General features: G+C 48.5%; 2 protein-coding genes across 3 annotated transcripts in view; one reads left to right on the plus strand and one right to left on the minus strand.

The window, feature by feature from the left end:
• Positions 1 to 3,602: 3,602 nt before the first annotated feature.
• On the minus strand, positions 3,603 to 30,660 carry EHD3 (EH domain containing 3). The gene is made up of 6 exons (XM_069494354.1): positions 29,989 to 30,660; positions 22,197 to 22,373; positions 19,764 to 19,861; positions 9,465 to 9,877; positions 8,707 to 8,871; positions 3,603 to 4,194 (listed from the first exon to the last, which is right to left on the minus strand). The coding sequence occupies exons 1-6, from the start codon at positions 30,213 to 30,215 to the stop codon at positions 3,667 to 3,669; spliced, it is 1,608 nt and encodes a 535-aa protein (XP_069350455.1). The 5' UTR covers positions 30,216 to 30,660; the 3' UTR covers positions 3,603 to 3,666.
• A 28,174-nt stretch (positions 30,661 to 58,834) lies between these two features.
• The window catches only part of CAPN14 (calpain 14), a 24,979-nt gene continuing 13,262 nt past the window's right edge, over positions 58,835 to 70,551 (plus strand). Inside the window, exons 1-9 of one of the 2 annotated variants that reach the window (XM_069494888.1) lie at positions 58,835 to 59,062; positions 61,076 to 61,145; positions 61,944 to 62,062; positions 62,202 to 62,338; positions 63,321 to 63,495; positions 64,103 to 64,165; positions 65,852 to 65,937; positions 68,585 to 68,659; positions 70,068 to 70,231. In XM_069494888.1, coding sequence (XP_069350989.1) covers positions 58,835 to 59,062; positions 61,076 to 61,145; positions 61,944 to 62,062; positions 62,202 to 62,338; positions 63,321 to 63,495; positions 64,103 to 64,165; positions 65,852 to 65,937; positions 68,585 to 68,659; positions 70,068 to 70,231 — 1,117 coding nt within the window. Of the gene's footprint in view, positions 59,063 to 61,075; positions 61,146 to 61,943; positions 62,063 to 62,201; positions 62,339 to 63,320; positions 63,496 to 64,102; positions 64,166 to 65,851; positions 65,938 to 68,584; positions 68,660 to 70,067; positions 70,232 to 70,551 lie in introns of those variants that run through there. The other variant, XM_069494889.1, reaches the window with a different exon arrangement.

Consider the following 70,551-nt stretch of genomic DNA (forward strand, 5'->3'; position numbering starts at 1 on the left):
AAGTGGAATGTGACAAACTGAGCATTTGTTTCTGCAAGGAAGGGACATGTTGTTTATGCTCTTGTTTCACATGCCAAAGAGCTCCCCAACTTCAAAGGAGTGGAAAGCTCCACCTCCCATGAACCAAAACGTGGCGAACAGCACTGGGGAGGAGTCCCTGTCCTTACCGTGCTTTAGCTCCCTCGGCTGGGATGACTGACATTCCTCCATTGCCATTTTTCTATTCCTCCAGGCACTTAAAATTTCACCTTTAAAGATACTGATAAAATTTTCACTTGGAAATGGCCCGTGAAAAACCAGCATAGCCCCCAAAGGCAAGATTCTAATCATGTTTTTTCTCAGATACATCACTGGTTCTCAGCCTGTCAGATGTGGTGGGCAGGGAGTGCTCTGTGCTTAGTTTTGTATAACAATCCCGCGGATCTGTCTTATGTTAGGGAGGGAAGAGGACAGGCACAGGAGGCTGGTCCCCGCAGGTTTCTGGGGGTCAGCCCAAGTGCCCACCCTCTCCCAGGCTTCCTCTGGCCACCGTCTCCCCAGTTTGAAGCCGTTTCTGGTCTCCGGAGCCCCTGCTTTGCGTGTATCCCCTTCCACGTTCCCTCTTCGTAGTACCAGTGTTGCGTAACCGCCTCACTTCCCCAACCAGGCTGCGAGCTCTTTGATCTTCTAGGACCTGGATTTGATCCATACAGAACTGTCCCTGCACACAGGTAGGTTTTATTGAGCATTTTTGAACGGCTCAAGGAATGAAGCTCCAGATTCTCCCTCAGGGTGTTTTCTGTGAGAGGTGCTCAGTGTCTTTGAGTGCAAAGGATGGATGGATGGACAGACAGACAAATTAAAGAACAAGGGACTGAATATACATAGAGGCCAGTCAGCATCACACAGGGAGAATAAACAAACCTATTCTCCTCCCCAGATAGTTCTGCTAACTCTGATGAGCTAACTCATAAATCCAGGCTTTTGGAACAGAGGGGACCCAGTGGGAGTGGGGACAACTGAGGGCCACACCCTGCGATGGCCAGCGGAGGCACCTGGACGTGTGCACGTCTATGCTGTGGTCCTGAAGTAGCTCTTTGGTACCGGGAGCAAGCTTCACCGGGTCTGTAGCACAGGGTGTTGCTGCTTTTACTGGGTGACTTCCATGGCCCAGGCTGAGTAATGGGGGGGGAAGGAGCAGTAAGTATGACGGGTGCTCTAGAAATTCTTGTCTGTGAGACTCCCACATGTGTCCGTGCTTTTCATGGTAGATGTTTCCCAGGCTGAGGTGGGAGATCTCCCCAGGCCCCCAAGCCTGGGAGGGGTCAGCACGCCAAGGCAGCGAGGCCGGAGGGCCCTGCTCCAGGGAGAGTGACCCGCACCTTTCTTCTCCCGCACCGAGAGGACCCTCAAACATCCCTTCCTCTTTCCAGGCAGATGGAAGCAGTGTGAACATGGAGTACTCACGCGTCACAGGTCCCTCCTGGGTGTGGTGCCGCAGAAGACAAGGAAGAGAGGCAGAAATATAGAAGGGCAGGAGAAGGGTGCACGTGTCCATGTGGGGAGAGGGGATAAGATATCCCCCTTTCTTTTAAAATAGAAAAAACAGAAACTTCACCTACCTCTGCTATTTCCTCCCCATTTCTCCTTCAGCTCAAAGAAAGGTGTGGAGCTGAGAAATGGCCCCTCGCTTGGGCTTGGCACCCTGGGGTTGTCTCCAGAGAAAGTGGGAGCTCTTTGCCTTGGCCTTCATTTCGTGTGAAAGAGAACTGTGTGTTTGCAGAAGGAAGCCTAGAGGCTCAGGGGCCATCTCCACTCCCGAGGGGCAGGGAGCGGTGGCTCCACCAGCTCTGCCTGGCGTGGGCACTGGGCCGTTGGCATGCGGTTGGTGGATGCTGGCCCGCGGGTAGCCCCAGCGAGCCATTCTCTGCCAAAGACGCTGCCAGGACTTCTCAGCAAGAACCCAGCCCCTCTTCCTCGGCCTCCCGTTGAATGACACACTGGGGCCAAGCATGTACCAAAGAATAAATGTACTGTATTAACATGAACACTAATGACAAATGCACTGCAGTAGTAAGCACATCACAGATATAACATAGAATATTCTCTATATAGTCTGAACATAGATATAAAATAAGTTATACTTGTTTTGTTTGCCATCACCGCATAGCATACAAAGTGACTGATTCAGTGGCCATGAAGCAAGCCAGGGGCGAGGGGGGGAGACCATGAAGGAGGAAGTAGGGCACTGAGTATGGCGGGGGTTTGCCATGGACACTGCAGAGTCCCTGGGGACACTGCCGAGAACAAGACCCCAGGAAGCTGAGAACTAGCATGGGGTCCCACTTGATAAAAGAGCTGGTGGCTGCATTTGAGCTGGGATGATTCAGGATGCCACATGGGAGGCTGAGCAGGGACAGGCATGAACAGCTTCCAGCAGGCCAGCCCACTCTCCCCCTGGCGCTGCTGGGCTTCTGGGATGTAAGGAATGTGGGGCGCTTAGCCAGAAGGCACGGTTTGCTTCTGTGCTGTGACAGATGGCCAGACTGATGGCCCACCAAATGCTGGCCAGCCCTCCCCCTTTGCCAGCCTGCTCTGGGAGGCTGCGAGGGGCCCTGCGTGCTTGGCGTGTTCTCCACCACGGTTTGTCACCAGGCAGCAATGCCGGGATCTGCACAAGTCATAGCACAGGGAAGCATGTGAGGGTCGGAGGCCCTGGCTTGGGATCCTCTCTCCAGCACACGTGACCTCTGTGAGTTTGGGAAGGTCACCTAAACCCTTCTGAGGATTCTCAGTCTCCTCGTCTGCACAATGGGGAGGATAACACATACTTTCCCAATGCAATAGTAGGGCCACGTGGAATAATGTGTACAAAGTGCCGGATGCAGTGCCTGGGACACAGGAGGAGCTGAGAAAAGGTGAGTCAAGTATGAACGTCCAAACATCATAGGCCGGTGAAAAGTACATGAATCTCATAAAATGTATAAACTCAAACCACCTTGACTGGTTTTGAGCTGACTACAGGGCAGTTTCCTTGCTCTTTCCAACCAATGTTTGCTCTTCTCTGTCCCCTGCTGGGAGTCTTTGAAATGAAGTGCAGGTGGGGTTCAAAGCCAGGTTTGCCCAGGAAGACAGCCTTAGATTAGGAAAGAACAGGGCTAATGGCCACTGTCTCTGGAGGACGCCTCCTTTCCCCGGCTACCTGCAGCGGCCCCCCCACCTCATCTCTCCCAGCCCCTGAGTACATTACTTATTAGGAAGCCAAAGAGGGGGGAAGTGCAGAAAAAAAGTGAAATGCCTCATAAATGCAAAGCCTTTTCCATCTGCTCAGAGCCGGGTGTGGGGGTGCGGAGGCACTGGGGAATGTGGGGGTGGGCTGCCGTCTGTGCTGGAGTGAATTGTCTCAGGTCTCTGGGGAGTGGGAGACAGGAAAGAAAGAGGGATGGAGATGTAGGCTTGAACCCTTGGACCTGGGAGTGCTCCTTCCCTTATACAAACCCCGAGAACTTGGAGATGTGTCCAAACAAGGATCAGCCTGGAAACGTGGGGATCACTGTCCTCTCTCATCTAGGGTGCAATTCTCAAGATGTGTGTGCATGTGTGTGTGTGTGTGTGTGTGTGCATGTGTGGTCACTGCTCCCATCTCCCCCTCTAACACCCGCCTGTCTCAACCTCCTCCTGCTCCTGTCACTCGGCAAGTTTCCTCTTGGACGGGGGCAGGAGGTGGGCAGGCAGCTCGTTGGGCAGCTCATGCCCTTCCAGCTTGACCTTGATGAGGTGGTTGGCCAGTGCGAACTCCTCGTCATCCAACATGCCATCCTTGTCGATGTCGGCCAGCTTCCAGATCTTGCCCAGCACGCTGTTGGGTAGCTTGGAGCGCACCATCTCCTTCTTGGCATTAGCACCTGTGATCTTGCCATCCACGGGGGACAGGGTATAGAAGATCTCGTCGTACATGGGCTTGTCCTTGGCCACCACCCACTCAGCGTCATCGATGCCCTCCCCGGCCCCCTCCCCGTAGCCGTGCCCGAAGGGGCCTTGCGAGGTGCCCTCGAACGCGCCTCCCTTCACCATCTGGACGGGCCGCTGGGACTCCTCCTGGCGCACCAGCACCATGAGCTGGGCAATGTCGTTGGCCAGCATGTCGTCCACCGTCTCCAGCAGCTTGGTCTTCAGCGGCTGGAATTTGCTAAAGTCCTGGGCCTGCAGCTGGTCCTGGGAAGAGCAAGAGAAAAGAAGGTAGAACATGATGGAAGGAGAAACATCCAATCTGCCCATTTGTTGGGAGGGAAGACGCCTCTATGAATACCAGAATGTTCACAGTCAGCTCCTTTCCCCAACGAAAGGAGTTTGGTCTAGAGGCTAAACTGATCTACGGGTGTCACAAAATGACTGAAGATATGACAGAGAAGAAAAAAAGGCCCATTGGGCTGATGACAGAGTTTTTCAGGAGGGCGCAGAACAGTTGCAGGGGCTGGGGAAGAAAGGGAATTTTAACAAGTATTGGTTTGAGCTACTTATTTCAATCCCCTTTAATGTTATTCCAGAGAACAAGTCCTTAAATTTCTTTTGACGTTAGTTTTGGCTGTGGACTAGTGTTTCTTGAATGCCGCACCCTCTGAGACTGAGTCCCATGGGTCTCTGCTTTAACAAGGGTTACACTGTACCTGAAAAACACTGCAGGTGCCTCCACTACCCAGCGCCCTTCTGAGGTGGGAAAATCACATTCTATCCCCAGTGAGTAAAGGAAAAGCAGGCACAGGTTGCTAAACCCGAATCATAATAGAGTGCAAAGGTCATCACCAAATCTATGGTTCTCAATTAGGATGCTCATCGGAATTCACTTAAGAGAGTTTCAAAACACAGTCATGTGCCAATGATGGACCACATATGCAACAGTGGTCTCATAAGACTATAATGCAGCTGAAAAATTCCTATTGCCTAGTGACATCAGAGCCTTTGCAAGGTCGTAGTGCAACGCATCACTCATGTGTTTCTGGTGATGCTGGTGTAAACAAACCTACTGTGACGCCAGTTGTGTAAAAGTATAGTGCATACAATTAGGTATAATACATAAATACTTAATGGTGATAATAAACAAATATGCTACTGGTGTATGTATTTACTTATACTATGCTTTTTATCATTGCATATTTTAGAATGTACTCCTACTTACTAAAAAATGTTAGCTGTAAAACAACCTCAGGCAGGTCCTTCAGGAGGTTTCCAGAAGGAGGCATTGTTATCATTGGAGATGACAGCTCCATGCGTGTCATTGCTCCTGAAGACCTTCCAGTGGGACAGGATGTGGAGGTGGAAGACAGTGATATTAATGATCCTGACGCTGTGTAGGCCCAGGCTAATGTGTGTATGTTTGTGTCTTAGTTTTTAGCAAAAAGTTTTAAAAGTAAAAAAAATAAGGGGGAGACATTTAAAAATAAAAGAAGCTTACAGAATAAGTAAAAGAGGCGGCCTTGCAAAAATAACAGGAAAATGCCTAATCCCACCATCCCCCAGTAACAGTTAAAGATCAGTCCTACGGGTTCTCTCACCAAGAGACGCCCTGTGGGAGTTCTGTTTCGCACAACTTCTGAAAAGAGCTGAATGGATGGAAAAGAGATGTAAATCTCTCTTTCAAAATTGTTTTCTAAGAATCTGCTTTTACAGAGTTCCCGAGTAAACAGCAGGAGAAGGAACTAGGGCCTCAACCACATCTCAAGGACACAGCCACATCTCCTGGGATAATCCCTCCTCCAAGGAAGGCAGGAAAGTAATTGTTGGACTTTGACATCCTTGCAGTTTTTGTTACCTACCTGCTGCTGCCTTTGGTATTAACTGACAGCCATCGCTATTTCTTTTCTCTTCCTCCCCCTTAAAATCAGTGAGCCACTCGGCCTCGCTGGGGAAACCCCTTCTCTTTCTTTGGGATGCCACGCTGTCTCCCTGCTCTCCCTCTCTCTCCTCTGTCTCTCTCTCATTCTCTCAGTCCTTCTAAAGGATAAAATAAACTTTTTATTTATGTATCTTAACCTCTGAGAGAGAACTCTTTCTCCACCCATGCCATGAGCACCTACTAGGTTTTCCACCCTAACAATAAGGATAGAAAGAAAGAAAATACTTTTGTACAGCTGTACGATGTGTTTATATTTTTAAGCTAAGTGTTACTACGAGAGTCAAAAAGTTTAAAAATTAAAAAGTTCATAAAGTAAAAAGGTTAATTTATTATCGAAGAAGGAAAAACTTTTTATAAATTTGTGTCATCTAAGTGACAGTGTTTCCAAAGTCTACAGTAGTGTATGTACCATAGTGTCCCAGGCCTTCACCTTCACTCACCGCTCACTCACTGACCCACCCAGAGCAACTTCCAGTCCTGCAAGCTCCGTTTACGGTAAGTGCCCTATACAAGTGGATAATTTTTTATCTTTTATACCATATTTTTACTGTACCTTTTCTATGTTTAGGTATGTTTAGATACACGAACCCCTACCATTGGGTCCCAGTTGCCGCAGTATTCAGTACAGTACATGCTGTACGGGTTTGTAGTCGAGGGGCAGCAGGCCTTCCCATCAGCCAGGCTGTGTAGTGGGCTGTGCCATCAGGTTTGTGTAAGGACACTCTTTGGTGTTCGATAACCACGAAATAGCCTAACGATGCATTTCTCAGAACATGTTCCTGTTGTTAACTGACACACGACTGTCCTGGCTTCTCCCCCGAGGGTTTGACATAGCAGGCACAGGCAGGCATACAGGTTTTATAAAACCTGCCTTCCTTGCCTTCACATGACTACCCACACCGTATCATTAAAAAAAATATGCTCTATTTTGCAGGTCTTTGCAATTTTGTAAGGTCCAGATTCTAGAACACCCAACTTCTCCTTGGCCCCTAGAGGGTGACAAGGTGAGAACTTTCTGCTCCTGCTCTGGCTCTGGCTGGGAAGAGGCCAGTGCACAGGGACAGAAAAATTCAGAAAACACCCACAGCTACATTTCAAGAGCAAGAGTTAGCCTGGATGCTTCTCATCTGACTCCTAGGGTGGGGCTGAGCCAGGGAGGCGGTGGGGGGGAAGGTGGTGTGGGGGGCAGAGCAGACAATACCCATCTCCTGCCCTCAGGGTATGACGTCCTGAGGTGCCTCCCACCTCCATTCTTCTTGTCTCTGCCTGCCAGTTCCCCTCTAGGTGTGTCTGGTGGATGGATCTGAGCATCTCCCCGGGCACGGTGGATGCTCCCATCGCCCTGCACATACACTCCCACAGGACAGCTGTGAACACTACTGATTCAGCACATCTGACTACACAACAGAATACCGAACTGGCAAACAAATAAGGAGGTGAAAAGCTTTATGTTGTGAAAAGATTCCTCACACTATAAAAGGGGGTTGTATGGTCCCTTCCCAATGTCACCTTCCCAAATGTTTGTTTATAGATCATTAAATTCTTAACAATGAGAAATGAAGAGGTGAAGTGTTCCAAGCCAAGGCTCACTGAAAAACCCAAGGTATGTTTAAGCAATCCTGAAATTAGGGACTGGCTCATGGTAGGGGGTTATATGAATGAACTGATAAATAGATGCATACTTGGAAGGTGTTTTTTTTTTTTCTTTTTATTTTACCTGATATGAAACTAAAAATGCCTATATGTGACTATAGTGATGTTCTGCAAATCCTAGTCTTAGTTTGAAAAACTGGTCCCCAAGCTAGCTAAAGATCAAAACAACAGCAAAAGCAACAGCAGCATCTATAACTGCTTCTGTGGCTGCTATTTTTTTGTTTTCTTATTCCTTAATTAAAAAATCCTTTTTTTTTTAATCCTGAAATAATTATAGAATCACAAGAAGTTGCAAACATTGTACAGAGGGTAAGTCCTCTGTGCTCACCACCCAATTTCCCCCGCTGGTGACATCCCACCTGCCAACTGCTACTGCACAGGGAGGTCTGTGCCCAGCTCCGTGCTAAGGGCCTTGCAGACCTTATCTCGGTGATGCTCACAACACCCGCACAAGGGGTGCTTTTGCAGCCTCGGTTTACAGATGAGGAGACAGAGGCTCAGAGAGGATCCAGTCAGTGTGGGCAGTGTGGGGTGGAGGTTGCTTAGTGGGACCTTGGGGATAGCTCCTGGTTTCCCACCCGCAGACTGTGTGAATGTTACACTTGGAAAATGCTGAGACCTCAGTTTCTCCATCTGTAAAAAGGCAGATGAAAATGCCTCCTTCCAAGGACGGCTCTGGGGAAAACCATGAGAAGCCATGGGAGACGGCCCTTGGCCCAAGATAGGGGCCTGCAGTGTGACCCAAGGATGGCAAGCTCCCATGTGCACTTCTGCCTCTGCGTGGCTGCATCCCAACTTGCCCCTCAAAGGGAGCTCAGAGGTAAACTTAAGTACTTAAGGGCCTGGACACTCAGTCAGGTGACCTGCCCCACTGCACAGGAGACAGTGGGGATGTGCAAGCCTGGCTGTGACCAGGAAAGGTCGTCAGTTGGTAGTGTCAGCCCCCAAACATCATCTAAGACACGTGTGCCCACTGGGCGTGCTGGGCTCCGTGTTTCTCCCCAGGCCCAGACACGGCACCTGTTGGGCCAGTAACAGTCAGCAGGGAGGGCAGGTCCAGGCCTGCTGATTCTGGGTTTAGTCTCTCCCTGGGGGCCCCAAGGGTGGCCTCCTCCATACTCAGACTGCACAGCCAGCTTGGGGACACTGTCCCTGGTCCTAGAGCCCCTGACCCTCATTACCTGCATCCGTTTCAGGTTGGGGAAGTCCCCAGGTGAGATCTGGTGCTCCCGCTCGATCCGGCCATAGATCTCAGCCAGGTTGTTCACCAGCTCCTTCTTCTTGTTGTCCTTGCCGAACACCGAGGGCATTTCCTTCTTCAGGGAGCTGATGATGTAGGCGTGGACCTGCCAAATGGCCAGAGAGATGCCTTTGCATCAAGACCCTTGGCGACGCCCCATCTCTTCCCCTGTATCCCTCCCTTCTCCTTCTGCTCCTACTTCCTAAATACTTCCTGCCCCCACCCCTCCTTGCTCCCACGTTGCTCGCAGTGCTGAGCTGTTTCTCTACATCACCTGGGCAAGGTGAGGCTGGGGGAAGCTAAGGTCAAGGCACAGTTGCTTGGGGATGTCACGCTGCTGACGTTTGCTTAGCACTTCCTAAAGTGCCGAGCACTGTGACGAGGGCTTTGACAGTCTTTACTCCACTTTACGCTCTGATGACCCTTTCATTTTGCAGAGGTGGAAAGAGGCACAGAGAGATAAGGGCTTTGCCCGGGCTGGGTATCACACAGACAATAACAAGGGAGTCAGGCTCCAGCCTGGCCATCTGACCCCAGAGCCTGTAACCATGGCCACCATACTCTCTTGCCCTCACTCGTGATGCAGTGGCTCCAGGACACTCTCACACGGGCAGGCACCAGCCCAGTTGTTGGAGGTGAGAACCCTCTGCTCTTGCAGCTGACTCCCCAGCTCCTGGCCCCGCCCAGGGGCCGCCTCACCTTGGCCAGCCTGGCTCTCTTGATGAGGTCATTGAGCTTGCGCAGGGCAGTGTTTCGGGGTAGACTCTGGATGTCCCTGAATAGGTCCTGCTCCTCGGCCTCGAAGAGCTTCCGGTTGTCGGGGATGAGGAGGGGTTGGGACCAGAAGGAGCCGATGTAGACCCGGATCACCTCTGGGGTATTCACAATCTTCCCCAGGGACCACATGAGGGCCCCGTACACCCGCATCAGCTGCTGCGTCTGGATCTGGTCGGCCTTGTTCAGCACCACTCGCATCTTGTCCTCGTGGTTCTTGAGGGCCTTGATGACTTCCGAGAACTCATCAGAGATGTCCAGTTTGTGGGCATCGAAGAGCAGAATGATGCGGTCCACCCGCTCAGCAAACCACTCGAGGACGGCCGCAAAGTCATACCCTGTCGGCAGAGGGACAGTCAGAGTAGGGGCCTTTGGGGCCAGGGGTAGTGGTTTGGGGAGAGGCAGTCAGGTGCAGTAGAAATGACACAATCTTGGGAACCAGATCTGAGTTCAAATTCTGACTCCTCCATGTTATAAGTGTTTGGCCTTAAGCAAGTTACTCAATGTCTCTTAGTCAGTGTCTTTTCATCTTAAAAATGTGCATAATGCATAATAGTACCTAGTTGTTTGAATTATGAGGATTCAATACATTCAGAGCCCAGCACTTAGTAGATGCTCAGTAAACACTAGTTATTATTATCAACATTATTCCCACAAAGCACAGCCACCATCCAGCCCCTACCCTCGCTTGTTGTATCTGCCAGCCAGGAGCCCTCTCAGAGAAGAAAATCTGGACACCTAATCTGATATAAAGACTCAAATTCTTTCCAAGGTCAGAACACAATGAAATGGTCAAATGTAAGATGTTGATGATGGTTCAGACCATACCCATCATGGATCTGGAAGAAATCTGCAGTTTTTTGTATTTTTTTTTTTTTTTTTTTTTGAGACAGAGTCTCACTCTGTCACCCGGGGTAGAGTGCCCGGGTGTCAGCCTAGCTCACAGCAACCTCAAACTCCTGGCCTCTAGTGATCCTCCTCACTCAGCCTCTGGCGTGCGCCACCACGCCCAGCTAATTTTTTCTATTTTTCTTTTCTTTTCTTTTTTTTTTTTAAATAGAGACGGTGTCTCGCTCTTGCTCAGGCTGGTCTCAAACTCCTGACCTTAAGCAATCCTCCCGCCTCGGCCTCCCAGAGTGCTAGGATTACAGACGAGAGCCACCGTGCCCGGCCTGCAGTTCTTGTTATAAAAACACATGACTTGTTCTCACTCGTGCATGTGAGCTCACTTCTTTCTTTTGTCATTGGCTGCAGCACAGAATTCCCAACTCTTAAAACCACAAGAAGTTTCTTCCTTAGGCTGTGATTGGACCTCTGGCTGTCACACCTGCACTGAGCTGCTCCAAGTGAGGCTGGTTCCAGGAGCTCCAGAGCACCAGCTGTGCTCAACCCTGAGGAGCTACGGATCCCAGAGGGGCTGGAGGAGGAGGTCATGCCAGCGGTCTGCATTCACTAACACTCAGAGCTGGAAGAGGTCCTACCTCTCTGTGCCTCCATCTCCTCTTCCATAAAATAGGACAACACATGAGGAAGTGAGGCTCAGAGAGGCCAAGTGCCTTGTTCAGGGGCACACAGCCCATGAGCAGCAACACTGGGATGAGAATGAAGGCATCAGGCTTTCCTAGTCTGAGTCTGAGCAGGGCTCCCAGGCCCTCCTTCTGCGGTTCCCTCACGGCACGCCTCTGGCACCCAGGAAGCGGCCTTTCCTTGGGCTCTGATGTGATCAACAACCCTGGCTTCTCACAGCACAAGGGTTACAAGGAACACACCCTGGGGACTCAAAGCTCATTGCCACTGCTGAATGGGAAACCAAACCATTAGGAAAAAGTTAGCGGCTCCTGCCCTGCTTCACAGAGGGAGGCTAGACACCAGGCACTTGTGAGTGGTCAGTGAGGTCCTGACTGTCTGTAACAGGGGTCCTCAACTTGAGTCTGCATCAGAAACCCCTGAGAGCTTGCTAAAACCGGATGGCTGGACTCCACCCCCAAAGTTTCTGATTCAGCAGGTGGAGGGTGGGGTGTCTCTAACGAGCTCCCAGGTGATGCTGCTGCCGGCCCAAGGACCACACTTTGAGAACCACTGGTCCATCATAACAATAGTAACAGCTGGCATTCATGTAGCATTTACAAGGCGCCCAGCACTGGTCTACGTACTTTGTAATCATTAACTCCTTTAATCCTCACATGACCTTCTGTGGTGGAGACTAATATTGCTCTCATTTTTCCAGTGAGTAACCAGAGACACAAAGGGCAAAAGAACTTGTCCAGGGTCACCCAGCTGGTGGGTGGTGAGGCTGGGAATCAAATCCAGGAAGGTGGCTCGAGTCAATGCTATTAACTGCTGCACTAAGCTGGCTTTGAAAGGTTGTCATTTCAGACCAAGCTACAGCCTCAGATGGGGCGGCAGGGGAGAATGGATGGAGCCGAGGGGCCTAGGTTTTAAGAGTATTTCCCCTCCGCCCCTGTGGCATCTTTTTAACACCCAGTAGGGTACGTATTTGGGGCATGTGAAGGCGTCATCACAGGGGCTCGGCATGAACAGGGAAACCTGCCACCCTAAAGCTCACCCGAGGACCCCTTTCTTTAATGCTCTCCCAGTGGCTGTAAGAGAACTCAACCAACCACAGAAGGTAAAACCCTCCCTCGGATACTGGTAAGTAAAGTGCTTCCAGGTGTTGCCATTCCCATGTGATTTCTCCAAGATCTGTCAGCTGCTCAATTAACACGGGCGTTTTCTCTCCCTGCTCCTGTAACGTAGACCCACGAGGCTGGGAGGAGCTTAGAGATCAGTTGTCCAACTTCCTGATTTTCAGATAGGGAAACTGAGGCTCAGGAAGGAGCAGAGCTGGCCTAGCGTCATCCAAGCACCACCTGAGAAAGGTCCCTGCGTGGCGCGTACTTGAGGGCCTGCCGTCAACTAGATCCAGCCGGCTCGTTCAAGGTAAAGTGCCCGCTCAGCTCAGGGGCAAGGCCCAGGAAAGTGCGTCAGGGGCGGGCTCTGCCCAGCCAGGGGGCAGGGGCATCGTCGGTCCTTCCTCGGAGACACTTGCACAGGCTCTGCGAGGTTTAGTGACCCAACCAGGGCCACCCTGCTTGTACGGAGCAGCCCGTGGACGTGACCCCTAGCGCTCGGACTCCAAGTTCAGTGCTTGCTGTGGCTGGCAAGACATTCACATCACTACCTCGTTCACCCTCTCGACGCCTCATGAGGTGGGCGGCGCAAGGAGTATCTGATGTTGCAGAGGAGGAAACCGACGTTCAGGAAGTAGAGTAGGAAAGCCGGCAAGTGCTGGGGCCAGGACTGGACGCGGCCGCAGGGGCCCTGGGTTCACTGCAAGGAGCACTGTGCCAGCAGCCACTCAGCACTGGCCGCCCCTGCCTCCCCCTCCCTGGCACGCAGGCCCAGCCAGCTCCTCCCGGAAGGGCCCAGCACTCCCACTCCAGGTGAAGCCGCTGCCCGCACTCCTCCGTCCCCAGGGATGGCTCCAGCCTATTTTTATCTTCCCTTTAGCACAGCAGGTGGCAGGCCTGCTGTCACCTCCCAAAGGCAACTACCCCCAGCTGTGGGTGGGAAGAGAGCCAGAGGGCTCAGAAAATCAGGACAGCCTGAGCCCCCTCCCCAGCCCCCACCTCTGAACACAGGCCATGGCTCTGCCGCTCTGGTGCCTGCAGCCACCACGCTTTCCCTCCACAGCCGGTGGGAGGCGGCAGGGCCCAGGTTGCTGCCTACTACTCCCCAGCTGGGATCTTGGCTGTGGCTGGGCAGGCCCCCGGGACGGTTGCTGGGAGGAGCAGCTGCGCCCCCTCCCACCTGTCTAGCAAATCTCAGCCCCACACTGTGGCTCAGCTGCCCAGAACAGGCTCCGGCAGCCAGAAATGGAGGTTTATAGAGGTTGAGAGAAAGGCCCAAGGCCAGGGAGTGGTAGGGAACTCTGGCACTGTAGCCACCCCTCCATGGGGCTGGGGACAGCAAAGGCACCAGAGACATGGCAGAGAAGAGAAAAGGCTCTGATGCTCCAACCTCACTCCAATCCCTGATGACACCAGTGACGTATGACGAGGCTGTGTCTGCAAGGGGGGAATAAGGCGCTGAGGACAGAAACTTGTCCTGGCTGCCAGAACAGGACAGCCACCTGCCCGTCCCTGTCCCGCCCTTGGTGGTCTTGCAGCACCCCTGCATCTGCTGCTCGTCCCACTGAAGTCCCCCCCTGCACGGGGAGCTGGGCAGGGCAGGGCAGCCCCTCACCCTCCTCGGCCTCCCCTGCACCAGCACGGTGCCTGGCACACAGCAGGTGGTCCGTCAGTATTTGCTGAACAGAACTGGGGTGGGAGGCCTGTTCCCCATTTTACACCTGGGAGACAGTGAACAAGTCATCTCTGGGCCTCAGTTTTCTGGTCTCTGAATTGGAACCCACCAGTGGCTCCACCATAGGGCTGTGGTGAGGCTCAAATCAAATCAGAGGGTGCAGGTGGAACTGTTGGTCTGTGGCCCCTTTATAAAGTGTTCCCTCTAAGTGCCAGTTTCCATGAGATGGGATGTGCTCTAACGGGGTCACCAGAGGAGCACTGGCCTACACGAGCCCACTGCCAGTTTCTGCTCAGCCACTAACTTGCTGTGTGTCCTTGGGCAAGCAGCCTCCCCTCTCTGGGCCTTGGTCTCTTTGCTTGTAAAACCAGGCGGTTGGGCTGGACGATCTCTGAGCTTCCTTTCTCCGTTCACAATTCCCTGCTCTGAGACCGGGGGTGTGAGGGCGGGAAGGACAGTGGGATGATGGAGATTAGGCACAAGGAAAGCCTGTGCAGGCACAGCAAGGCTGCAGTGTGGTCTTACCCGCCCCGGGGATGCTGACGTGAAGGCTGATGGCTTCCAGGAACCCTTCCTATGCCTCTAGAAGCAAAGAGGCCGCCTACTCATCCTCCCCCTTCTGCAAAGTCCGCATACCCAGCCAAGCCGCTATCACATTACAAACTGAGTAATGCCGGGGGCTTGCTGTCCAGGTGCGGCTGTGCAGGTGACTGCCCAGCAAAGGCTCTGTGGGGCTCCTCTGAAGCTCAGCCTCCCTGCTCCCGGCTAACGCAGAGCCTACGTGACTTGTAGGGTGGATATTTACTTGTTTCTTTGGCTTGGACTTACATGCATATCTAGAATGGATAGAGATAGCACAGACGGGACCCAGCAAGGAACAGGGCATAGAGTTAGCTCTCCCATTTATTTTTTTGTGTGGCCTTGGGCAAGTCTGAACCTCAATTTTCTCAGCTTTAAAATGGACATAATAACAAGGGACTGAATGAGGGGCCTGTGGTAGAGCCATGACAACAAGATCCAACGGCAGAGGGAGGGGGCTGGCCTCAGTCTCGAGACTTCGTCCCAGTGTCTGGGGTGAACAGCAGGCCCAGGGACAGGCCCCCTTCCTCTCCCTGGTCCCAGAAGGGCTCTGAGACCCACAGCAGCCCACGGGTTCATGAACTATGGACTAGAGGACGGGCAGAGGCACAGGAGCCCTTCCTGCACATCTCAGAGCAAGCCTGGCGGCTCCAAGAGATCTGGTCGGCAGGCCCCAGGCCGGGAGACTGGGCAGCCTACAGGATCTGTGCTCTCCGCAACCGTAGGCGCCAGAGGACTGGAAAGAAAGCATTTCTAAGTGATGCCAGGCAGAAGGAAATCCATCAGGGAAATGCAATAAGCAAGGCCACTTCTCCATCACCCACCGGCTTCCTCCGTGGTCTGAAAGGCCATGCATTTCTTTGCGTTTGCACAGGACCTCATCTGATCCTCAAAAGCCCATATTCCAGCGGGTAAATGGGACATTCCTACCTTACAGAGGAGAGAGTGGGGACGCAGAGAGGTTAAGGGGCTTGCCCAAGCTCACACAGCCAGGTAGCAGCAAACTCAGGCCTGGAACGCAGATCCCTGCCTTGCAGTCCAGGGTCTCTTCTCAGATCACAGCCCTGTGAGCCTGCAGCTCGGAGGCTGAGTCCTCAACCAGGCACTTGCTTGCGGTGGGTACATAAAAAGTCTTATCCCTCCCCCAAAAATCTCTGTCAAGATTTAAAGACATTTTAGCAAAGGAGAAATAAAAAGCCATCAATTTCCAAAATGTGGGAGGAGTTTGGCTGACAATGGGGGACAAATGCCACATTAGATGCCTCCCCGAAGTAATTGCAGAGCGGCCTAAGCAGGGGGGTTACAGGCCTCCCCAGGACCACAAAGCTGTTGGTGAGGACTTTTGAAGGGTGTCAGGACCGGCTGCTCTGCCCAGGCATGCAAGTGCCCGCACGAGTGTGTGTGTGTCAGTCTGGGGAGGCCTGGACTCCAGGGAGGGTGCCCGGGATGGGCTGGGGGAGCGAGGCTGCGAGGACCAGCCCAGACCCACCAATGTCTGAGCCCCAGGACCCTCAGAGGAAACTGGGAGGTGTGAGGTTTGCCCTCATTCCTACCCGCTGCGTCTTCCTGGGCAGGTGGTGACATGTGCTAAGAAGCCACTGGACTGGGACTCGGGAGACCAGGATTCCCACTCCAGATGCATGACTTGGCCAAGCCATCACCTGCTCTGGCCTGCTGAGCTCACCTGTGCAGGAAAAGGTCTGCTGGGTGGAGACTCCAGCCATGTAGTCTGTGATGTGAGCACTCAGCCCTTGCTTTTCTAGGGTGGGGCTTGTGGGGACGTCCAGCTGGGAAGCAGCCAGGAAATGCGGTTCCCAAGCTGAGGACACTCAGCCTTCCGGAGCCTCCTACTTCTGCTGCATCCTCGCTTCTTCCCAGTAATGAGCTTGGGCCAGGCACATCCTGCCCCTTCCAGGAACTGCCTCCCTGCCTGCCTCCCCTGCCCACCCCAGCACATCCTCATCCTGAGGCAGGTGCTGGCCAGGAACCCCCTGGACTTAGCTTCCATCCCCAAGTTACACACCCCCACCTCAGCCTGGGCAAAGGGAGCTCCTGGGATCAGCTCACTCCCCAGAATGGGCAGCCTAGTGTGGCCAGTCGGTGCCTCTACGCTGACTTGCTAACGAGGCCCCTTTTTCTGGAGAGACGCAACCCTGTGCCAGGCATGTGGCTTGGTGAGTGGAACGCGGGCTGGATTTCAGGCTCTGTATAGCCTTGTGCAGGGCACAGTCTGCAGGACTATCCCTGGGTTGGCCCAGGGAAGGGAAGAAGTGACCAATCTGCTCTGCAGCCAAACTCAGGGCTCTGAGAGCCCCAGGCAAGAAGCCACGACAAAGCGATTTTGGTTCTACGAGTACACAGTGTGCTCGGGGGAGGGGCGGGGGGTGTGTATATGTGTGTGTTACGGGTAAATGTGTGGGGAGAGTATGTGTGTATGCATGGAGGGAGGTGTGTGGTAGGGAAGGTCTACATGTATAGGTTTAAACTAGAACTGCGAGTTCTATGACCGATTGTGAGGAAGGATGGGAAGGGCCTCTGCACACTGCAAACGTTCTTCATTTGGACTCTCACTGATAACTGGGGGTTTCCGATGCCCTCCCCACAGCTCTCCTGATCTCCTGAGGTCAGCACTGCGCCAGGCTGGCAATACAGTGCTGGCGGCCAAGCTCCCAGCTCTTGTTTTCATCACAGACTGCTCTTGCCAGAAGCTGCATTTATAGTCTGGACTCAGGAAGGCACAGAACAAACCGGCCTGCATAGACACTCATGGGACTATCGCTTCTCCCAGAGGTGGGTAGTACCTGGTGCTTAGTGTGGGGTGACAGAAGAGAGGAGTACAGGTAAGAATGCCAAGCACTTGATTTGGGTAAGGCAGTACAGAGGTAGAGAAATAGGAAAAGCATAGAATGGGATAGGAGTTGAGGAAGGCAGGAGGCCCTGGGAGCAAGCTGCAATATACAGCGGCACAGGTTGTGCACTGCACAACTACAAGGTGGACCATTCACACAGATTACCCAGGGGTTGTATAGTGGGCAGCCCTGACTGACAGATAAGGGAGCTTACCAGACCCAGGCCCAGACCCAGAGCTGTGGTTGTGTTTCCACTGTGGTCTATGGATCTCATCACAAGAACGCTATGCATATCATTATCCCTTGTTACACATGGGGACGTGAAAGTATGACCTGTTGAGACACAAAGGGTTCTAAAGCCCAGAAGTCTGAACTCCTAGTCTGGTGCCCTTGGAAACCCCAGAGGCCAGAGTCCTCTGCACCTGCCTCTCAGGCTGCACTGGCCTTGCAGGTGCACGTGCCAACCCTGCCCCCACACCCCCAGGTCGTTCAGCTTGAGAAGTGCTGGCTTTCCCCAGCCTTCCTTGAGGAGACCTGGGCTTCCTGAGTGACACAGTAAATCCCCTTTAGGCCTAACTTGGGGGGAGCCCCAGATGAACCCCCTGGGTGTGGGGTGGGTGGGTTAGGAGGGGGAACACACAGAAGCAAGACAGAGAAGCACGCACGCTGTCCCTCCACAGGGCCCTGAGCAGGGAGACAGGTGCTTGCAACGGGCACGCAGGCCGGGAGGAGGGAGGTGAGATGCCCCTCTCTTCCCACAGGTTCCAGCTCCCCCTCACCTCCAACACACAGCACAGAGGCAGGGGGCCAGGGGACGCAGGCCTCTTCCCAGGGACACTATGACATCCCAGGGCTCCCAGACAGCCAATTACAGGAGCTGACGATACAGTTTCCCACGTCCTCCCACTTGGCTGCTCCCTTCCCCTTCCTCCCCCCAGGTTCCTGCTCAGGACGCCCAGCCTCTGCGCCCTGCCGCCTGCTCTAGGACCAGGATGTGTCTTCCCTTAGTGCTGACTGGGGCTAAGCTGGCCTTGAGTCTTCCCTCTGTACCCTGGCCGCTCACACACAGCCACGGTGGCCCCCCAGAGCCGAGCCTGGCCCTGCACCACATGCCTGCCCTGGCCCGGAGACAGCTGCTCTCTCCAGAGAGGACCCCCGGGTGGCTCACAGGAGCGCTGGACAGAAGCTCAGTTCTGGCACTAGTGGCCTGCACCCCACGGACCTCGTCGGTACACAGCCATGGGGGCACTCGCCTGTCACCCGGTGAGGCTGTGGCCTCTCCTCTCAGAGGCCTGAGTGTGAGCAGGTGCTGGCCCGGCAGGCCATGCCCTGTGGGAAGGGGTCCCTGGGCCCCCACCACGGTGGCATAGACATGGGCAGGACAGACCTGCGTGTGCCCCAGCGGCAGCCACAGAGCACAGAGGGCTGAGGCGCGTGCTGCCGGGAAGCAGACAGTCACCTAAGGTCAATTCAGGCGAGTCCCAGCTGCTTCCCAGAGAACCCTACCCGTCCCAAGCCTTTCCTTCCCGGAGGCTGCCTTCCGAGTGCTGGTCTGGCTCCAGCGCCAGCAACTAGCTCCCATATTGGGGCCGGTGTGGCATCATCTGATTTTCTTGCCAGAGATACAACACGTGGCACAGAAAGGGTGGGGGGCACAGCAAATTGTGGCAGGAGAGGGCTGGGGGTGGGAAGCTCAGAGCAGTGTTTTTAGCTTTTTACAGCATTAGTCTGGTAATTCAGAGCTAGGAAAACCCAAGGATGGTGGTAATGACAATGACACCTTGTGTTTACTGGGCACTTGCTCTGTGCCAGGCAGGAGGCTTTTTACCTATATTATTTCTTTTAATCCTCAAACTCTGTAAGAAGGATCGTATTATTCCCCACTCCATTTTGCAGAGAAAGCAGCTGAAGTGAAGAAACCCGCCCAGGGCACTGTGCTAGAAGCAGCGGAGGCAGGCGCAGCACCTGCCAGTCGGGCTGCAGAGTTCTGTCTCCCAGCCCCCACGCCGGGCCACCTCCTTCAGGGAGCACCTACCCCTATCTGTCTGGAGTGAACAGTTTTCAGTGTGTTCACAGGCCCGACTCCCTCTCCTTCTGACCCAGAGCACTCATTCTACTGAGCTCAGGTTCTCTGCATGCCCTTGGTGCCTTGCAGAGCTGCAAGCCCCCCAGAACTTAAGAAGCAAGCCAGGGTTGGCCCACAGAAGGTACCTTTTGGATGAATAAACCCAACAAGGTAAGGCAGATACTTATGTCTCCATTTTACAGATGAGAAGACTGAGGCCAGCTGTCTCCTGAGCTACAGTGGACCTGATCCTCCGCTGGCCCCCGCCCAGGACTGCGTCAGTACAATGGCCCCACACAGCACAGGAGGCGTGCTGGCTCACCAGGGGACAGCAAGGCTCTGGGTGTTTCCCTTCTGGTATGGAAGACAGTGAACGTACCAGAACCATGGAGCCCGGAGCCAACACCTACCCCGTGTCTCGCTTACCTCGGCTGATCCTCTGCTTCTCCCCAGAGAGGATTCCGGGCGTGTCGATGACGCTGATGCTCTCCAGCACGGGGTTGGGTAGCTGGGCACACACGAACCTGCACAGTTAGAGGAAAGCCGAGTGAGTGCTGGCCCACCTTCCCTGACTCAGCCCCCGACTCCAACCACCTGTCTCTCTCCCAGGTGAGCCGCAGCTATACACTGAAGGGTTCAGCTCACGTAGGCCTGCTGAGTCCTGGGTGTGGCTGACACCCGACTGGGGGATGAACCCCAGTCCTCTTATCTCTCCCCGAGATCCATCTTAAAGTGCCAGGCACCTGGGTGTGTTTGGTAAAATGCTGCCTGACTAGCAGGGCTACTCCATAGTGACGGCCTGTCCCCATGTGTGACCAAAGCCTTGGTCTGATTCCTGTGGCCTCAAGTCCTTCGTTGGTCGTGGTCAGCTACCTCCCTGCCTTGAGTGACCACACTTACCTTGCCCCTCTCAGACCCTCAGCTTCATTAGACAGTCAATGAAAAGACCCCCCCCACCTCCTCTTTACAAAGAGCCCTTAGGGATTGGGGGCAGGAGGACTTTGAGGGTCTGTCCCAAACCATCATTGGGCACAAAGTCAGGATCTAGGGGTCCTCTTTCTGACTCTATCCTCATTGGCAAAGTCATTGTGCTTCTCTGTATGTGTCCTCATTTGTAAATGGGGTGTCACTGAATAGTTACTGATAACCCACTCCGTGCAAGACAGTGACATGCTGGAAATTTGCATTTTAAGCCAGTCTGGCTGGCTTAAAATGCAGACTCCCAGGCACCAGGCCAGACTCAGAGCCCCAGCAGTGGGCCTCAGGATCTGTACTTTGAGGAAGCTCCTTGGATGATCCCAAGGCAGCCATGGTTCATGCTTACAAACCTCTGCTGCTGGGGACAGCAAGATGTCTCAATCCCGGTCCCCAAGGAGCACAGTCCAGTGGAGGAGAGGAGACCTATCCCTAGGCAACCGTAATACAAAGTGCAATGGGACCAGCACCCCGAGGGAAGTCGGATGAAGGGTTCAGAAGATCCAAGGCAGAGAGACAGCTTCCAGGGAGGGCTTCCTGGAGGAGAAGGCACTGGAGCTGGCCTTGAAGGATGGGTCACACCTCCCAGGAATGTTTATTCGGGCATCTAAAGGCCAGCATCACTATTAGGAGAGCAGTCAAGTCTTATTCCAGAGCAGCAGGGGAGGGAGAGCTGATGAGGGCCGTGAGCTAGGACCACTCTGTAGCACAGAAATGGGAACCCAGAAATCTATGGTGCAGCAGCCCTGTGCAGGCTGCAGCGAAGCTGGGGGCACGTGGAAGAGGGTCTTCCCGCTCGTTCCCTATTGTCCTTCCAGTGGACGTGCCCGGCAGACCCCCGCCCACCTAAGCACGCACCATCTCAGCTGTAGAGCACTCCTGCGAAAAATCACAGAACCTCAAGATGCCATCTGTCTTCTGGTCACAGGGTGCCTACACTGAGCCGAGTTCGCCCATTCCTCCCTGCTTGTAGTACGTCTCTCTTTCCCTCTGCTCAGTTTTCTGTCTGCAATGTCCTTTTTTTACACTTTCAGTGTAAAAAAAAGATTTTGCTCATCATTGAAAGCTCATATCAAATGCCAGCTTTTCCATAATGGCCTCAACAGCCCTGGCATTGCTCTTGCCTGGGTGTCACTGTGCCCTCTGGGCTGGAGTCGGCCTCCTATTCCCCCAGAGTGGAGCCCAAGGCTGCTAGGGGCCCAGTGTCTGCTGAAATACAACATGGATTCTGTCCCTTAGCAGGACACCCAGGAGGGAGACGGGAAACAGCCCCTCCTACGGCCACAGTTCTTCCCTTATTGAAGTCCACGCCCCAGGCCAGGCACCAGAAAGGTCACTCTGGAAACGCGGGGTCCTGCTGCGTCAGCTTCATCAGGGTGAACGTGTCATTCGTTGAAATCACAGATTTAATCACAGATTTAAATAGAGATTCCTGACACTCAAGGCTTCCCTCTTAAGACCAGGGTTCTTTCTGCCAAGTAAAAACAATGTCCAGAGACAGAATGGAAACTTCTTCTGCCTCATTCCAGTCGGATGCAAATCCCTGCCATGGTATGTTTAGGCAAATGCTTGGAGCTATATAGAGCACCCTTCTTCCCTTTTACTGGGCGGGGGGAGATGCAAGGTAGGGGAATGTGATCTAAGTCGTCGTCGTACCCTTCCCTGCTCCTTAATCAGGAGGAATCAGCTCAGCATTGGCAGCTTCTGCACCTCACAATGGCCACTGACTCAGTTACATTCCCAGGAAACAAGGGACAATGAAGGGACTCCAGGTATGGAAAGGCAGCAGGCCTTCCAAGACCCTGCTCTTGTCCTTTCACTTCCAATACTCCGAGGAGGAGAAAAGAGAACACCCCAAGGCCCGGTGTTCTCCTCCACACTCACCTGTTCAGGAAGGCGTTGCCAAAGACGTTGAGTTTCCTGAAGGGTTTCTTAGGATCCACCACCAGGGCGTTCCCGGGGATGATCCCCTCGGTGTCTCCCTGCATCACCGCAATGAAGGAGTCTGTGGTGGGCTCGGGCCCAATCCTCATGCCTGGGAAATCCTGCTCCAGCAGGTACCTGGTGGAAAGAGCACAGTCACAATGAAGGCATTCTGCCCAAGGACCAACACTCCACGGCTGCTAGAAGGCGGACAATACTCGAGTGGGAGGCGACGGCAGACCCAGGGCCGTGAGATCTCGTGGCGGGGAGAGACGACTGCTGGACCCCGAGTCCAAAGAACTCTGCAGAGGAGGTGGAATCTCAGCTGAACTCAGAGTATCCTATCTGTTCTTCTTGGTCCTTATCTCTTTCTCTGTTTCAATCAGTACAGGGGAAAAGCAAGATGTGGGCTCGGAAATAAAGCATGATTGGAACTGATTCCTACACGGAGGACTTTGCCACCAAAGGTAACCTGCTGAAGCACCTGCACAAAGGCACGGCTAGAATCAGACCATCCACAGACTCTGATGCCTTCTCACAGGTCATTATTCATTTATCTGGTTAATTATTTAGTATAAACATAGCTCACACATGATGCAAAATACATACAGTGTAAAAGGTACTCTATGAAAAACGAATCTCCAACACTTTCCTAGACTTTTGATCCCACTCTGTAGTATCTGTACTTTGTATCTTCCTCTTTCTAGAAATGTTCCATGCACACAAGTGCTATGTTATTGTGTGTTCACACATATTTACACATATATGATCTTATTTTTTTAAGCACAGAAGCTGACTGTGCACCTTTCAATCTCTCTCTCTGGTCATTATCCATTTAATTCAAACTTTCAAAGAGGAGACTATATTCAAAATGCCTTGGATAGTACCTAACCAGACATATTCAATACATTAATCCTCTCTTTTCCCCTGGATATTAGGCAAATGTAACAGTGTATGGTGGGATCCGGGGGTGGGAGAGCCACGGCACGCAGCCACGGAGGAAGCTGCGGATGTGCCGAGAGCATGCGGCACTGCTGCCCAGCAGGCCACCCGCCACACAGGCCACAGGTGGGTTTCAGGTTGCCCTGGGAAGCCCCCCATCCCTCCAGATCGCAGCCCAAAAATTAGGGCATGAGGGCAGGACTTCCTGTGGCCAAAGGATCATTTTGAAAGCTGGCACTGGGGTTGCGATGAAATAAATCACAACAGCTGCACACTGGGGCAGCACTTCCTGCTTTCTCGGGGCACCTGCTCCTCCAGGGCCTCCTGGGAGAGGTTGGGACAAGCTGACCTGGATTCTCTAACCATGAGGACTATGCCCTTCAGAGAGTACTTAGCTCAGCAAACATCAGTACCTCCCTCCGTAACATGGGGGTAACAGTTCAGAATTATTGAGCACCTGTGGTGTGCTGGGCATTGTTCTAAACTTTCCACGGATTATTTCATTTCATCTTCACTTGTACTCTGATGTGAGCACTATGATTCTCATCATCAAAAGGGCCTAATGAGAAACCTATCTTACGGGGTGTTCTGAAGATTAAATTAGTTACACATGTTAAGCATTTAACCAGTCCCTGACACCTAGATCATCACTCCATTTTTAAGGACGAGACAAGGGTGAAAAAATATGCCCCATGTTATGTAGTCCGTAACGAGCAGGGCTAGGATTGGAACCTGGCACTTGGTGGATTTGAGAAATAATGTTCCTAACCACTACATTTCCTGCCGTAGGTCCCCCCTTGACCAGGTAATGCAGCCATCTCTGGGGACAAGCCAAAAGGGGTGAGCCTCACATGGAACTAGAAGGAATCACAAAGGAATACGGTTTGGGCAGGAGGCTGGCCAGGACCAGGCCTGGGGCATGGGGTGAGGCTTTAGGGCCCACAATCCCAGGAACGTACTCATCTCCATAAACACCAGCCCTTGGGCTCTCAGTTGGCCCCAATGCCTATGGTGTGGCATGCAAAAGCTGTTGCTATTTACTATCAGGTGACCAAAGAAGGCCCCAGTCCCGTGGGCTTTAAAAGGACATTTTTGGGATTTAAAAACCATAGGGCCAGATTCCCCTGGGAAGCAAGGTTTCCAAGATGGGAAACCCCATCCTTTCTTGCTTGCTGGAGCCCCTGATGGGGTGAGAGCTTGGATGAGACGCCCTAAGCAGGGCCCTGCAAGGGGGGTGGCAAGTGTGGATGGGCAGTGGGGGTGGGGCGAAGGGGCACCATCAAAGGCTCCAGGGATGGAGGAAACAGACAGCGGCACAAAGAACCATTCTGAGGCAGCCTCAAAGATGCCCAGAATCGACAGGGCTAAACAGCAGGGATGAAGTATCTTCCTCATGCCGGCGTCTCAAATTCCATCTCTGTGCGAGACGTGCTGTACTCAGCGGATGAACAAAGGCTTCCCAGCCGAACAGGGCAGCTTCCTGGGATTAAGGTGTCGCAGCCTGAGGCAGCTGAGCCAGGGCCTCAGGCTGCGCCTGCTGTCCTGCTAAACCCACATGACCCAAAACTTGCTGACCACACATGGGTCTGGGGAAACAATGAGTCTAACGAGACCACCAGCAAGGCCAGGGAGCACAGTCGGGCCAAGCAGAGAACCTGGGGCTGGGTAGATTCTCAGGGACATGTGGGTATGGCTTGCAGCACTGGTGCCCCTGTAACAAAGCCACCACTGTGTTCAGAAAGGAAAGTCTATTGAGGAATCCCAAGCACTGATTATGGGAAGCCAGACAGATCGCCTCCGTTGCCAGGCGAAAATATTCCCGCAGCAGTGTAAAAAAAGAAAAGTTAATTCAAGCCTAGGTGGAAACAGCTGAGATGGGGACACACAAGCCTAAGGAGGGACAGCCCTGGCTGAGCCCAAGATAACACTCACCCTGTCGGCCTCCGAGGATCCTAGGGAGACTGTAACGCACCTGGCAGACACAGTGACAGAGTGGCTGCGAGGTCCTGATGGCCAAGTTGAGTCAGCTCTGTTGTCCCTGGAGCACAGTACCCTCAGCCACGGGATGACGAGATTCCAGCACGAGGAGAATCTGGTGGCCAGGCTGTCCAGCCTCCCTTGCCTGACCCTCGCCTGTGACAGGCCAGCCCACCCAGGGCACTACCCGGCACTGTCGGCAGAGCTAGCGGCTGTTCCGGGAGGCAGGATCCCTCCCCCTTGTGTTGGAGAAGGGCTCCCCCACCCTCCCGAGGGTCAGCCTCTCAGTCTCATGTTAGAGAATGGAGCTAGAAAGGGGAAAGGGAATGATAAAGCCCCAAGCACGGTGCCTGGAACACAACTGGTGCTGTGGGGAAGTGATGATTCTTCACACCTTAGAGATAAGGTAAGTGAGGGTGGGAAAGGTTAGGGGCCTGACCGCAGCTGGGCCTTCCTAACCAGGACCCTTGGGTAGGAAGTGGTGGAGCCTGGGTTCTGCTGACTCAGACTGTGGCCCGTGGCCTTGGTCCCCCGTCCACGGGAATAGGATGGAGACCTTTCCCCAGAGGTCTTCCTCCTCCCTGTAAGTGCTTTTCCTAATGACCTCCAGACACCTGACTGTCAAGGCAGACCCTGAGCTGGACCTGAGACCATCTGGCCTTGAGCCTTCTGCTCCCTTGGGTGACACTCAGGCCTTATAAGAAGTGGGTGGATTCTCACCCGGTCCCATTTAGAGACCCAGCAGATCAGAGCCCTGACAGACAAAGGACAATCACTGACCTCAGAGGGAGGACAGGGACTGAGGTGTTGTGGGGATTGTGGCTGGAATGATGGACTTTGCAGAGGTCAGTGGGTCTAGCCAGGATGGTGATGCTGCAGTGCCTGGGTGGGGATGCCAGGCGCCACTGAGAGCCGGTGCAGCCACAGGCAAAGGCCTTTGCAGGGGGTGCAGTCTCCTGACGAAGTAGGAGAAGCTGAAAGGGTCAGCTGAATACCCTCGCAGGGCAGCGCTCCCCACCCCAGCAGCCCCACCTCGTGCTCAAGTCTCAGAGTCCACGTTGCACTATGGAAGGTCCATGCAACCCTCCAGACCAGCTCAGCACCCCCTGCGGACACGCGGGCAGCTTAGCTCTGCAGCCCCAGGCCCCACTGCCAAGGCCTGGGGCCTCTACTGCAGCCCTGCCACCATCCAGTGCACCTTCCCCAGCCCCAGGCAGCCAGACCCTCACCTCCACTGCCCACAGGATAGAGGCGCCACGGCAAGCGGGCAGCAAGGAGGAGTGACCACGGGCCAAATGGTCCAAGGGAGGAGGGATTTGAGGCTGCAGGCCAGCTAGAGAAATAGCAAGGGGTGAAAAATAGCAGAGGCAGGAGGAAAGGCTGCCAGGGCCAGAGGGACACAGAGCTACTGTATTCCAAAGAGGCAGTCTGTGTTGGAGAGAGTGGCCGCCAAGCCAATTTATTGTTTATTTTATTACTCTGGGCTGCCGGGCCTTAGGCCAAGGAAGTTATTTCAGGCAGAGATCATAGCACATTAATTAGTTATTAGAAGAATGTCCTTTTCTGTGTGTTCTTCCTGAGACAAGAAATAGACCCCGTGGCAAGCACATATAACTGAAAGTGGATGGACACTCAGAAGGCAAAAGGCCAAGAACTGGGGGAAAGAAGAGACAAGTCTTTGTTTCCTCGGGAAAGGGCCCTCGCAGGTTCAGGCCTGGGACAGAAACGAGAATCAATAATCGAGGCAAGAGGCAGGGATGGGGGAAGGCGGAGAGGACAGGATATGCTCAGACCCAGCCACTCCGCTAAGATCCTACCCCAGGGGAGCCTTACTCGATTGGGGGAAGGGAAGTGGTACCAACTTACCCTCTTGGAAACCAACTGTGAAATATGACTCAGTAAAAAAATTAAAAAGAAAAAAAAAATTTTACGCATAAAATTTAGCCCAACCTTTGGCCTATTAATTCCACTTCTGGGAATCTCTGAGAAAACGGTCCAATATATGGAAAAATATATGCACAGATATTCAGAGTGATTCTACAATAGCAAAAAATTCAGAACTACCTAAAACATCCAGAGGAAGTAGATTAGTTAAATGAATAATTGCATATATATACAGTGAGATGTTTATGCAGCTGTTTAAAATAATGCTTACAAAGATTTTTTAATTATATGGGAAATGCTCATGCTGCAAGGAAAAAAAAAACAAAAAACAAAAAACAAGCCAGCATACAAAATTATATCTAGCATAATTTCAACTGTGTTATAAAATAGCCACAAATACTGGGGAAAAAATATATACATATAAATTTAAAATGGTTTCCCCTAAGTCATGGGATTATGACTAATATGGGTAATTTTTTTTCTTCTTCAAATGTACTTTTTTGAATTTTCTAATAAAAAATAACTTTTTACTGAATTTGATGAGCAGAAAGAAAAATATGTAATTTGTTCTAGAGGGTTGCCTGTGTTATAACCCCTCCTACCCTGCTGGTTAACTCTCCTTCAGGAGTAGACAGCTTTTGGTGCTGGAGCTAAATTCAGTTACTGACATGACTGGGGAGGGGGAACGCTTGGACTTGGAAGATAAGAGAGAAGAGAGACCTGCCTCTCCCAGCCTTTCTGGCTCCCTCAGATAAGGAATCATCTGTGGCAACTGGACTCTGCCATTTTCTTAGACTCAGTTAACAGCCAGCGATGATTCAGGCAAAGCCAGGAGACTGTCTCAGACAAAAGGCACTTAAACCTGTCTGCTGCTTGGGGATCCTGCCTCCAGGGACACTCATCTCTCCCTATCTTCCCTCCCTTCCCCAAAACGTCTGTTGGGGACCTCCCATAGCTGAGACCCTGGCCAAGGCCCCAGAGATGCTAAGGCATGGATGCTGTCTTGTAAGTGCTCATGCTCCAGGAAGGAGAAGCTCCAAATAATGTACTAAGAATTGCAACCAAGGTGTGTCCAGAGAGCCAGGGAAGGATGCACAAGGGCAGGAGCAGTCTGCAAACAGCCTGTGCTTCCCATGAAATGTGAACTGGTGGAGGACAGAGATCACAAAGGAAACCTTGTATGAAACCCAGGTAGCTCTGAAGTACCTTTGGCAGCAATGGGTGTTTAAGACAACAAGGGACATGGATTGGATCAGGGGTTCTCACCCTAAGGTCCATAGATGGCTCTTGGACCCCTAACATTACATGCAAACTTGGGATGTATGCGCATTTTTCTAATGAGAGGTCTGCAGTTGTCATCAGATTTCCAAACGTGCTGACTTTTTAAGAAGTTAAGAAGCCATGGATTAGATTAATCTCTAAGGGCTCTTGCCATTCTACCAATATAAGATAGACAAAAGCCAACAGGCCCATTGCCCTCAGGTCCTGAACTTCTTCAGAAATCAAAGTTGCTATGCCCAAGGCTGTCCACTCCACAAGGACAAACTCAATCTGGTGTTCTGTTCAGACATGACATGTTAGCACGGTACACCTTCTGCTCCCAGAAGGCTTGTATTACAAGCTTAGCGGCAGAGAAAATTAGTACCTAGAAAATCAGTAAACAGACTGTTAACTTTTCTGGTCTCCTCAACAAACAAAGCACAGGCCTTTGCATGTTGCAGATGTTCAAACAGCCAAGGAATGGGAACCAGAGGACCCCTGCTCTCAAACCCTTGCAGGTGATGAGCACCCTTGACTTTGGGGGCCACCAAATCCATTCTTGTGCTGTAGGAGCCTGACTCTTAACTCAGAGGGCCACAGCACCAGCAACAGTTTGGAATGGCTGTAGATGACGCGAGGAAAAATGGCCTGGCCTTGACGTTTGGGTGGACTGTGGATTGGAGAGGAGCCTGTTCCCTAAAGATAGGAAGGATTCTCATCACTGTGGTGGACAGCATGAGGCCCTCTCTGAACGCAGGAGGACAAGCTGACTTCTCGAGGATGCCTCCAGCCCAAGGATTCTGTAATTCAAGGGAATGGATGACTCGCCTTCCAAGTTACAGGCATTTTGCCAACCATCTCCTCGCATGGATCTAGGACTCGCAGCCCAGTCTGCTGCCCACCCATTATATAACTTTGGACACTTCATTTCACTCCTCTGTGCCTCTGTTAACTCACCTGCAAAGTCAAAGGGCTGGATGAGATGATGCCAATATGCTTTCCCCCTCTAAAAGCCTTTAATATTATTATTGAACCATAAGATCAAATAAGAGAAAAGAAAAAAAGCATTCTGCTTCTGGACTCTGCTTCTGTGGAGTCTCCAAGATGCACACATAGGAGCTGTGCCTCAGAGAAGGAAAACGATAAAAGAAGGACAGGCGGCACCCCCAGGCAGGAGGCCACAGGGCCCCGCCAGCCCACCTCCATTCCCAGGCCTGCTGCCATCAGAGCTCCTCAGCTGCAACTGTAAGGCCCCCATTTGAGTGCCAAGCCCTGTAAAAGGCAAAGGGAAGCGGTCCTGACCACGAAGGACGAGTCCCTAAAAAGTGAGGCTATAAGGCACCCCCACCAGCTTAAGGTGCTCCGGAGACCAGGAGCTCTCCCACAAGTGCCTGCTGGGCCTCGGTTTCAGCATCCATAAAATGGGGAGACTAGGGATGGCTCTGAACTTGAGCACTTCAAATCCACCACCTGGGCCAAGGGCTAAGTACAGTGGAGAAAGCGGGTAGGATGGGGAGTGGGGCAGCAAAAATTGTGGGATAGGCTTTTAATGCCCGCACACTCGGATTTCTTCAGAGGCCTCAACCGAAGGCTTCCCATTTGTCCTCCGGCAGGAGTGTAGCCCCGGGAGTGGCCCGAGGGACTAAGCGCTGGGCAGCGGGTGGGCTGCCGGGACCCTGGGCCCGCTCACCTGATGAAGGTGGTCTTCCCAGTGGAGTACTGGCCCACCAGCAGGACCATGGGCTTGTTGTCGAAATCGGCATCCTCCAGCGCGGGCGAGTGAAACTCGTGGAAGCGGTAATGCTCTTCCAGGGGCAGCAGCTTGCTCTTGTAGAGTTTCTTGAGCCCCTCGCTCACCGTCTGGAAGACCTCGGGGTCCTTCCTCCGGCGGTCGTCGCTACTCAGCCAGCTGAACATCGTGGCCGCCGCTGGCCGCCTGCGCGCAGCCCCGGAGGAAGGCGCCTCGGGGGAAGGGCCGGGCCGCCGGCTTCTGGCCGCGCCGCCGCCTCACCGGAGCGCGGGGCTCAGCCGCACCATGGCCCGGGCGCGCGGCTCGGGGGGCCGGGAGCGCGCTCTTTGCCAGCTCCGGGGACCGAGCCCAGCCCCTGCCGCATCAACAGCCCAGGCCGGAGGGAGGAAAAAATGATCTGGGCTGGAGGAGGAGGGCTGGAAGCCTGGAAAGTAACGTCGAGCCCGCAGTGAAACCGCCAGATGCCGGGGTAGCGGATCCCCCGCAGCCGTCGCCCGCTCTGCCCAGCGTGCGGCCAAGGGATGCTTCGGCTCCGCTCCTGCCGGGCCGACGCGGCTCAGGGGAGGCGGCGGCGCTGCGCAGCCCGCGGACAGCTCCGCATCCGCAGCAGCATCCTGCAGCCTCGGGCGCCGATTTAAATGCCAGCTGGGCAGAAAGCCGGCGCGCAGAGGAAGTCCCGGAGTACTGGCAAGGCCGGGCGGGCCCCGCGGTCCCGGCGACGAGAAGCCGCGCAGGGCGCCGCCATGTTTGTGGGCAGGCGCTCCGCGGGGGACCTGCGGCGGCTGGCGGCGGAGGGATGCTGCCCGCGTCCGGCCGGGAAGCTCTGCACCCGCCTCTGGGGGCTCGATTTGGGAATGGCGCCCTCTCAGGGATGGCTGCGACGACAAAGTTGACCTACTCATCGCTCTCCCTGCTTTGAAATCGCCTTTCCTTCAGTTACTGAGGTGAATTCCCTAGGAAAACAGGTATTCTACTATTGGGGAATATTTTTCTTGGAGCAAAGGAATGAGGGATCCAATACTAGGTTACATGAAATAACCAAAACTGTCACTACCCAAACTTTTTGCTAGACTTAGGGTGAAGTCCCATTTATTCATCCATTTATCCATTCATTCCAATAAAACAAGCCAGCATGCAAAATCCCCGCAAGTATTGAGTTATTATGGGGCAGATACAATTTTGGTGACTTCGGATACAAAGATGAGCATTATACAGACTCTCCCTTCCGGCGCTCCAGCCAAGGCAGGCTTTTAAGAGAAGATAGGAACAGAGGGCCGTAAGAGCACAGGGGAGGGGTCATTCCTTTTGTGTGGGTAATTTCAGGAAGGCTTCACAGAAAGCATGCCTGTGAGCCGGATCTTAAATGATGAATTGACAAAGAAGAAGGAAAACCATTCTGGGCCGGGTAAAGGGCATTTGCATGAGGAACATGGAAGAACTTGGTGTGTCTAAGGCAGAGTACACAGTCTGGCATAGCTGGAGAATAGGGTTCAAGGGAGGTGGAAGGGAGTGACTCAGGCCAGGCCTGAAAGGCTTTGCAGGGCACAGGGAACCAATAACAATGTTATCACTAATAATTGTTACATTGGCACAGTGCTCACCATGTGCAGGGGCCTGGGCGGAGTTCCCAGCAAGCATTGTTTCATTTAACCTTCACAGAAGCTCTGTGAGGCAGATCATATTATCTCCAGCATCATACCAAGGAGAATGAGTGGGAACATTGACCGGGTGTGGGCAAGAGGGGTGCATTGTAGAGAATTTAAACCCAATGATAAACCAGCTCAAAGTCAATGTGCTTTGTGTTGGCACCATTCTGCACAGTGTAGTGATAAAACACTCCTCCCTGCCAAGGATCCCACTGCCCTCCTGTCCACAGATGAGGAAACCAGTAGGCTAATGTACCAGGTGGGGACTGGAATGCCGGGAGTGGTGTGGGGAGGGACTGGAGGAATCAAAGAGGCTGGAGGCCAGGTTAGGAAACTGTTCCAAAATTCAGGAGACAGCAGCAATGGAAGGTGAGAAGAGGTTGGATTCAAGAGTTTTTTTTATGACATAGAATTGAAGATCTTGGTAAGCAATAAAAGAGAAGAAATAAGGGTGAGACAGAGTCTAGGGTGATTCTGGATTTTCTATTATAGAGGACAAGGTGGTTGGAGATGCTTTCCCACTAATTAGGGAAGTCAGAAAGAGAGTAGATTAGCAGATAGAGATGATGTGTTCAGTCTGAAATGTGTTGCATTTGATATGCTTGCAGGAGCTTCCAGTGCAGGAGTGTGGTGAGGTTGTATGGATTTCTGTGGGGATTATCAGAGGCAGGTGCTGAACAGTATCTTCTTAGTTGCAGCTCAGATCTCCTGACTCCCGCCTTGAACCCCAACGATGATTATCTCTTTCTGAGCTCTCTGCACCCCTGGTTGAAAAACCACTCAGATTAATATTTCACCCTTGGTGTTTATGTTAGCACCAACATATGAGCCTAAGAGGTAATGTTAAAAATATTTAACAACTTGCAAGGCATGGAAATCAAAACCGCAGCACGGACACTGGCCTTCCCAGTGGAGCAAGTCCCTAGGCCCCATGCTGTGCTGGGTGTTAAGTCAGTGGGGTCTGGAGCTTGGGGAAGTCTGAGCCTGTCCAGAGGGAGAGGTAAGGATGGCCGGGGTGGCAGGGAAGAACTCAGGGGGCCTCACTAGGGCAGTATTTCAATGTTTTTGTAACCAGTACAGCCATGTTATTGTGTACCGTTGAACATCAGCTCTGAATATCTAATTTACCTGTCTCCTGTTGACACGTCCACTCCAGTGTCAACCCTGAGTAGTTGAAAATCTATCTTCTTTAAAAAGGAACTAACGCAGCATTTCTATACACTAGCAATACAGAGTTATAAAGGAGAATTTCCCCAAAAAGATACTATTTTCAAAAGAACAGAAACCTAGAAGCAAATCTAACAAAAGATGTGAAAAATGATAAAACTTTATAAAAAGACATTAAAGAAGTTCTAAATAAATGGAAGACATACCATATTCAATCATGGAATGATTCCATGCCACAAAGATGTGAAATCTTTACAACCTAATTGATAGGTATAATTTAAATCAAAATCTGAACAGGGTTTACCCTGGAAATTAACAAGGTGTTTCTAAAATATATAGAGAACTTTGGTGCAAAAATAACTAGGATATTCCAGAAGAAGAAAGAATACAAGGAGAAGGAGGAGGAGGAGGAGACATAGTAACAACAGCAATAGTGACAAGGAAGTGGAGGGAACTTGCCCTAGTGACGTTATTTATAAAGTTGCAGTGGTTAAGATGGTTTGGGCACAGAGACAGACCAACAGAGCAATGACGAAGTAAAGTAGCCAGCAAATACAGAAACCCGATATGTACAGAAGTTTCAATAGACATTGCATATACATTACCACAAGGTCAGGAAGGATTCCTTAAACAAGACATCAAAAGTACAAACTGACAATGAAGAAACTGATAAGTTAAAAACTAGTAAGTTTTTAATAGTAAAATTAAAAAATTTTGTTCAACTAAAAATACAAAAGAGAGTGAAAAGGTATTTACAAAACCAACAAAAGCACATCCAAAATAAACAATTAATGCCTGTACATTGATAAGAAAGACAAACATTCCAATAAGAAAAAAAATTGGCAAAATACACAAAAATTCTTTTTACAAGAGGCTACATGAATGTCCTATAAACACAAGAAAAGATGTTGAACCACATTACTAATCAGAGAAATGCCAAACCTCAGCAACACTCCATACCCACCAAATGGCAGAAAAGGAAAAAGTTGGACGATACCAAACGTTGGTGGGGACACAGAGCAAAGGGAACCAGTGGGAGTGCTTCTACAGTGCTAGTGGGTGTGCAGGTGGGCACAACCACTTTGGGAAACAATTTGGCATTGCCTGGTGAAGCTGAAGATGTGCATGTGCTGTTACCTATGTACTACAATTCCATCCCAAGGCATTATCTAGAGAAACTCTTGTACGTGTGCATAGGGAGATAAAGCTAAGAATGTTGATGGCAGCATTATTTGTAGCAGCAAAAAATTATAAACAACTCAGTGTCCCTCACCAAGCAGATGGATAAATTATGCCATGTTCATGTAATAAAGTACATACTATACAGATGAGAAAACGAGGGAAGTGAAGCTAGCAATGCCAAAGCATAGTGCAGAGTGAATAAAGCCAGAAGTAGGCTATTAGGCATAGAATAATTTATTTAGTGTTTTAAATCATGCAAAAACGGCTATCTGTTGTTTATGGATGCATATATACATACAGAAGTTTTTTGGGAGAGAAGCAAGGGAACACAAAACACCAGTCACGAAAGGGATGTCATCTGGGGAAAGAGAAGGTACTGGAATTGGGGATGGATACACAGGGGGCTTCACCTGTATTTGCACTGTTTTATTTTGTAAGTTTGATAATGGGTACCTGGCTGTTCAGTTCTTATTCCCCCATCCTTTATTTTTAAAAAATCTGTTCCTTGGATGCACAAATTTGAATTTTTTTTCATAATCGTGGTTCAAGACAAACTCTTTATACCTGGCTCTTTTATCGTATTTTTTAAAAAGAAATTTAACACATATTTAAATTATATAATGAACTCTTGGTGAACCTCTCATCCAATCCAAGGACTAGGAAAATTAGCAATAATTTACCTCCACCTATGTGTTTCTCTCCTATCCTGTTCCCTGCCCCTTCTCCACCCCTAGAGGGAACCGCTATCCTAAAGTTAGTGTGTATTAATTCTTTGCTTTTAAAATTAATGTTATCACATATATATGCAAGCCTAAAAATCATATTGTTGAGGTTTAGGGTTTTTGGACTCTACATGAAGCATATCCTGTCGCAGTGGTGCCCGTGGAACTCAGCTTTTCTCCCACTGAACATTTGTTTTCAGCCCCTTCCGGCTCCTTGGGGCTCTCTCCCGCCTCTCCTGCCAGGAGCCACACCCAAACCCAGCACCTGGCTCCTATTGCCACCTGCCAGCTGCATGGGAGTTCCCAGTCAGACACCTGCAGTAGACAGAGTCCTGGTCCCCCCATGTCTTTGTCGTGTGACCTTGGAGAAAGGGCCTCACTCTCAGGCCTCAGCTCTGTGGTCTTTAGAGGAGATGACAGCCGCATCTTTCCAGGATTAAGAGGACAACGCATGCAGAGTGCTTAGCGCAGGGTCTGGTCCATTGAGAGTGCTCAGTATATATTGTTAGCTCTTAATATCATAATCATTATTGCTTTTATCCACTACATGTCACTGCCCTGTATCCTATTCAACAAGCTATTTAATAAGCTATTGAATAAGCTTAATATCTAATAGCTTTAATATTTAATATGCTATTTAATAAGGTAGCACCTAATAAGTTAGTAACTTCTTTCAGTTCATTTGTATCTAAACTGAAGATGGCTCATTGACTCAGAGGACTGTAATTGCTAAAGTGGACTCGGTGGCATTCACCACAGGCCCATGGGGATGACACTGTGAAACAGAGAACTTTCTCGTCTCTTCCCTTCTCACCAAGACCTCCAAGGTCTGGCCAGAAGCAAAGGGAGAAGAAGATGAAAATTGCAGTGGCAACCTGGAACAAAAGGTTGAGACCTGGCTAAGAGAATTAGAAGAATTAGAAAGTGAGACCAAGTGTCTGTAATCCCAGGAATGCCTGGTCCCTCTCAACCTGGCCCCATCCTGCAGCCTATGAAGCTCCTGCAGCCACGCATGTATGTACACCCCCCACAGCCGCCTCCTGCAGGGCTCTTTGCACCCCCTGTTCCCAGAGCCTCAGCCTCCCCTGCCCGACCTCTGCCTGGTCCCTCAAGGGTCAGTCGAGTGGTTTCCACTCTGGAGCGCTGAGTTAGCAGCTCTGTTCCCTGCTCTGCACTTCTATGCTACCTCACACGAACCTGTCACTGCATTTGTCACAGTGTACTATAATTATATGTTTGAATTGTCTGCCTCCCAAGTAGATAATGCGTGTCTCCAGCCTGACACCCTACTTTATTCATTTTGTTGACCTCAGTTGGAGAGGAATGTGCATCAGCTCAGCAGATTCCTACTCTTGAGATCAGGCTAAGTTATTTAACCTCTTTTTATGACAATGTCCTCATCTGTGAAACTAGGCCTAACAATGACACCTCACAGTGTTGTGGGGATAAAATGAAGCAATGTGGGTCAAGGACCGAATATGTTTTTATATATCTATAGTAAGCACTCAACGAATGAATACTGCATGTACATAAGGGAAGGGAAATCTGGAATAAAAATAAGGGGTAGGGGAAATTGTGCCCAGGAAGTTCATCAACCTAAAAGGAGGTGAAGAAAGTGGGTCAGGCGGAGCCCAGTTGTTCAGTTGTGCAGGAATAACATTCCCCATTCATACCTTTGCTACCACCTCTACTTAATTGCTCTCTCATACATAGCAGCTCTTCTGGGCAGAAAGGTAGGTGCCCAGAAGGTTCCTAGGTGTAGCAAGAGCAGAGCTAACCTGCGAAATCCAACATCACAAGCAGGAAAGCCCACACCACGGAGGCAGTGGTGCACATCTGGTTTTATTGAAATGCCGGTTTCATGAGCCTCCATGGCTCAGTTTTCTCCCTAAAAACTTCAACTTCCAAAGACATGACATTTGTTACCTGCAAGATGTGAGCTATATTTAGAAAACCTCCTCCTCATCACCTCCATCATCAGTCTCTGTTTTGGTAGCATCTGTGTTTGCAGAGGTGGACATCGCCACTGTAGCATCTGGTCCCTGCAGCGGTCCTGAAGGGGAAGATGGGGATGTTTCTCGGAGGGAAACACAAGTGCGGAGAGGTTGAAAGCTTTGCCCACACAGGCATCCTTTATTGAACCTTTTATCATCCTACCACTTTCCCCCTCAATCCACAAAAAGTGTGAGGCAGCCTACCAAAATTGCTTGTGTTCTAAAAACCAGAAATTAATCCTTGAGGCAGCAGATGCGAGGAGAATGGGCAGGTGGGTGGTACAGCAATAATATCAGGGGGAGATGAGCACATGAGTCCTCCCTGCAGGTGAGCAAGCACCATGTTTGGCTCTGAGCTGCTTCTTGATCAAAGCAAAAACAGAAACAAGTCCTTAATTCCAAGCCCAGACGTACAATCTGTCCCTGCAAGCAGGACCTTGCTACACCATATCCCGCTGAACCACTTCGCTTAGGTAAGAGAAACACCAGAAGCACAAACATCTGGAGCTGAAGCAGCCTGGAACCAGCACCAGCTCATGAGCATCTTTCCTGGGTTGTGAATGTTGTTCACATGTGTGTCCCCTGGCTGCAGGAGGTCAAGGAAGCACCTGGAGGAGGAGAGCTCTCCTTTAAAGCCTGCACGGGGCTGCGGTGGGCACCCAAACTTGACTCATTACTGATGTGGCTCTCAATAAGCAAACAGAAAGACTAGAAATGTGAATTGCCTGTAGTTGGCCAATGCTTATAAAAATAATAAGGCTGTGACTATTGCAAAAGTGTCTGTGAGCACAGAGAATCCGATAAAGGCAGAAGGTACGAGTGTGGATCATTTAAAAATACACCAGCAGACGAGGGGAGAAATCGCAGCCTGCTCCTCTGGCGCTGCCCGTGTCTTTAAAAGCATGCTACCTCTGCTCCTTCTCTCTTTTAAAAGTCTATTTGTTTTTACTTTACTGTATCGAGTTTGTACTTTGCTTTTTAATTTTGAGTATAGGATTTGTTTTTTACTGACTGAAGTTTAACATTGTTTTATAGCACCATTGATGTGATTCTTTATTTCTTCTATTATACTAAATGTAGAGGAGTTCCCTTACTCAGAAATTTTGAGAATTTGTTTTCTCCTAGATTTTTGTAATTTTTCTGTGGTTTTAAATTTTTTATATGACTTTCTAATTCACCATCTTTTGTGTGTCTGTAAAGTTGTGGGGTGATAAAGTATTTGAAATTATTTCTGGATTCTTTGCCAGTTCTCTAAGTTGCAAAAGAATCTTCCATTCTTTTTTGATTTGTCAAGTCTTCTTAAAGATGAGCTATTATAAATTATTGGATAATATAAACCTTTTTTCAGGCTTATGTATTTTGTTTCCATGAGCTATTTGCATATTTTTAGTAACATGCCATTTAAATTACTGTAGCTTTAGGATAAATTTTAGTATCTGGTGTAATAGTCTCCCTTACTGTTTTAAAAATTTCTTAGATATTCTCAATTTCTTCTTGTTTTCATCGTTGTCTTTTTTCTCCTTCTTCTCTCTCTCTCCTTCTCATCTTTCATTTCTTTTACTTGAAAAGTAATTATGAAAATTTGGGGGAAATTTAGCTTCAGTCTGTTTTCTGTGCACATGTAATTTACTCACCATCTGCTCTTTCCCCCAGTCCACACCATACCACCAGTGTTTTCACAAATCCTGAAAAATATTCAAATAATTAAATTGGAATAAATGTTAATATCCCACTGTATGGAAATTCTATAATTTAAGCACACTCAAGGATGGACATGTAAGTCATTTGAAAAATTGTTGCCAACAATAATGAAAGCTCTATTTCATGGTTTTGTATTCTGTTTCTGTGCTTATCATTGAAAGATGAACATTTTTGTACATAAATCTCATCCATGGTTTTATTTGCTTAGCATATATTTTATAAATGAAATTACTGGGAACATTGCTTATGATACTTATCACTAAATTGCATTCCAGAAGAGGTGCATCAATTTATATCCTTATCACAATGATATCAGAGTTCCTAGGGTGTTTTCTTTTTTAATCTTCCTCAAGCCCAGTATGTTAGTATTTAAAATTATTTTAAAATATTTTATTCTATAAAAAAGTATTTAATAATCTAAAAATTATTTAAAATATTCAACAATTCAGGAAGTGAGAAATGATAGATCATTTTTAGATCAGCATATATTTCATTAGAAAAAAATTTGAAGTTTTTTGTTTATTAACCATTTATGTTTATTCTGATTGTCTATTTTTCCCCTCATTTTTCTAAAAACAGTGTTTTCCATACTGTTTTGAAAGAATTCCTTATGTTTACAGTAAGGACATGCATCTTTCATCTGTGTCTCATCCAGGTTAATTTTAAAGAAGTTTTGCCATTTACCTTCTCCAGTCTCTTCCCTCCCCTACAAAACAGAATTATTGAGATCTTTTAATCAGAGTCTTATTAAACCTATAAATTAATTTTAGGAGGAGTGGCATCTTTTTAATACTCAATCTTTCCAACCAGGAGTATGGCATGACTCTCTCTTTATTCAAATATCTTTTACATTTCTATAACTTCTTATCGTTCCCCTCAAATAGGTCAAAAACATTTCCTTTAAGATTATTCCCAGTTATTTTATATTTTTATTGTTAGTATAAATGAGATATTTCTATTATGGTAACTTCTAACTGCTTATTGTTATATATTGGATTAATTTTAAAAATATTTATCTTTTATATAGTTATTTTACTTACTACTCATTAATTTAATGATTTTTCATTCATTCTTTGGTTTTCTTGTTATATGAGGATCAACTGGTGTATTTTTTTATTAATAATATTTTGGTTTATAATTTACATTTTGTGTTTTGGTTAGAATTTTCAAAACAATGTTGAAAATAAAAAAAGAGCATTCTTGTTTTGTTCCTGATCTTGGTGATATTCTGATACCTATCTGGAATCTTTTTTTCTCTTTCCCTTCTCCACCCTGCCCCCTCTTGGCTTGGGTGTTGTGATCTCTTTCAACAACTTATTTTAAAATCTTGACCAGATTAAAAAATATTCTACCAAAGCAAAGCACCCAGTATGCAGCATCTTCTCAAATTGAATAGACATATATATTTGTGTGTATATAGAAGCCCACATACATACATACACATATGTTGTGTTATGTACCTGAGAGTTCTATCCTGGAACCCCGGGTAGATGGTGATGCCATCAATGAAAACTGAGACCACAGGAGGGTCTCAGAAGGGAGTAGTGGGTTTGAGGAGTTCCCTGGTGATAGCCATAAGAATACCAATGCACTATTCCAGCATCTTCTCACAGGGTTTTTCCTTTATAGAAAGGAACAGGATTAGCATGTTAAAGAGATATGAGATTTAATTGACAGCAAAGTCAATGTGGATCAACACTGACATGTAGTTGCCAAAAATGATTATAAGGTTCTAGCTGCACGAACACAAACACAGGAAAAAATGACTACCAACGCTGGTGAAGAGCCTGTTATATGTCAGCTATTATGCTAGGTGTTCTCACATAGATTACTTTGTTTCATTTTCAGAATGACAGCTCGAAGTGTCATTGTTCTCACAGATAATGTAACGGAAGCTGAGTACCTGGATGGAGGCAGAGCAGGGGGAGCGCCACAGTGTTTCTGACGTGGAGGGTCTTGAACTGACGGATGTGCTCCAGGTGTGGTCTGATGGGGCATGTTTGACAGTGAGGGAACATTTGTCCAAACTATGTTGTGAATCATTTAAGGAGTTAAATTTTAAATTTGAAAAGTTATATTTGAGGGGCTGTCACATGGGAGGGCAAAACTGTGGATAGAGGGTGAGCCACAAACAATCGATCTACTGCTGTGATATGGCCCACCTGCAAGATATCAATTACCATCTGCGTGCTGATAATCTTAGATATTCTTACCTCCGGCCTGAGCTTCCCCTTGGTCTTAGGCAGTGTGGGCTGCCACAACACAGCACCGTAGACTGGGTGGCTTATAAACAGCAGACGTTTATTTCTCACAGTTCTGGAGGTTGGAAGTCCGAGATCAGGGAGCCAACACAGTCACGTTCGGGTGAGGATCCGCTTTCGTGTTGCAGACTGCCAACTTCTTGTTGTATCCCCACATGGTGAAAGACAGCAGGAGGGCTCTCTGGGCACCTTTTATTCTATAGGGGCACTAATCCCACTTATAATGGCTCTGCCTTCATGACCTCATTACCTCCCAAAGGCCCTAGCTCCTAATACCATCACACTGGGGGTTAGGATTTCCACCTATGAATTTTTAGGGGACGCTAGCATTAAGTCTATGGTCTCTTTGAACTCCAGATCTATTTCTGATGCTTTCACCTAGATATGCTGTAGACCAATCACACTCAGTCCCAGGGGTTAAGAGATTCCCAAAATCCTCTCAGTAAGCACCAAATCCAAGCATTAATGAACAATCATAATTACGATTTTCACAAAATTTACTGAGAGCTTATTATGTACCAGCTCCTGGACTAATGTTTTATGTTCATTACAGAACAAATAATTGCTTCATTCTACTAATCACACAAAGTATCCTTCGTCCCATTTTGTAGGTGATAAAACTGAGGCTCTCAGGGGTGAGTTAGTGTCTTGAGGCCATCCATCTAGTAAGGGGTAGCGTTGGGGTCAAACCTCAGGTTTATCTGGCCCCAAATGTAAGCTCTTTCCAGGACACAAACTCCACAAAGCCAGAGGGGGCGGATGAAAGTGAAGCACACGGTGTGTTGGGGAGGCCCAGATGAGAAGGCCACCCAGGTGACTAGTGTTTTCAGAGCTGCTTCCTCATTACTGAAATTCCAGACTAGAAGGCTTACCAGATATTATACTTTCAGTTACAGGGATATTTGGTCTTGTATGCTTTCAAAGGCACAGACACACCTTTCCACGGAACTGTAGGAAGAAAAGCTATTTCAACACAAATCTCTGGCAAGTTCCTGTTGAAAATTTGACCCCACACACAACTCCATAAAAGTGTTTTATCTTCATTTTAAGATACTGCAAGCTTTAGGATGGCACTTGTTAAGGTATGGAATTCCTTTGACTGGCAGACCCAGAAGCTTCCATGCTAAGTAAATCACTTTAGGTAGTTATGTGTGACAAAACTCCCAGGAATCGGGACTGCTATGTTGGCAACTCTACCGGAGCCATCAGTCTAGCTGGGGTGCTGCTGACTTCAGGACATGCTACGCCTCCTTTCTTGCATCTTCAGGGCATCAGACACAATGTGTTATATTCACTTTTGTACCCTTGCAATTGGTCATGGTTTGTTCAGGGCTTCTTTCCTAACTATACCTCCAATGATGTGAAACAGATACCTTGCCACCGTCTCTCGGAAACCACACTATTCTCCCTGGCAATTAATCTTCCCTGTCATGAGCATCATAAAGGCAAATAAATTTTCTGCCAAGAAAGACAGGCCAGGTCACAAGTCAAAAGGAAAACAAACAAACAAAATAAACAATCCCAAAAAAGACAGATTTGTAGAGGCAAACTGTAAGACACTTGGGAAAATAACATCAGGAAAAAAAGAAAGGGTCGGGAGGAAGAATGGTTAGAAATACATTCTTTCGGAGATTGGGCATGATGGCTCACACCTGTAATGCCAGCACTTTGGGAGGCCGAAGTGGAAGGATCTCTTGAGGCCAGGAGTTCGAGACCAGCCTGTGAAACGTAGTGAGACCTCATCTCTACAAAAAATGAAAAAAATTATCAAGATGTGGTGGCACATACCAGTAGTCCCAGCTACTCAGGAGGCTGAGGCCGAAGGACTGCTTGAGGCCAGGAGTTCAAGGTTGCAGCGAGCTATGATAGAGTCACTGCGCTCCAGCCTGGGTAATAGAGTGAGACCCATCTTAGAAAAGAAAAAAAATGTATATATATACATATATATTCCTTAGTAGCATATTGATTTGGACACATTTAATAATGCCAAGTACATAATTAAGAATAGAGGCAGAAAATAAGAAATGTACAGTATTATACTTTGAAAGAAAAAAGCCTAAATAACATTTTAATCTGTCAGGGAACCAGAATAGGAGATAAAAAAGAAAAACTAAATCACACTGTAAAGACTTTTTTGTTTTCTCTCTTTGGATGGTCTTTTTGTGGACAATAGTCTATCACCTCGTAACTGTGTGATTTCTGGGTATCCCAGTAAAGCCCGTCATGCCAAAAGGATCTCCCCCAGTGGTTTATTGTTAAAGGATGAAGTACTATGCCTCAAGGCCTATTTTTTAATTGAGTTATTGGCACTTGACGATTAAACTGTTCTCAATCATGAACGTCTGTTCATTAATTAGGTTATCAAATTCTTTCAATGGTCATGGGAGAAAACATGTTACAAAAAAAAAAACGCCAGAGTGCTGGAAGAATGTACGTCTGGTGACCTTGCTAGAGAATGCCAAGGTGCACTACCCATCTAACTGAAATATTATGCACCTGTCATACACAAGCGTGTCCCTGGTATTGCCCCAGTATGACTCCAAGTGCTGTACAAACCTGCTCCCCTGGACCAATGCAGACCAGAGAAGGGAGGGTAGAGAAGGCAGTGACCAAAAGAGGGGGTGATGGGCCCCTGCCTCTGCTTTCATTTAACCTCTGTTCACCCAAGATTTAGTGACAATTCTGGCCCAATTTAGATACTTTATGGGCTCCTGAAGCCTTATTTGGATAACTTTGCTGTTTATTAGTTTGATTTTTCAAGATCAAGCGGTTGCCTTGCACACTAAGATCCCTGAGGACTGCCTGCATAAAGCCCCTTTTCCTAGAAGACTGAGGCCAGCCTTACCTCTGCCACCTGGCTAGGAATCCACCTGTGCTCTATGGCTCGTCACCACGGCTGGTCTGGACCCTGTCTGGGGCTGCGCGCCTGCCTCAAGCCTGACCTCAGTGTATTTCTGCATCTTCTCGCCCTCACCTACCACAGACCCTCCCGACCACTGCCTGATGGCTGCCTCATGCCCTGTGCCTACCTTGCCTCCCTGATCAGGATGGCTCACGGTGCTGTCCCCACGTCCTTCCCAGGTAAGCATTCCTTGTCAATTTGAGTTCACTCAGGTTATGGGCTATGTGTAAATGTTCTTGAAATTTTAATTAGCTGTCTGATAACTTAAGAAAACAGCCTTCTGTTGAGAAAATAGCTTATTTGTTCTTTTCAAACTTCACAGTGAATTTCTTAAAGAATATTTTTCTATGACATTCTAAAAATACTTGAGTGTGAAGGATTTAGTAACTTAGGTATTGGAATTTACTTTGAAACCTTGGAGATGACTTTTAATTTATGAGCTAGCCCACAAAGCCTCTTTTTATTATCTTGGTTTTTGGATAAATTTCTAATGCTTGAGAGTTATATATGGAACTGCCAATTTTTCCTTTAATTCTTCTGAATGTGTTATTTTCCTTTCTCCCACCCACAAATCAAAGTCCTTCTTTTTACCTTGTTGGATCCTGGTTTTGAAAATGTATAAGCAAATGAACAAAAGTCAAGTGAGAAAAAAATTCAGGAAATAGTACAACCTGCCAGTTGATTTCATGAAGTTTTGGTGCTTCTGTAACCACTGAGCCTTACGTCCCTGTCTCTAGGGCTGTCAGAAGTAACCCCGGCCAGAGCAACAATAGCCCACAATTTTCTTGTTTTATTCTTATATCTGCAAAAAAGAGAATCTATGGTTAGAACTTAGCCATACGTATTTCTGGAGTTTTTCTCATTTACAGTTGTGTTGGACATAAATCAGTTTTACGTTTTTTAATATGAGTCCAATAAAATACCATAAATGATCTGTATGAGTATGAATGAGCACTTTTGGGCAGTTATTCTTTACTATGTCAGGTACCTTAACTTATTCCTCAACTGGGCTTTTTAACTTCTTATTTCACTGACCCAAATTCCAACAATCAGGGATTCATTTGGGCAAGGAATTTTCTGTTTTAAAAATGCAAGTACTTACGGTAAGGCTAAGGACTTATGAGCTGTTTACACAGTTGTGAGAACTAGTTCAATCAGATTGCTTTCCAGTGCCCTGAAGGAATGGGAATTTTGATTGGAGGAAAAGGAAGGAAGTACTTAAGAGACACAGTTAGGTTTTTGGAAAAGGCAATGTCTTAGTCCATTTGTGTTGCTATAAAAGAATACCTGAGGCTGGGTAATTTATAAAGAAAAGAGGTTTTATTTGGTTCATGGTTCTGCAGGCTGTACAAGAGGAATGGTGCTGGTATCTGCTTGGCTCCTGGTGAGGGCCTCAGGAAGCTTCCACTCATGGCAGAAGGTGAAGGGAGCCAGTGTGCACAGATCACATATGACAGAGGAGGCGAGGGGGGTGGGGAGGCAGATACCAGGTTCTTTTCAACAACCAGCTCTCAGGGGAACTCATAGCTGTCATTACTGTGAGGATGGCACCAAGACATTCATGAGGGATCTGCTCTCAAGACCCAAATGCTTCCCAGCAGACCCCACCTCCAACATTGAAAATCATGAGACTTGGGGCCAAACCAACCATTTCCAAACCAGAGCAGGTTGGGTAGGGCACTTGGACTCTTCTAGAGGAAAGTACTGGGAAGTGGGAAATAGGAATTTGGAAGGTGCCACAGACACATGTGACCTACTTTGAGTGTTTGCTCAAGGCTGGTCCCAAACAGAACTATGGAATGTCATAACAGAAAGCTGAGAGGTGATGGCACACAACCTCCATATTTCATATACGTGATTGAGTCCTAGACAGAGGAGGTGGCTTGCCCAACTTCATGTGGTTCTTGGACCTGAGTCCCTATTTCCTGGCCCTTGAACCAGTGCTCCTTCTCCAATACTCTGCCGCACCACCAACCGAGGAGACACTTCCTTTCTCCCTCTGCTTTGCCTCCAGGACCTAGAACTCCAGGAAGTGTTCAAGAAGCCCTTCTGGGAATTACACCTCTCCTAAAGCCTTGTTTCCACAGGAAATTGAATTCCTGGTTGTAAATCACAAACTTGCAAATCTCCTTTTGGCCCACAGCCCACTGCTGGGTCAGGGACATCGTGCCGTGTGGAGACAGAAGGCCCATCACCAGATGGACTTGACTTTCTACTATGTTTTTTTTCAGGAATACCAGTCTGTCCTGGGTGAGCAACGGAAGCCTGGGGAAGGGATGTATGACTGCTAAAATTTCAAAAGGTCACAGAACTAGTGTGCAAGACAGTCACAGAGCTAGTGTGCAAGACCGACAAGCCTCCTTGGCCATCTGTTTCCTGCCACCCAGGACAATAATATTCAAGAGTTGTCATGGGAGGAAATGGCCCCTGGGCCTCACCCTCTGCATCTGAGTGGCTCTGCTAATCCTCAGCACAATTTACGATAAGCCCAATTATGACCATAAGAAAAACAACTCAGACATAGAGTGAGCCCTGCCCCTGTACTAGATGTAGGGTCGCTAAAGCCCCCCGCCTGGAGTTCCTGAGATGATGAAGCTTATAAGAGGAGAGATAATAAAGTGCCAGAATGAAGAGACAAAAATGAAGAAAATTATGTCTGGGAGACAGAGATCAATAATAACAACAGTTTTCTACCTGTATGGAGATAGAGCTTTGTGCAGTTTTATAAAGCTTTTTCACACTCATGATTTGATGTGAGCCCCAGATGAGCCTCAAGTTGGAGATGAATTATTATCCTGATTTTTCATAAGAAAACATTGAAGTCTGCTTAACTAAACAGGATTTTACCCCCTGTCTTTTGATTCCCAAATCCACCACTTCTGCTATCCCCATGATGCCTTCAGACCAAACAGCATTCGGGGGCAGCTGTTTGGCACATGGGGTGAGGGCAAGGATCCAGAGGGCTTTGAACTCAGGAGGAAAACTTTGGATTTGACTTAATAGAGGCAGGAGGCATAGTTTCTTGCCCAGGATGATGGCAAGTTAGTGAAACATGACATGCCTGGGACTTGGCCCCATCTCTGCTGTTTACCGGCTGTGGTTATCTTGGGCGAGTTACTGTGCTGTGCCGCCATTTTCTTTTTGTAAAATGGCGATGATAGTACTACCTCACAAAGCTGTAAAGGTGCGATGGGATTCTGCATGCAATGTGCTTAGCACTGTACCTGGCATGCCCTAAGTGCTTAATAAATGTTGGCTATGACTATCAATATTATTTTCTTTATCAGTGCTAATAAAATGAGTGAAGTCATAGTCTCACAAAAAGATGGAGATATGAGAGATTAGAGTCAAGACAAAGGTAGAGAAGGCCAAAGTGAAGGGACTCTTTGAGTCCACTGACACATATTGAGCACCTACTGGGTACCAGGCATGGCTCCAGGTTCTGGGAATCCAAGGTGTGCAAGCTTAGAGGCAGGCAAGCTAGAACTGACTTAATTGCTACAATGAAAATCTGTGCAAGTGATGGTGGGAGTCTAGGAGAAGGATCCAGCGAAAGTCAAGAAGTCTTCACAGTAGAGCAACCACAGGAGTGCCGGGAAATGTTTTGAAGGAAGAATAGCCAGGCCTGGAGCAACTTAACCCAGGATGAGATGGAAGGAAACAACCAATAGTGGTCCATGTTTCTGGTCCTGGATAGCCAAAATGGGGAATTTGGAAAGTAGGTTTGGTAAGGAAGAGGGAAATAATAGCACAAAAGGGTCACAAAGTTCCTCCTTAGCAGGAGACATCCCTGAGGGCTGCATCAGACTCTTGCCGACCACAAAAGAAAACCCGTAGCCACCACTTGCTAATACTTTCCCGGCTTCAGCCAACATCTAGTTTAAACATAGAAATGTCCAGAAATCTCAGTATTTGCCTTTTGGCAGCCTGTGAGTGGTGCAGGCGTGAGCAAGTGGGCTCATGTGCGCCTGCAAAGAAATAGTGCTCCAAGTCACATCTACTAATACCTCACTTCCTAGGATTGGAAGTGAGATGACTAACTCTCTCTCTTGCAGAGGCATTACGGGAACAAGTTCTATTTGTGTGTTGTTCTAAGAATGTAATAGGATTTTTGCAATACCATCACAAAGCCCTAGGCGCTCCCCTCCCTTCCAGAGAACCTACAGAAGGGAGGAGCCAAGGCCCACGGAGGGCTCTAAGACTCTCAGCTGAGCACCAGGTGTAGAAAGAACGCCTATATAAGAGGTGGTCTCGGGCTGCAGGCTTCTGACTGCATCAAGATTAGCGCCCAACAAGCTGCTCAAAAAAGCGGGATCTCCTGCACAGGTAAATTTCTTTAGTTCTGAGAGTGGGTCCAGGTTAGCCCAGAGCCGCCATGGCCTCTGGGGTCTGTGTTCAGAAGCTGAGAGGAGGGTATTTGCTTCCTTTGGTCTGAACTTTGCAGGTTACAGTGTATATGCAAAAGCCCTGCAGTCTGGAGATGCAAATTTTGTGCTTAGTTTTGCTATCATTTATCAGCGTGACCTTGAGGAATAGACTTCAGTCCATTGCCCCCAGTCTCCTCATTAAAAACAAAAACAAAAACACAGTGCAGGGTGTCTTTGTGTTCTCTGAGGTCCCCCTAGCTCTTGTTTCTCTTGATGGTCTTTGATAGAATTATTGATGTTACTAGGTGTTGTCATTTCCCAGGGCCATCCCAGGGGCCCTCTGAGCCCCCTCCCTGGAGAAATGTGGAGGCCACTAGTTCCCACCTCAGGCCTGGCAAGATCCTGACAGTGAAGGAGGCAGGCTGCTCTCGGGTTCTAGGAGTTCTAATAGCAAGGCTGGTTCGACTTCTTGCGTGAAATCAGATGCAAAGCAGAGACTGGAGACGTCCACACTCTGCGAGACTGAAATACTACCTCACATGAGAGTTGTCAGTATGGTGCTGGGGGCAGCCCTTGCTTAGACCGGAAATCCAGAAACTGCCATTGTCTGAGCAGTTTGCTGGCCCCTGGGCCCTGAAAATCGCTGGTCGAGGCTCTGGAGGACTCTGGCTCAATGCAGTCGGCTCTCAGTTCAGCATAGAACCCTCTCTTATGGAGGCAGCAGGTAGCAATGTTGGATGGGTGGGATGCAGCCTGGATCTGGGTTAAACATTTTTGTTCCCAAAATGCCAGATATAGTCTACAGGAGCTCATGGAACTGTGAATCCCAGCTTGAGCCAGTGCAGTGGCCCTAGGTTTCTCAGTCTGGGCACGTCTTCCAGGCATGACAGGGTGACTCTTTGACTTTCTAGAGTGAGGATTCTTGGATGGGCTGTGTACTGGCCACTGCACAGAGTGGGCACCTTCATAGCGAAGAGTGAAAGCCGCCTCTGCAGACTGAGCCTGGCCATTGGACTGTGGCTTTCTGAGGACAGAAATCCTGTCTAGTTCGTGCTGTCCCCCTCCCATCTAGGGCAGCCCCAGCTCCCAGGGACGCACACAGTAAAGCCTTGTTTAAATGAATTGAACATCCCAGCTCTCAAACTCGCTTGTAAATCTCTCTCCTGACCATCAAAATAATCAAAACGGAATAGAGCTGATTTAACTATGAGTGGCATAATTGATTTGGTGATAAATCACTCTAACTCTAATCGCTAAGCTGATTTCTAACACATAGATTGGTTTCGTCACTCTTGCAAGTTATGTAAATGAAATCACAGAGTTTTATGTCTGGAGTTTTTCACTCAATATTATGTTTGTGAATTCCATCCACATCGCAGCATGTAGTTCTTGTTTGTTCATTCTCGGTGCTGTACAGAATTCTATTGGTTTGTGTGAATATATCTTAATATTATTTATCCATGTTCATGGGCATTTGGATGTTTCTCAGTTTGGTGCTATTTTGAATAGTTCTGTTGTGAATATTCTTGTACATATCTTTTGGTGCTTACATTTACGCATTTCTGTTGGGTAATACCCAGGAATAGAATTATTTTATCATTCAGTATGTATGTGTTTAGGTCTAGTATTTACTGCTAGTTTTTCTAAAAGATGTCTCTAATTGATTTACTTTTTCCAAAAGTTTGCCTGGATTTCTAACTGTGGACCTTGACATCTTGGAGTAGCATAAATCCTAGCCTAAAATGAGAGACCATCAATTTCTCTAGCCCAGGAGTGGGCTTTGGAGAGGGGGTGCTGTTACCCAGCCTCCTCCTCCCCAGTGCATGGCCTGGTCAAAGGGCAGGCCCCATGAAGAGAAGATAAAAAGTGACCAGAGGAGGCTCCAGGGAGTGGGGAGATTTGCCCTGAGCTTTGAAGGATGGGTGAGCTCCACAGCCGTGAGAGCTGAGGGGGAAGAGACACCTTGTAAGTTTGGACAGAGCAGAGGTTGTGTGCCGGACGTTGTTTACACAGAAAGAGACCAACACACTGAGAGTCTGGCCATTTGGACTTGAGGCCGTGAGCTGTGTGGTTCTGAGGAGAGTGATATGAAATGGTCAGTCTGGTGGCAAAGGCAGGATGGGAGGAGAAGATAAGCTACCTCTGTCTAACCGTGGATGTATCTCAAATCCGTGACTCTCTTAAGAAACAAATACTTCTGCAAAAAAATAAGAGGAACAAATTTACATCTGTTTTCAAACTCTTTTCCTGTCCAAATGTGTTTTCAAATGTTCAGAAACATTTGATTTTTTTTGTTTTGAAAACTCAAAAGAGCTGGTCCTTTAAAAGTATGGGAGTTGATGGAAAAACAAGAGCAGGGGGTAACTCTTAGACTAGAGTGATGCCGTCCCCTGGGGAAGGAAGTGTCGGGCCAGAGCAGGCTGGAGGGGAATGGAGTGGCCCACAGAGGTCATGGTTTAGGAGGAGGCTGTACAAAGAAGATGTGCCCAAGGGATCCCAGTCAGGCTGGGCAGGATGTGAGCTCCCTGGAACTGCTCAGGGGTCTTACCTGGAACTGGGGGTGCTGAATGGGGTGACCACCAAGTTCTTTTTAGCCTGATATTTGGTTCATCTACAGTGAGTGACATTGGGGTCCAGTTTTCTATGCCCAGGGAAAGCTGTGTCCACAACGTGGCACCTCAAGGTGCACGTACGTGCTCTGGGGGTATCTGTAGAGTGTCTGCACTTCTGCAGAGATTTGTGGCTGTGCAGTGGCTCATGGGGTCAGACGAAAGATGGGGCAGTTGGGGGTGGGTAGGGAGCTCCACCAGCCAAGTTCTTAGACCTCCATCAAGGCAAGCCATCAGCCCGTGGGATACCCCCTATACCAGCACCACCAGCTAAAGGGGCTTCCTGCCTCTTCTCCCCCATCTACCCCCAAGGTGCATGTTCCCTTTGGAGAGTCCTTTTTTCCTTTTAGGCTGATCTTGATTTTACTTCCTCAGGTTGCTTTGTCCTGGGTCCCACATATCCCCCTGGAAAGGAGCCCTAAGGCAAGCCTGGATAAGAAAGTGGGAGGGGGGTGGGTGCTAAGAAGGACCCCTAGACCTAAAGCAGTTCTCAGGGACGTGATCAGACACCAGAGGAGCAGCCGAATGGTTGACAGTTCACAGAAAGTTTTCCCAGCCTGTATCTCAGTTCAGCTTCAGAACAGGAGGGGAGGAGAGGGAAGGCTCTATTCCTTACATCTTACAAATGAAGAAACATCCATCTCTCCAGTCAGCCAGCCAATGTTTGTATCAAACATCTGTTTATTCATGATATAATGTGAATGTATCATGAATGATCACATCTGTGATTACAGAAAAAAAAAAATAGACTCTTCTTGCCCTCAAGAGCTCACAGTTGGGCCAAATTCTTCATTGTCTCCTGAAAGGCAAAGGTTTCCTCTAGTAAATAAAAAATTGTGCTTGGGGTCCTCTGTTAGAAACTCGATCTAAATGCAGACGGATGTCTAAATAGTAAAAATATTTAAAGCCTTTCAAACCATTAATGTTACAAAATCATTTCCCCTTTTGTGAATGGGTCATGATGTGCATAGAGATGTGGGTTTTTCTGGTCATAATCAGTAACCACAAAACCACCTAAAAACTGCCCAGGAATGCGTGATGTCATCAGATCGAAAAAGGGATTGGAGATGAAACTTAAATAGTGAGAAATGGCAAGCCATATCTTCAAGTGTTTTGAGACATGAATGTAACTGTATGTGTTAAGAGTCTACACAAGAAGTCAATGCATCAATTAGAAATAAAATTCTGTTGCACTGAGATAAAATTGTTAATGGTGGATTCAGTCCAATACATTTTGCTCTGTGAGTTCCTGCTTGGTGCTTACCCTGTGCCTAGCACAGTGCAACAGCAATCTGCTGGGTAGACAGTGCTTTAGAGCAGCGCTCAGCAAACTTTGTCTGTCAAGGGCCAGCTAGTAAATATTTTAGGCTTGTTAGCTCTAAGATCTCTGTAGCAACTACTCAATTCTGCTGTTGTCACACAAAAGCAGCCATCAACCATACCAAACAGGTAAGCGTGGCTGGGTTTCAATAAAACTTTATTTACATAGGCCACAGTTTACCAACCACTACTTTAAAGTCTTTTTCCAGGCCCCTTCTTGTGGTCACATTACGTGTCATCTCATATTACGGGTGAGAAGAGCAGCTCAGAAAGGGTAAGGCACATGGGTGAGGGGTGGCAAACCCAGCCACCTCCTGGGTTTTCTAATTTCAAATCTAGCACTCTGTGGCCACTGTATACCGCCTATTATACAAAAGATGTGCAATCCCTGCCCAAGATAAAATCAGGCAGGGCATATAGTTAGTCTTGTTCTTTTGTTCAACTGCCAAGAGCATGGAATTGATCATTTCTTCAATCTGGTGCTCTTTATCATGCAGACAGAGCCATTGTGCAAGTACCAAGGTTTCTATCACAATTTTGCCTGAGACAACTTCGTGCTTGTGGCATGAGGCCAGAGTTCTCTGGAAATTTATCATCCCTTAAGAGGATTCTGCAGGTTCACAGTACCTGTAAGCCAGGGCGTAGCACTTACTTCTTTTGTTTCTACTCTTCTGGGTAGAGTCAGGTCTCTGCGTGTGTGCCCAGACTTTGGCACAGTGTCTAGCTCTCCGTAGGTGTTCAGCGAACACCTGCGTGAACTGAACATCAGGACAGGGACTCAAGACATGGAAAAGACCCCTGGGAACTAGTCCCTATTTCTGTACTCTGGTGAGATTCATGGGAAACGCATTGGTATAGCTTAGAGTCTCAGTTTTCTCAGCTTTGAAATGGAGCCCACCATTCTCAACTCCTTCAGAAGTGGTTAAAGAAGTAGCCACTACAAATGAAAGCCAGTAGTTTGGCAGATCTTATATTCCAAGTCAAGGCAATAGTTCAGCGTGATGGTGCCACTGGGACAGGGCTCAGACTGGCCCCTTGGTTTTTCTACATTAACTTTAAAAATTTTAATTTGGATCAACTTTATGGATTTATTGTTACATTAATATGTAATAAAATGTACCATGTATTTTTTTACTGTGTTGTGTATAGTTCAGTGAGATTTTTTTTAATGAATGAACATTGCTTTATTTTATTTCCTTACTTCTTTTTTTATTATTATTTCAGCATATTATGGGGGTACATAAGTTTAGGTTATGTATATTGCCGTTGCGCCCCCACCCCCCGAGTCAGAGTTCATTGAATTTTGACAAACATACGTATTTAATACATACGCAGCCACCACCACAATTCATATAGGACCTTTCCATTACTTTGAAAGTTCTTTTGCACCCCAGCCCAGGCAGCCCAGGTAACCACTAACTTGCCTTTACTGTAATATATTTTTATTAAACACATTTTTTTCTCATGATAAAAGTAATACATATTAGTTGTGGAGTCCAGAAAATATAGAAAAGTATAATAAAGAAAAATAAAAGTCTTGAGTAGTCACATTATTCAGAGATAGCTAATATTATCACTTATATATATTTTCTTCCCATCTTTGTGTGTGTGTGTTTTTAATAACATTGGGGTTATGGTCTACACACAGATTCCTGAGTGATTGCGTATGCGACTATGATGACTGTATCTGAAATCACCATTGTGTTCACAGAGCCTCTAACTGACTCTGTATCTTATTAATGGCACCAAGTTATCCATACCAGTAACCTGGGTTGCTACTAAGAATAGATCTTTTCTCCCATTACATTTCCTAGTTATTTGTTGCTGTAATAAAAGAACACCATTGAGTTTTTGTTTAGTGTATCTTACCTGTATTCACTGACCTTGAATTCTGTTATTGTTTCCTATAGTTTTTTAATATTTTCTTTGATAGTCTACATGTAGAATAATGTTTTGTGTGAATGATAGTCATTTGATTTTTGCTTTCTGATTTTTATGCTTCTTTCTTTTTTTGTTTTCTCTTATTGAGTTGGCTAGGAGTCACAATTAAAAATGAGTAAGAATGGTAGTAATCAGAAAATATTTTTTTCTTTCCTCAGAAAGTATGATGTTGCCCTACATTTATAGTAAATACCTTTTTTTTGGGTTAAAGAAATTTTATTCTATTCCAATTGACACTAGGAAAATAAAGATGTGTTCAAAGACATAGTTCAAATATAGTAATTTTGTCACTGTTTAGTGTAGTGAAAAGGGGAAAACAACATGAAATTCCAGAAAAAAATAAAGTTTTAAAATAAATTTTGGTTGGCCTATGATATGGCATACTTTGCAATAATTAAATATGCTCTTGTGTATTCAATTTATTGGCAAAGGAAAGTGCTCGTTAGACATTGCTGAATGAAAAAAGGCATAAAACACAATATACAATACGTCATTTTCTTAAAAAATAAATATAATTAAGCATAGAAAAATTTCTCTAAAAGTATACACCAAAATATTCACAATTGCTATTTTTGAATAGTAGGAATATGGGTAATTTTTATTTCCTTTTTTCCCCTTGATTTTTCTATATATGTTTATATGTCTACATATATTTCTATATATGTTATTGGACTTTAAGATGAAAATAAGTTAACTCATAGCTAAACGAGAAATAATTCTCTTATCTTTAAAGTCATCGAACAAATATATAAAAAACTTGTGGTCAGACAAAACTTTTAATGGCAGAGATATATTAATAGTATTCATTTCTGTCCAGTTTGTCAGAGTCATTTTTTCATTAATATCAACCCCTCTTTCCACATGAGTTGAAACACTGCCATTGGTAAGTGCTTTAGGGATTCTCACCCTCTATATTCCTGGAGAACAGGGAAACTGCCAGCTGGCCAGCCTCACAGGAGCAGGCAATATTCTGCCTCTAGGTCCACCAGTGGTGTGCTGCAAATGTTTAACAACCAGCTCTCAAAAAAAAAAAAAAAAAATTAAGTACCCCTGATTTGTAGCATTTGATAATTCCATGGTGTAAACACTCCCACCATGCCAGTTACAAGCTACGGACATGACAACGCTGAACACAGACTTGGGAGGAGATGTACACAATGGGCTCTTGTGATCCCGTACGCACCATCAGCTACTGAGACACTACTGAGCCCAACCCGAAGGAGTAATTTTTGACACAAGGCATATCTAGAATCTGAATCTTCTCCATTTAACATTTTCCCATTTACCTTTATAATAAACACTAACATGTTAACATTTTCTCCTTTACCTTTATAATAAACACTAACTTGTTAAGTAGGCAGAGGGTTAACAGGAGAGAGGAGCAAACCCTGCCTGCACACAGGGATTGGGCCATAGGAGTTTGCACTGCTGGTTGGGGGCGCCCTCGGGTGTGTTGCCTGGTGATGCCCCTGGGTGCTTACTGGCCAATGGGCATTAAAAGGCCTCCTCCAGATCAAGGCACATAGGTTACCTGAGCACCAGGGATACCCCTCACCGTAACGCTTTCCCTAGCACCCAGCACCTGGAGACAAGGTGAGCATAGCCAATATGGAAAAAGTGAAGGCTGGAGCTCTGTTTACTCCATGAGTACACATAAATCCTGATGCGAAGACCACTACAGAACAGTCCAGCACCTGCTGCAAACTCAAATGTCTTGTGCCCCCGTTGGCTTTCCCCTACCCATTTGCACGGTCTTATTTTATGGGCCTGCTCCAACATGGTTCACTTACGATAATCAAAATGAATTTCCAAATATGACCAAGACCCATATGGCCTTTTGCAGAAAGCTATGCCAATCTGGGAATGAGCCAATTTCACCTACGACTCATAACATGCAGGAAACATGCAAGAACTGCCAACTACCCACATTTGGGCCTAGAGTCTCCTTAGGGTGACTTAGGAATACGTATATAAGAATAACATATTGGTGCATGCGTGTGACCTCATTCTGAACTTTGGAGGGTGAGAGGCACTTATGATGGGCATTCTGTCCTTGGAGCCCGTGAGGGACCACACTTGTCACGAGATGCACTATTTCCAGGCTTGGAGAAGAACCTGAGTGATGGAGTGGTGACCCGGCACTTGGTAAGGAGGGTCTGAGCCCGGGTCAGGTTCTGAAGCCAAGGGACACCCTGTCATTTGTCAGGTCACAAGCAGTAAATGTTTATTGTTCAGGAGTGAAGGGACAGCAAAGGAAGACCTTACCTTTGTGGGGCCGTGAGTCTGTTTACCAAGGTACCTGTGGTAGAAGAAATTTGTCGGGCAGAAAATGGAGCAAGGCTGGAGGAAGCTTTGCCTGCTTGTCCATATTAGGCAGAAAAACTCAGGGGACAACACAAGACCTGAGTAACAGCTTTGGATCTCTGTGGCCTGGGTTTGAAGAGTGCTGGAGCTTCACCCAGGAAGTGTGCATGCACCTGTGGCGAATAAGATTAGCCAGGAATCAGGTTGTCGTAAGCTCTCAGGGAGGTCAGGGTGTGAGGCAAACAACATTCCACCAGTATAATCCCACAGGAGCTAAAAAAAACAGATTAGGCAGAAGAGGCTTCCGTGTATGAATCACTCCGAGTGGAACCCAAAGGGTCTGAAGACAGGGCCACTCCACGAGCTGGTCACTAGCAGTGACTGATGAGCTAAGTACAAGGCTGAGGGTAAGTGTTTAGAAACTTTTATAGCAATGGACCAAATAATTTTGTTTCTGTCGAATCTGAAAATTTTTTTGAAAGGGAGGCTTGATTTTATATATCTTGTAAAAAATTTCATGTTTTTATTAATTTCTTTTCATCAGATTTCCATGTCAGATTGGAAATAAAAGAATACAGGCCCTTCGCTAGTGATAATTTGAGAAGCACCAATTAGAGGACAGCAGGGTGTCCTGTGGGGTAGAAAGTGGGTCAATAGACGGTTAGGATGGGAACTCAGGGAATGCCAGGCATGCAAGGTGGGCCTGCTGGGGGAGTGGCTCAAGTTGGACTTTGGGCAGGGGGCAAGATCTCGACAAATGGACCCTCAGTCACTCCTGCAGCTATGAGGGAGTACTCACACTTGGTATAGACAGGTTTTCAGGCTGCTGTTAATGCGTATTACAGTCTGTTGCAAGCTCTGTGCTAGGTGCAACAGGCAGTTGCTGGTACCGAGGGCTGAGCACTGTTATGGGAGTCAGGGCCCTGGGTTGTGGATACAGCTCTGATAAAACCTTACTGGGAAGCAGCAGGAAAATTATTTCACACACCCCCCCCCCCACTAGACTGTAATGGCCGTGAGGGCACATCTTTGGTGAATGGTGCCAAGTCCAAGCCTGGCATATATGGCAAGTTTCCAAGAAAATATTTGGTGAGTGAGTGGATAGATGGATTTCAGTTTTAACACCTAGAAAATGAGGGGGCTAGATAAGATCGGTGGTTTTCCAACCATATAATGAGAAACCTTGCAAAGATGCACTGTGGTCCAACCTGCAAACTCAAGCCTCCACCCTTGAGTTTTTGCAGGATTTTGTGTGAAGAAGGAATTCTGCTGCTGTTTTGAAAAATACTAGACTAGATGATTTCTAAGACCTCTTCTCTTTTTTTATTCTAAGTGGATAAGAATGCAATAATAGAGGCCATAAAACCATTGACTTAACCAATCACAGCTGCACATAATTACATGCAGGAGATCTAAGGGTATGCTAGAATACTGCGGTTGGTGGGGCCCAGATGGCTTGCAGAGCTCCCAATATGAAACTCATGCCTGGGCTTCAAAAGAAGGATTCATTGCCCCTAAAAATGTATGTAAAACTTTATATGTCACTGTATGTCAGTTAAGAGTGCTATGGCTGCGTATAACAGACATACAGTGATTGACATAAACACTATAGAGGGGTCTAGCTACTACCGTGGCTTAAATAAGCAAATGGTTTGTCCTTCTCATGTAATAAGAAGTCTGGAAGCAAGCCGCCCAAGGCTGGGGCATTTGTTCTAAGCAGTTGTCAAGATCCAGGCTTCTAGCATGTGGCTTTTGTCCTAATGGTCCCAAGACAGCTGCGCCATCTCCAGATATCACATCTGCTTTCTAGCAAGGGGGAAGGGGGAAAGTCAAAAGTGGGGCCAGCTGAAGCTGTCCCTTTTCACTGGGAAAGTCACAGCTTTATAAAAAACTCTATGTAGTAGCCTCTACCTTGATCTCATTGGCCAGAACTGTCCTGCAAAAGGCCCCAGGAAATCAAGTTTTGTTGCTAGGTGATCAAAACTGGGATTCTGTTGACAAGGAAAAGGGGAAATGGGTGTGTACAGGCGACTGTTTGTATTTGCCGCAATATGCATGTATGATTTTTTTTTTTGTTTTACATTACCAAGAAATTGTTCAAGGGAGAAGTTCTTTTTAAAGAGAATGTAGAAGGAGGTTCTGCAGGGAAGAGGAGGACATTAGAGTAGGAGGACCAACGTGTGTGCAGCTGTCAGGCAGGAGCTGGCAGGCCTGGGTGGAGGACTGACCAGCAACCCCTGCTCCCCGCTGCCCCGGGACCCGGGAGCCCAGGGGCCTGAGCTTCGAAAGATTCTTGCTTGTCTTTTCCCCATCTCCCCGCTAAGCAGAGGGGCCCCTGTGATGCTGATACAGTCAGGCCTGGCACCAGTCTTGAGGCTGGGGAAACCCTTCCCTTCGTGTAGGCGTTTGCGGTGGGATCCCAGATCCACACCAGGTCCCCAAGCACTTGAGCAGAGGCCCGCGGACCCCCACCCTCTGGGAAAAGAATTGAGCCACCTGCTCCAGTCTCTCCCGCTCACTTCTCCTCCCACATTCTCTCCATCTTCCTCCTCCTCTCTGGGGTATGGCGAAAGCACAAACAGAAAATTCGGAAACTGACCGTGGGCTCTCCATTTCAGGAGCTGCAGAGACCACCCAGGAAGATTCCCGGGACCCTGTCCGCTGCCTGCCATGTCTCTGGGGCCACGCTCCATCTGTGGCGTGTGGAAGCTGGGGCAGAGGGACTCGAGCCAGGCCTCCCCGCCGCTCCCCCAGCAAGACTTCGAAGCCCTGCTGGCAGGGTGCCTGAGAGACCGCTGCCTCTTTGAGGACAGCAGCTTCCCGGCCGCCCTGAGCTCCGTGGGCAGCAGGTCCCTGCTGCGGAAGCTGCCACCCGGCCTGCAGTGGAAGAGACCCCCGGTGAGGCCCCGGAGGGGCTCTGGCAACACCCACAAAATGCCCCAGGCTCAGGGCTGTTGGATAACAGGTCTAAGATGCACAGGGAAAAAACAAAGTGGTTTCCTACTCTCCACTCAACACAGCAAACACTCTGACACCAGATGTGTGGGAGGTTTTGCTTCCACACCAGCCAGTTCTGGGGACACCAGCTGAGTGTCCTCTAATTCAAGTCACTTCTGCCACTATCTACCAGGAGATAGCCTCAGCCCCCAGAGGTTAAGGGTTCAGCACCACAGACTGACCCCTCTTTAGATACCAGCTGGAAGTCCCAGGTTGTGACCTGTACTGATGACCAGCCATAAATCGGGGTTTGCGTGACCCCCTCCTTGGGCTGATTAATCTTCTAGGGAGGCTCACAGAACTCAGGGAAACACTTTACTTCTGTTTACTGGTTTATTCTAAAAGCCATTACAATGGGTACAGATCAAGAGATGTGTAGGGTAGGGTATCGGGGAAGGGGTGTGGAGCTTCCACACCCTTCCAGATGTGTTCAGCTCCGGAGAAGCTCCTCGAATCCTGTCCTTTATGGAGGCTTCATTACATGGGTGTGGTTGATTAAATCATTGGCCATTGGTAATCAATTCAACCTTCAGTTTCCCTCTGCTCCCAGAGGTTGTAGGGTAGGGATGAAAGTCCCTACCCTCTAATCGTATCTTGGTCTTTCCAGTGACCAGCCCCATCCTGAAGCTATCCAGGGGACCCCAGCTGCCATTCATCTCATTAACATACAAAAGATACCCTTATCTCACCAGAGAGAGTTCAAGGAGCCCTGTGTTAGAAGACCAGATGAAGGCCAAATACACATTTCACAATATCACACCGGGTCTTACTTCATTGATCCCCAGGAGAATGGAACTGGGTGAATTCCCATATTCCCACTTTCCAGATGGAGAAAATAGGGGGTGACCCCAAGAGTGGTCTGAGATGGAGCTCCTCCTCAGGCCCCGCCCAGAAATATGCAGAGCAGGTGCAGTGAAAAATTGATCAAGGTTCTGTTTAGTTTCATCTGAGATGGCAAGGCCTCCTGAGTCACAGCCAGTACCCTCTGCCAGAGACACAAATTTTAACATACCTCCAATCCCCGCCCCCCCAACAGGGTCATGAATCATGTAAATTAAGAAGTTATTGATCATTTCACAAAAGTATTCTTCACTTAATAAAATGCACCAATAATTCCTTTAAAAGGCAACTTCTTAATGGGTTCCAATGTAATCCACCTCCCCTAAACTTGATTTACAAAGAAGATCCCAGGAACACAGCTAGTGAACAAAGCGAAGGCAGCTGGGGCCACACGTCTTTTCCCTCCCTGCTCCCCACACAGCCATGGCCATCAGTGCTGCAGTCCCAGGCTTAGGAAGTCCCTGCTATGTGTACAGTTCCCAGGTGGGCCTCTTACACTAGACGGCAGCCAAGATACTACTTGTTCCCCCAGAAAATCTTAGGAACTGCTGACATAGAGACTCTGTCACACACCTGACTCTTGGGGGAACCGTGTCCATGCAGAGATTGAGGGATTTAAAGCTTGCATGGAGCAGAGACCCCTGGCCTGACCACCCCTACCGTAGCCCACAGCTCAGCACGAAAAGCCAGAGAAGCCATTACATTAGGGGGCAGGAAGGGATGGAGGAGTAAGAAGAATAAAGAGAATGAGAAGATCTCTAGGAAAACTCAAAATATCTCCTATAAAATGTGCTTGTGTTTTTAATGGAAACCCCAAGAAAAGGCATTTTTGGCACAAGTGCTATTTCTCAATCTCTACACAGAGTTCTCTGATTTACATGAGCTGTAAGATGAAATGAGAAATACAAAGGACAGAATCTGTATCCCGTATTTTCTGGGATAGCCCCGATTTCACATATGTTCTACATCTTTGTCCCCGTAAGTCCAGTTTTGGGGTGTGGGAAAACATGGTCATTGCAGCTCCAGGAGCTTCTTTGTTCTAGGTCAGACTGACGATTGCCTCTGTGTCCCCAGGAGCTGCACAGCAACCCTCAGTTCTATTCTGCCCAGGCCAAAAGGCTGGACCTGTGCCAAGGCATGCTGGGTGAGTCTGCATGGCCCCTGGACATGCAGGGCAGGCTACTAGGCCTGGCCCGGCCCCGGCAGAGTGGGAGACAGAGGGATCCAGAGGTCCCCATCAGGGAAAAGGTGGGAGGGCCATGAATGGCTGCCCAGCTGCAAACCCTGAACTCCACCTTGACATGCTCTGTCCTTTGTGGTGAAGTTCATAAAAACTGGCCCTCTGAGGACATGTGGGAATGCCACACCTGGCCTAAGTCCCCACAGTCCTTGTTACCAACTAAATTTTGTGTTGGAAAATGTACTCACTGTGTTTTAGTCCCCACAATGGGTCCTTCATGGGATGCCAGTCATTAGCCTCCCCAGAAGAGGGTCCAGGCAGGCCTGTCCTCAACTCAACTTTTTTAAAGACTAAATGGAAAGGAGCCTTGGCCATGAGGAAAGGCACGAGTCCAGTAATATACATTTCACACACAGGGAAATGCCATCCCGAAGGGCTGAGACTTTCCCAGAAGAGCATAAATCAGTTACTGAAGCAGGATTTAGAAGAATGCTCGTGGTGTTTGGGTCCAAATTCCTGAGAATGGGGCATTGAGGAAGCTAAAAGCTGGTCCAGGAATATGGCTCAATTTTTGGTGTCAGATTTGGATTCTAGCCAATGTTCCCATCCTCTGCCCACTCACCATCCTCCTGCCTGGTATAGAAGTCCCTTCTCCTAAACTAGGCTACAAGCCCAGAGAGGACAGCATTTGGGACTGGGCATTGCTGGCACTCGAGGAGTCCTCAGCAGGTTCACGCAGACTCTGTGTGTCGTCTGCCCTAGGAGACTGCTGGTTCCTGGCCGCTCTGCAAGCTCTGACTCGGCACCAGGACATCCTGAGCCGGGTCGTTCCCCTGAATCAAAGTTTCACTGAGAATTATGCTGGCATCTTCCGATTCTGGGTGAGTGTCCTCCAGGGGCCTTGGCCTGGGTGGGGGGGCCGTAGGGAAGGGGGTTCTGGGAAGAGCCATGTCTTTGCCTCCTGGGCTGACCATCCCCCGTGGCCATCCCCACTCACCAGGGGCCACTCTCTCCCTCCAGTTCTGGCACTTTGGGAGCTGGGTCCCCGTGGTGATAGATGACCGTCTGCCTGTGAATGAGGCTGGCCAGCTGGTCTTTGTCTCTTCCGCCTACAAGAACTTGTTCTGGGGCGCTCTTCTGGAAAAGGCCTATGCCAAGTAAGACAACCAGTGGAAATACCCGCTTCCTGGCTTCCCCTGGCCCCTTCTCAGTGCTGAGGGAGGGGAGTAGAATCAGGCAATGTTTATGAAATGAGATACTGAGGCACGTCTCAGCCAAAGCAGAAGTGACAATATATTCAGGGTCTTTTATGTGGGGGCCACCCCATCTGAACAAGCGTTCAGGAATTTTGCCTTTCCCTAATGGACAGAGTTTTAATGAGAAGGCTGGGAACTCGGAGTGCAGATTCTCTCCTTTGCTCCAGGGATGGAGGGAGGGAATAGCAGCACGTGCCCAAAGGCTAGCAAGGCAAAGGCTTCCCTGCCCATTTGGACCATTCCTCCTGCAGCATAAATGTCCCCTCCCTTTGTTTTGAATGAAACTCTACCACCTTAGCTGGTCACTGCTATTCCTAGCAGCTGAGAGGTCCGGACAAAGGAGCACCAGCATAGGATCCACTTGCTTGGGTCCCTCTGGGAATTGCATGGCTTCAAGGACACAATGACAATGTGAAAGTTTTTAAGAGTTTTTGAAGTTGGGGAGCACAGGCAGAAAGAGAGAGAAGGGACCATGGGTCAGTGCCTTTACTGGGCCCAGGGTGTTATCCAAACAGGTTTCCCATGGGGAGCTTTCATTGGTGGGTTTAAAGCAAACAGGCATGAGTTCAAAGAAGTCACACTGTGACTGAGAGGAGGTCGCTGTAAGTTCTCGGGCAAATGTCTGAATGGTCTGTTTAAAGGAAATGACAGAGCAGGGAGCCCAGCCTGCTAGGCAGGAGACATGCCTCAGGGCTTTATCTCTGGGCACCAGCTGGAGCCATTCTGGTGGGGTGTAGGACTGGAACTGTGTGAAGGATGACTGAGTCCTGCTCCTGGTATGAGAATTTTAAACTTATATGAAAAAAGTGGATGCCGAGGCAACATAAAATTATAAGCACTTACTGCACCCTTCTCCTCTCATGTTTCTGCATTCCCTGGGTAGGCTCTGCGGTTCCTATGAAGATTTACACTGTGGACAGGTGTCTGAAGCCCTGGTGGACTTCACCGGAGGGGTGACAATGACCATCAACCTGGCAGAAGCCCCTGGCAACCTCTGTGACCTCCTCGCCCAAGCCACCTACAGCAGAACCCTCATCTGCTGCCAGACCCGCTCAGGGGTGAGGCTGGGCTGGCTCTGGCAGAATGTCCCCCTCTCTCTCCCTGTCCCCATGATCCACCAGCTGCTGCTTTCCCTTGGGTGTGGGCTCGGGACCTCCACGCAGCTCCTGCACCTAGAGTCCTGGTGTTCAAACCAGAGCAGCAGAGCTTGGCCTTCGGGGCAGGCAAGGCAGCAGTAGAATGAAGATGGAGTGCAGAGAAGGGAGCCAATAATTAGTAAGTGCCAACTACATGCAAGGCACTTTCCATGTCCAATTTAACAACAACTAAAACCATGGAACGGGGTAGGAAGCCCTCACTCCAGCCCTGTCTTCACTGATGGCCATGCATGTCACCTCACCCATTGACTTAGCAACCCTGGGACCGAGTTTGTCCTCTGGAAAATGGAGGTTATAATCCCTGCAGAGTGGCACACTTGCTATGGAGAGGGTCGTATGAGACTATGGATGCTGAAGAGCTTTGGACACTGTGATGTGCTATGCGGTGATTCTCTCCCACTCCCCTCTCCGGAAACCCCTGCTCCGGCCAGACGGCCTCCCATGACTCCATGAATAGGCTGTATGGAACAGAGGGCCAATCGGGGACCCTCTTTTGTCTCCACAGAAGGTGAAGGTTCTGGAGAACGGGCTGGTGGACGGCCATGCCTACACTCTCACCGGACTCAGGAAGGTGAGTTGGGCTGGGCCCCTCTGCCTCCCTCTCAGCACCCCCACCGTCACCCCCCAGGGCTCTTGCCAAGGCCTAAGCTCCTCTTGGGGACTGCTGGTTTCTGTGCCCAGTCTGGGGACTGAAGACAGTCTCTGCTAAGTCCTCCAAAGCCTGCCAAAGCAAGCGACAGGCTCCCTGTGCCTCTGCACCTATTTCCAGGGTGAAGGGGTGGGTCCAGCCTTTGCCGCCTCCAATACACTGTCCCAACCTTGTCCTATGGGGCAGTCCTCAGCCCGGTCCCCACCCAGCCCCACTGTGCCTCACAGCCTTCCCCGAGCTTCGCCCTGGGCTGCCACCATCAGCCTGTACATCTAGTTCTTCCCTCCCAAGTTCCTGTTGCTCTCACATGCTCTTCACCACAGTCTCACAATTGCTGCTCACTTTCTGAGCTCTATTGAGCATTGCGGGGAAGGCGGATCCAACAGGGGCCCTGCCTGCAGAGACGCAGGGTTTCGTATGGAGACAAACCATGTCCGAAAGTGACGAGGAAGCCAAGCAGAACCCAGAGAAGAAAGTGTAGGTGAAGGCTTAGGAGTTCAGAGGTGGAGAAAGGGCATCCACCTAGCTGGGCTGGGGAGAAGTCGGAAAAGTCTACCCAGGAGGGGACACTGAGTTGGCCCTGAAAGAGGGGTAGACTTGGATGGAAGGGGAAAGAGGATTCTGGCGGAGGGAGCAGCATGAGCAAAGCGGAGAGGTAAGAAACCAGTAGGTTGAAGCTTAACGAGCCTCTGACATCCTCCAGGGAGCCCGACCCTCCCAAAGCCCTATAATTTCCTTTAACTCTGTTTCTGATTTCTTGAACTCAACTCACACCTAAGCTTTTCCTTCTAGATCTCCAACAACCATGTTTGTTTATGTGTCAAGAACTTTTAATTTATTGCATATTTATTTAACAAGATGTATACAGCACTTGCTGTGTGCTAAGCGTGGTTCTGACTGCTTTGCAAATGTTAACTTAATCCTCACAGCACTACCACTAGTAGCTATGCTAATTTCCTAGCATTGCCACAACAAAGTACTACAAGCTGGGTGGCTTAAAACAACAGAAACTTATTTTCTCCCAGTTCTAAAGTTCAGAAGTCTGAAATCAAGGGGTCAAGAGGGCCACACGCCCTCCAAGGCCGTGGTGGAGAGTCCCTGCTTGCCTCTTCTGCCTTCTGATGGCCCCAGGCGCTCCTTGACTCAGGTTACGTGACTGTGGTCTCTGCCTCTGTCTTCACATGGCCCCCTCTTCTGTGTCTTCTCCCCTGCTTGTCCCTTCTATGAACACCTGATTTGGGGTTTAGGGTCCACCCTGATTCAGAATGATCTCATCTCAATCCTTAACTTAATTACATTTGCAAAGATTGTTTTTACAAATAGGGTCACATTCACAGGTTCTGGGTGGATGTGTCCTTGGGAGGGGTCACCATTCAGCCTACTGCTGCAGGTATGACCACCAGGAAACTGAGACAGAGAGGTCAGGCAATTTGCCCTAGGCCCCGCAGCTCAGAAGTACAAGTAGCAGAGCCCCTGTGCCCTCTACCACTTCTCTCTGGACCTGTGACTTCCCACTGCAAGTGCTCAGCTGCAGGCCTGAGTGTCACTCAGATACTGAGACCATCTGCACTCAGCCCAGCCACCTAAACTGCCTCTTATTTTGTGCAGGTGACCTGCAGATATGGACCTGAATATCTAGTAAAGCTGCGGAACCCCTGGGGGAAGGTGGAATGGAAAGGAGACTGGAGTGACAGGTGAGCTTCGGGGACCATCTGGGAGGGGTGAGAAGGGGTAGGTGAAGGCTGCAAGGGAGGTTGCCATTTGCACACAAATGCACACGTGCTGCCTTTGACCTCAGGCTGGATCAGGAAGCTTTCAGACTGTGGGGCTCAACCTCTCACGTTTCTAAGATGCTTTATGGTATATAGACTGCTTTCTCTTGCATTGTAATAATTAAAGCTAGTGTTTATTGAGGGCTTGCGGCACTGTGCTAAGCCCTTTGAATTTTTATTATCTCATTTAATCCCCCAAACAACACTATTATAAAGTAGATAGTTTTATCCCCATTTCACTAATAGAGAAACTGATGGTTAGATTAATTGAATTGCCTAAGGTCACACAGCATAACTCAGCCGAAGTCATTGGTGCCTTGGTCCAGTGTCTCTTGGTATGGTTCAGCACATTGTCGGGGCCTCGTTGAGTCAAAGGTAGACAAATCTTCATTGGCCCCTACACTCGGGTTACATTTAGTGGCCTCTGGGCATTCTGCTTAGATGCCTGTGTTTAGGTTGTTTCTTCCCAAAGGCAGCAGTAAAGGGATGTGGATTTTACAGGCGACAGACTGGCTGCAGGGCACAGGCAGAAAGGGAAGCCAAGTTCTACTAACGTCCTTACTCCTGCTGTTCCGAAGATTTACAGCACAACCCTGTGTGATACTGCAGAGCTGCAGTCCCCAATGCCCGGGCCACAGACGGGTACTGGTCTGTGACCTGTTAGGGACCCGGCCACAGAGCTTTGCCACCCCTCACCGCCCTTGCCTCCCACCATCCATGGAAAAATTGTTTTCCATGAAACCAGTCCCTGGTGCCAAAAAGGTTGGGGACCACTGCTTTAGAGTATGCAAACATGTCCCACATATACATTATCACTCAATCATTTTTATAGTGAAAAAAATGAAGGCTTAGGAAAACCAGGTGAATTTTACTACTGATGATATGTGCTGCATTACATGTGTTATACATTAGCAAACGGTCATCAGAGGAGCTGGGCCTATATGGCAAATGTCATCCAAAGAAATACGTAAATTTTAATGTGCTACAGAAATATAGCATCGTACTGTTGGTGGTGGTGGTTTGTTTCATGGAAGAACAAGCACTAACAAGTGCTAACGTTAGAGGCAGATGATGGGTAAAATTCCAGTTTTGTTACTTCCTAGCTACGTGATCTTAGGGAAGCTTCTTAATTTCTCTGAGCCAGAGGTGTGGTGAAGATTAAATAAAATGATGGGTTTTAGTACACAGTGTTTAATCTGCGTTTAATCCTATCCAGTATATTTTTCAATTGTACTAGAAATTCCACTTGAGAATATCTTCCATATTCCTCCCTCCCCCATTATGTCATTTCCCATCATATTCTTCAGCATGTGGAGCATATTTATCATAGCTGTTTTAATGTCCTTATCTGCTAATTCCATCACCATTGTCATTGTTAGGTAGGTTTCTACTGACTGTTTTTAATTCCTGGTCATGGATCACGTTTTCTGCTTCTTCCTATGGCTAGTAATTTTTTATTGCATGCTGGACATTGTAAATTTTGGTTTCTGAGTGCTGAATTTTATTGTATTCCTTTAAAGAGCGTTAGGCTTTTTCTGGCAGGTAGTCCCATTGCTTAGGGATTATTTTGGTACTTTGAAGTTTTTAAGCACTTTTAGGGCAGGTCAAGAGAAACCATCATTTCAGGGATAATTTGACTCCACTGCTAACTTGTAGATCCTCTGGGATCTCTAGCAAAGACTCCATGTATTCAATAAAGTCTTTTAACCCTGGCTGGTAGAAATTCATATGATTCATAGCCCTGTGTGAACTCTGGGAATTGTTTTTCTTACAGTCCTGTCTTGTGGGGTTTCACAGATTAGATTTCAGCCAAAGATTCCAGGGAACCCCTTTGAAGTTTTCTGGAATTCCTTTGTTAGGTAGCTCCCTCCTCTCGGGGACTTAGCCAGCAAATTCTGGCTGTCTTGATCTCCTCGAACTCCAGACTCTGGCTCCTCCACTGAGCAAGGCTGATAAGTTCTCTTTGGGTTCCCCTCCCTGCATCACTCCCCAGGAAATTACCTTTGGGAAGAGAGCCTATGTGATATTAGGGCTCGCCTTGTTTGTTTCCTGCCTCTCAGGATCATAGTCCCATGCTGCCTGCTGTCCAATGTCTGAAAATAGTTTCTGATATGTTGTCCCATTTTTAGTTGTTTATGGCAGGAGACTGATACAGAACAGTCTTACTCCTTCCTGGCCAGAAGCAGAAGTTCAAAATGATGGGCTTTGAAAATAAGCAGGTTCAAATACTAGCTCTGACATTTAATAGATTTATGACTTCAAGCAAGTGAATTCATCTCTGTTGGCCTCAGTTTCCTAATCTCTAAAGTGGGGATAAATATTCCTATTTTTCAAAGTTGTTGTTAGCCTTAAATGAAATAAGGTATATTAAGAACCTAGGCCAGTGCTTGGCTCATAGTAAGGGATCAATTAATGTCAAATATTACTTTTATAATATGGAATGTAAGATTTAGTTGTTTGCAAAGCAGCATAAAAAATAATGATGCTGGGGAGCATTTACTGAAGTATTTCTGGCATGCCCTGCACAGTCTTTTCAATCTCTGTGAAAACTTTTCTTTTCTGTTTTCAGTTCAAGTACATGGGAGCTGCTGAGCCCCAAGGAGAAGATTCTGCTTCTGAGGAAAGATAATGATGGAGAATTCTGGTATTTGACTCAGGGACTTGGGACAAATGTCCTGGTTTATATTTGGACACCCGTCCAGCAGACATTTATTGGGTGTCTCACGTGTGGCAGGCACCTCCTGTGCAGACATCAGCAAGACACCATTCCCTTAGGGGCTCCCAGCCCAGCAGGGCCAACAGCCCCTGTAAATAAACCGTCACAGTCTCCATGATGAGAGCGGTGACCACTGGTGCGGAGCTCGGTGGGGGCTCAGGGCAGGCCACCTCCTCCTCTCTGGCTTCCAGTCTGCTCTCTTGCTCAATACACTCAACCCCAGGGTTTTGCCTTTCCTGATCCTGAAAAGGAGATGAGGAAGGAATGGACTATAAAGTCTTGCCAGATGAGAGGCCCCCTGACCTGTGCCCCTAGAGCAGAGTAGCACCACTCCCATCTGGCCCGAAGCTACTCACCCCTTTTTATGAAAGGCCACCAAGACTTCCTGAGCTGATGCTACTACTGGGTGTCTGACAGGAGCCCCATACGGTCCCCTTTGTCTTTGCATGTCACTTTCACTACTAACTGCAACCCTTGTTCCTATGGATTCCTGTTCTCCCATGAACCGTCCAGTTCAGACTCTGTGGCCTTCTCTCTTTTGAATGTCTCTCACTGAACTCAAGAGCCCTGCAAGGCTGGGCATGGTAGCTCATGCCTGTAATCCCAGCACTTTGGGAGGCTAAGGCGAGAGGTCTGCTAGAGGCCAGATGTTCAAGACCAGTCTGAGCAACATAAGGAGACCCTGTCTCTACAAAAAAATAGAAAAATTAGCCGGGCATGGTGGCACACACTTATCATCCCAGCTACTCAGGAGGCTGGTGTAGGAGGATCGCTTGAGCCCAGGAGTCTGAGGTTGCTGTGAGCTATGATGATACCACTGCACTCTAGCCTGGGCAATAGAATGACACCCTGTCTCTTAAAAAAAAAAAGAGAGAGAGAGAGAGAACTCTTTTTCTTGTTGGTATAATTCAGTTCTAGAGCACTGCAAATTCTGTTGTTTCCATTTTAGGGATAAGTGAGCTGAGCATCAGACAGTTTCAATGGCATGTCACGGGTCACAAAGTTAGCAAGTAGGGACGAAGATCTTTATCCATTAATGACTGAGAGCTGATTTGTGCAATTCTTATTGAACATTTATAAACCACATGACTAGTTAGGAATGCCTCAGTTCAGCTTTTATGGCCGTGATCCTCCCTACGATGGACTATCACTGGGCTCTAGCCAGCCCCATCTCGTGTCTCCAAGGCCAGCTCAGCTCTGTACAAGAGCTGGGAGGACGCGGCCACAGCCTGGGGTAGGGCTGGGCTGCCCACTGCTTAGCTTCACCCTCCCTTCTGTCCCGACAACGAGGCCTCACCTCGCTCATGCCTTGTGCTGTTCCCTCTCTTCTCCGCAGGATGACACTGCAGGACTTCAAAGCACATTTCAGGCACCTTGTCATCTGTAAACTGACCCCAGGGCTGTTGAGCCAGGAGGTGGGCAAGAAGTGGACGTACACCGTGCGGGAGGGGAGATGGGAGAAGGGGCGCACAGCTGGAGGCCGGATGAAGGCGTGGGGAGGTGAGCGTGTGCGCAGGCACGGGGCCGGGTGGGGATGGCGGGAGTGGGACACTGCACCAGCTCCGCGCGCCCAGGCGCGTGCGCTCGCCCCCCACTGTGTGCACAGGAGAGGTGGGCACTTTGGTCCTAATGCGCGCAGAGGCAGAGTCCCCTCGGTCAAGCCGTCAGCCTGCGGGGCTGCCTCTTTGCAGAGCGATGCCCCTTCCCAGTCAGCACGCAGGCACCAGAAGAGGGTCTGTGACATCTTACTCTGATTTTAGGACAAGGCCAGTGATATGCCAAAGTAACCACCCCTTAAGTGGGCAGGATTGCAACAGTAG

The sequence above is a fragment of the Eulemur rufifrons genome, chromosome 19 (genome assembly GCF_041146395.1).
Source record: "Eulemur rufifrons isolate Redbay chromosome 19, OSU_ERuf_1, whole genome shotgun sequence".
NCBI lineage: Eukaryota > Metazoa > Chordata > Mammalia > Primates > Lemuridae > Eulemur > Eulemur rufifrons.

What these genes read in the sequence shown, in the direction of transcription:
- EHD3 (XM_069494354.1), bottom strand. Translation starts at nt 30,215, where the DNA reads ATGTTCAGCTGGCTGAGTAGCGACGACCGCCGGAGGAAGGACCCCGAG. An exon ending in GGCAACGCCTTCCTGAACAG is followed by an intron (nt 19,862 to 22,196) that starts GTGAGTGTGGAG and finishes CTAACTGTGCAG; the next exon opens with GTTCGTGTGTGCCCAGCTAC. An exon ending in GAAGCAGAGGATCAGCCGAG is followed by an intron (nt 9,878 to 19,763) that starts GTAAGCGAGACA and finishes CTCTGCCGACAG; the next exon opens with GGTATGACTTTGCGGCCGTC.